Source organism: Triticum aestivum, chromosome 6A, assembly GCF_018294505.1.
Source record: "Triticum aestivum cultivar Chinese Spring chromosome 6A, IWGSC CS RefSeq v2.1, whole genome shotgun sequence".
NCBI lineage: Eukaryota > Viridiplantae > Streptophyta > Magnoliopsida > Poales > Poaceae > Triticum > Triticum aestivum.
In genome coordinates, this window is record NC_057809.1 from 359,240,721 (window position 1) to 359,312,809 (window position 72,089).

Genomic DNA, 72,089 nt, shown 5'->3' on the forward strand with positions numbered 1-72,089 from the left:
ATTCCCCGCCTCGAGCGCTCGCCACCAGATGATATGAGATCACATGAGCTCTGCGTCGTCCGGCGCACCGGGAGCATGGCTGACCTTGAGAGGAGGCTGCAGTTTGCCATGGTGGCGTATGTTGGAGGGGCTCCGCATGATATCTCGCCGGAGTTCGTTCTGCAAGCTCTGGAGGCAGTGGGTGGTGTCAAGCCAGAGTGGGTGTCGGTGCACTGCTTCAGACCGGAGGACTTCCTGGTTGTTTTTGCACGACAGGAGCACCGCAATTTGGTGGCGGCGAAGCCGTTCATCGAGTATCAAGGAATCCGTCTCTTCTTCCGGCAGTGGAATCGACAAGCGCAAGCTGTGCATTCGCAGTTAAATTACAAGGTGTCGCTCGTGCTTGAGGGAATTCCGCCGCATGCGTGGGAGCGTGAGATTGCGGAAGACCTGCTGGGCACTTCTTGCCTGGTGGATATGGTGGCGCCAGAGTCCAGCTCACGCCGGGACCTGTCGGCATTCAAGCTCACGGCCTGGACTGCGGAACCGGATTCCATTCCCTCGCTCCGATGGTTGGCAATTCCAGAGCCTGAGCTGGTGGCACCCCTGTCGTTGCCGCCTTTGCTGCAATACAAAGTGCTAATCCATCTGGACTCTGTGGCGGATTATAGTGAGTGGGATGAGCCGCTATTCCTGGGCGTTTCATCGGGCAGCGATCAAAGTGGGGTGCCGTCAGATGGGAGAATCAGTGGTGGTGCTGCGCCTGCGGTTGTTCCTAGGTGTCTGCCATGGCGTTTCGGTGCACGGGACTCTCGCGGCCAAGGGGTGGGCAGCTCTTCCGGCAAGACACCGGACACTCCGGCCACCGGAGATAGCTGGCGCCTCCCGCCGATGGAGAATAGGATGATGGTGACAGCTGGAGGTGCCGTCATGCCGATACGAGATAGGTTGTCTGTCAGGACTTCAGCTTTTGACCGGCTGACCACGCACGATGGAGTGGCTGTGGTGGGGCAAAGAAATTTGAACTTGAGGCCCGGGAACGAGGAGATTGTGCCTTGCCAGCCAATTAGTGCTGCAGAGGCGGACCGCCTGATTGCCCCAGATGGTGGCCCGAGTCCGCAAGGGGGACCCGCAGATACAGCTGCTACTTTGGGAAAAGAGAAAGAAGCTATGCTGCACTTGGGAGATGCGACAACCGAGGATCCTCTACTTTGCCCAATAATTGAGCAGGCAAAGACAGCGCCAGTGCGTGTGGTGGATCCAACGCAGCTCTCACCTCGCGGAGAGGAAGAATCGCAGCCTGAAATGATTGAGCATAGAACACGTGGAGAGGACGATCTGCACCTAGGAACGAGTGAGCATCAACTGCAAGGGACATGTATGCAGCCTGAGGTGGGTCCAGGGGATAATGCAACAGTTGTGGACAAAGGCGACAAACACATCGGGATGACTTCCCAGGTGGATCTGGAACTGAATGCGAGTGTACCTGCCAAGCATCTCTGCGACCAAGAGGGTGGCGCTGCTTCCGAGGCCGCTGGTGGGCTCAGCACGGAAATCCTTGGCGAGACAAGGCACAATGTGCGGGCCTCTGCCGAGGAATCTCAGCAGCTACCAATTGAGGGCGAGCGGGTGTTGGCTTGTGATTCGCTGCATGGCGCACTGCATGGCGCTCTGGATGTGACTACGTCCCGAGCGGCTACAAGCGATTTGCACAGGGGAGTGGACGTTCTGGAGAGCAGACCATGCACAGAAATGGCCTTGTATGAGAGGGAGATACTCTCAGAAGTGCATGACTCAGTCCAACAAGGAATGACAACATCAGAGGCGATTGCTTTCGCTAAGCTGAAGGCCTTCTGCTCATGTATTGTTAAGAAGCTGGCTCCCCCACTACTGAAGGAAATTCAGGCCTCAACCCTACACCCGGCTTTTGAGCCATGCACGCCTAGGCGCACCACTCGAGCCACGAAGCGCATCGCGGGGACAGGAGTTTCCAACGCGTCGCCTGCTGAAAATGTTCTTCTTCGGACGCTAGGAATTGCGGCAGAGGATCTCACGGTTGACGATCGAGCAGTGGAAGAGCTCAAGGGGCTGTTTGACTCGCCTTTACGCGAGCAACACATCCGAGTGATTGCAGCTCTGTTTGGCAAGACCCTGCCTCTCGGAGGGGCCCTTGCCCCGCAAGACTCGGTGGCTGTGAGCGCACAGTAGCCTCCGATTGGGGTTATTGAGTTGGTGGTGTTTTGACCATTTATGGATCCAAGCCCATCAATTATTTGCTGGAATGTGAGAGGGCTGAACAACCCAGCCAAACGAGACGCTGTGCGAGGTTTTGTGAGCACTATTAGAGCAAACGTAGCTTGCTTACAGGAGACTAAACTTGATGTAATCGATCGCTACTCAGTTATGCAATGTTTGGGGCCGTCGTTTGATGGCTATGCCTACTTGCCGGCTGTTGAGACTAGGGGAGGAATCCTACTTGCTTGGGATTCTTCTGTGGTGGATGTTGACCAGCTACAGCTGGATGATGACTTTATAACAGGCATGATTCACACGAAAGCGGGAGACCATTGGTGGCTAACGGTTGTTTATGCTCCACAGGGCGACGCGCTCAAAACTGCCTTCCTGGAGCAGTTAAACATGAGGAGAGAGTTATGTCCAGGACCATGGATGGTCTTGGGAGATTTTAACATGATTTTGCGAGCTTCCGAGAAAAACAATGCCAATCTAAACCGTAGCATGATGGGGAAGTTCAGGGCGTTCGTGGACAATAATGAGCTTAAGGAAGTGTACATGCATGGAAGGAGATTCACTTGGTCAAATGAGAGGGAATCGCCTACTATGACCAAGATTGATAGAGTGCTAGTCTCGGTGGATTGGGAACTGGCGAATCCGGACTGTCTTCTCCAAGCTTTATCTTCTGGTGTGTCTGACCACGCCCCGCTACACCTTCACGCTGCGGCCATGTTCTGCCCGAAAAAAAGATTTCGTTTTGAGCTATATTGGACTAAATTGGATGGCTTTGAGGATGCTGTGCGCGAGGCTTGGGTTTGTGAGGATAGCATTGTTGACCCCTTCAAGAGGCTGGACACTTTATATAGAAACACGGCAGTCGCTCTGCAAGCATGGAGCCAAAGGAAGACATGAAACATAAAAGTCCTCATGGCTGTAGCAACCTGGGTGATCTTTCGGCTTGACCAAGTGCAGGAAAGCCGCATTCTAACGGACCAGGAGTTGTGGCTTAGGCGTGCCCTCAAGCTCGCTCTGTTGGGGATGGCTTCCCTTGAAAGAACCATTGAGAGGCAGGGATCACGGATGAGATGGATTAGAGAGGGCGATGCAAATACAAAACTGTTCCAAGCTTTTGCCAATGGAAGACGAGCCAAAAACTTCATACCTTTTGTTAGAGTTGGAGATACTATATACACGGATCAAAGGCAGAAAGAAGAAGTGTTCACAGCTGCGTTTGAAGCAAGGCTTGGAACCGATCAAGCACGCGAATTTACGATCGATTTGGACTACTTGGGTATCCAACCAATTGAGCTAGCGGACCTAGATGACATGTTCACCGAAAAGGAAGTCTTTGAGGCTATAAATGAGCTGCACCCGGACAGAGCTCCGGGTCCTGATGGCTTCATTGGAGCGTTCTACCAGAGAGCATGGCCTATCATCAAGAATGACATCATGGCAGCAGTGCACAAGCTTTACGTGTGTGATGGAACCGGTTTTGCCAAACTCAACCAGGCATACATTATGCTTATTCCGAAGAAAAGCGATGCTGAGGAGGTGGGCGATTTCCGACCCATTAGTTTGACACACAGCTTTGAAAAGCTGTTTGCAAAGATGCTCACAACTAGAATCAGGAGACAGATGAAAGCCCTCGTCAGTGCAAATCAATCTGCATTTATTAAGGGCAGAGTGCTCCATGATAACTTCCTAATGGTTAACAATGTTGCAAGAAGAATTCACGCTAGGAGAGCTCCAGGTGTGTTTCTGAAGTTGGATATCTCGAAAGCTTTCGACACACTCTCCTGGCCTTTCCTCTTCCAAGTGCTGAGAGCCAAAGGATTTGGTCCAAGATTCATTCGATGGCTGGAAATCTTGCTGCAATCTGCGAGCACAAAGGTGGTTGTCAATGGATGCCCGGGAAAAAGATTCTATCACTGCCGAGGACTGAGACAGGGCGATCCTAGCTCGCCACTACTCTTTGTTATAGCCATGGACATTCTTACAGCTGTGATTGGGAAGGCAGCTAGGGTGGGTGTGCTCTCTTCCTTCTCGGGCATCAAAGACACACAGAGGCTTTCGATCTTTGCCGACGATGTGGCCCTGTTCATCCGGCCATCTGTGCCTGACTTGGCATGTGTGAGAGAGGCGCTTAATATCTTTGGGATAGCATCAGGACTTAGAATCAATTACAGGAAGACTTCGGCCATTTTAATTCAAGGAGATCAAGAGGATAAGGAAAGGGTGATAAGCTTCCTGAACTGTCAATCGGGAAGTTTTCCATGCAAATATCTCGGATTACCACTCTCCATAAACCAGCTTACGAGGACTGATTGGCAACCACTGTTAGATCAGGTTAAGCAATTCATCCCAGCGTGGCAGCGAGGCCTTATCCAGAGACCAGGCAGACTAATCCTCGTCAAGAGTGTCATTGCTAGTAGACCAATACATCATCTGCTCGTTCTAAACCCACCACTGTGGGTGTTTCAGGAAATCAATACTTGGATGCGATCTTTCTTCTGGGCTGGAAAAGACAGAACCAACGGAGGACAATGCCCGGTTGCTTGGAATACCATCTGCAGGCCTACGAAATTCGGAGGCCTTGGAGTCAAAAACTTACAACTTCAAGCACTTGCCCTACGTGTCCGCTGGGAGTGGCTTCGCCGCACTGACGCTGAGAGGCCGTGGCATGGACTGACGAATGAAATTGATGAGGAGGCAAGAGCTGTGTTTGATAGTACTGTCCATATAATAGCAGGCAAAGGGGACAAGGTGCTCTTCTGGACTGATCGATGGATCCAAGGTTTTGCAGCTATGGATATAGCACCCATGATCGTTGCTGCAGTTGATGTGCGCATCAAAAATAAGAGGACGATCCAGCAAGCAATGACTGAAAATGCTTGGATCAATGACATCCGAGGCGATCTAACCTTCATGGCTCACATCCAACTCATTCACCTTCAGCATGTCATTACTACCACCCCGAGAGATGCCAATTCTGAGGATGCCTTTCAATGGCCTTGCGAACCATCGGGCTCCTACACGGCCAGGTCCACCTACGAGAGGCTATGCCAGGGGTTGGTAAGATCGAGCACAGCCACATGCATCTGGCGAAGCTGGGCGACTCTCAAGTGCAAAATCTTTGCATGGTTGGCTGTGCAATACCGTATTTGGACATCGGACCGAAGGGCTCGACATGGGCTACAGGATGCGCCTTCGGCTTGCTATACATGCATGCAGGAAGAAGATAATGTGGATCATATCTTGGCACAATGTGTCTACGCGAGGGAAGTCTGGCACCAAAGTTTCCTTATCATGCAGGTCAATGTGGAGATCCCACAGGTTCTTGGCACCTTTCAGGAGTGGTGGTTGAGGACAAGAAGCAACTTTCGACAGCCATACAAAAGAGGGTTTGACACTTTTGTCATTGCTGCTGCCTGGTTGCTTTGGAAACAACGAAATGCAAGAGTTTTCAACCGGGCTGAGCAAGTGAGTTCCCCCATGAGGCTAGCTCAGCAAATACTAGAAGAGATCAGATTATGGAAGCTCGCGGGAATAGGAGTGGTAGGATTGAGTAGATTTGTGAGAGAGTAAATTGTTTGTGTGCTTAGGAGTGGGAGTTAGTGTACTCATGGCGATGCTCGCATCATCGTAGTTTCTTGTTAAATTTTCTGCTCCCTTCTATAAAAATATGGTACGCTTTTGGCGTACTCTCGAAAAAAAAGATCCTCTCCGACAAGTGTACGACTACATGGTGACTTGTGTGTACCACTACCGTCGCCCTAAAGACGTTGGAGTCATCAAATACCCCTCCGAACGAACGTGAACGACTACCATCGCAAGAATGCGACCAGCAAGTCCGAAGACCCCAAGTACCACAACATCGATGACCACACAGACCGCCAAGGACGACTACGAGGATTCACCAAGTACCTTCGGATGTGCCAAGTTTGACTACATGGACCGCCAAGTTCCGCTTCGAACGTGTATGACTACACCCGGTGATGCGACAAGTATCCCGACAACGTGCACAACTACACCAAGACCGGTTCGACAAGTACCCCGAGAACGTTTGTACCTCTACCGCCCCCGCGGGTCTGACAAAACCAAGTGTACAACTACCGTTGCCCCGAGGAAATTGGATCCGTCAAGTACCTCTCTGAGAACGAACATGTACCACTACTTCCACTACCGTCACCGAGGAACGATAGTACCACTACTTCCCACGAACGTCCCTAGAACGCCTACTTCCTCTACTTCCTCTACGAACTCAAACCGCTCGAGAATGCTCCCTTGGAAGGTATAACCACCGAGACGACGCCCATGAACGAATGTTGTGTGATGTATGAGATGGTCGTGGTTGCACCGTGTCCGAGTTGTTCTTTGGGAGTTCCTCGTTTCCTTGCCGTCGACATGTGGGAACCCGGTATCCAGGAGCACCCCACCGTTCATCGCATGACACGCCCCCATCACACTTTCTTTTGCACCGGCATCTCAATTGAGTTACCGGAACCAGACTGTTGCCGTGGCACCGTTTTCGTTATCGTTGCCGTGGCACCCCTTTCGTTTCGCCACGATGACAAATGCTTCATAATATGTTCATATCAACTTTTTCATAAAATTGCTTAAAACTTGCAATGTCATCCGCATCATGATAATAACATTTAAAATGTTCAAAATTGTTGCTTGCATTAATTTGCTAAATGCATATGAGGATTTTCCGGACTTGTTACTTGTTGTTCCGGCCTCATTTAAACTTGCCTAGATAGGTAGTTTTACTTTGCTTCACCCCTTGCCATGCCAAACAACATTTAATATTGTTGAGTAAATAAACAAGATCGAAATAAATAACTTGTTGTGGTGTTTCATCAATATGCAACTCGTTGTATATTGATCTCCACTTAATTTGTAGAATTGCTTGTGCACTTTGCCATGCCATGCCTCATTAAACCGGACATGCATCATACTTCGTTGTGCATCATGCCATGTTTATGTGATGGTTGTTTACCATGTTGTTTGCTTCTTTCCGGTGTTGCTTCTTCGGATTAGTTCCGATAACGTCGCATTTCTAAGGATTCGTTCGACTTCGTCCGTTGATGTCTACTACACAACCTTCTTCTTGTAGAAGTTGTTGGGCCGCCAAGTGCAGAGATTTGTAGGACAGTAGCAAATTTTCCTCAAGTGGATGACCTAACGTTTATCAATCCGTAGGAGGCGTAGGATGAAGATGGTCTCTCTCAAGCAACCCTGCAACCAAATAACAAAGAGTCTCTTGTGTCCCCAACACACCCAATACAATGGTAAATTGTATAGGTGCACTACTTCGGCGAAGAGACGGTGACACAAGTGCAATATGGATAGTAGATAATAGTTTTTGTAATCTGAAATAATAAAAAACAGCAAGGTAACGAATGATAAAAGAGAGCGTAAATGGTATTGCAATGTGTGGAAATAAGGCCTAGGGTTCATACTTTCGCTAGTGTAAGTTCCCTCAACAATACTAACATAATTGGATCACATAACTATCCCTCAACATGCAACAAAGAGTCACTCCAAAGTCACTAATAGCGGAGAACAAATGAAGAGATTATGGTAGGGTACGAAACCACCTCAAAGTTATTCTTTCCAATCAATCCGTTGGGCTATTCCTATAAGTGTCACAAACAGCCCTAGAGTTCGTACTAGAATAACACCTTAAGACACAAATCAACCAAAACCCTAATGTCACCTAGATACTCCAATGTCACCTCAAGTATCTGTGGGTATGATTATACGATATGCATCACACAATCTTAGATTCATCTATTCAACCAACACATAGAACCTCAAAGAGTGCCCCAAAGTTTCTACCGGAGAATCACGACGAAAACGTGTGCCAACCCCTATGCATAAGTTCATGGGCGGAACCCGCAATTTGATCACCAAAACATACATCAAGTGAATCACGTGGTATCCCATTGTCACCATACATACGCACGGCAAGACATACATCAAGTGTTTTCAAATTTTTAAAGACTCAATCCGATAAGATAACTTCAAAGGGGAAACTCAATAAATTACAAGAGAGTAGAGGGGGGAGAAAACATCATAGGATCCAAATATAATAGCAAAGTTCGCGATACATCAAGATCGTATCACCTCAAGAACACAAGAGAGAGAAAGAGAGAGAGAGAGATCAAACACATAGCTACTGGTACATACCCTTAGCCCCGAGGGAGAACTACTCCCTCCTCGTCATGCAGAGCACCGGGATGATGAAGATGGCCACCGGAGAAGGATTCCCACTCCGGCAAGGTGCCGGGACGGGTCTAGATTGGCTTTCGGTGGCTACGGAGGCTTCTGGCGGCGGAACTCCCGATCTATTGTGCTCCCTGGTCGTTTTAGGGTATATGGAGATATATAGGCGGAAGAAGTACGTCAGGGGAGCGACGAGGGGCCCACGAGGGTGGAGGGCGTGCCTAGGGGGGTGGGCGCGCCCCCCTAGCTCGTGGCTTCCTTGTTGCTTCCCTTACGTGGACTCCAAGTCTCCCGGGTTGCTTTCCTTCCAAAAATAAGTTCCGTGAAGTTTCAGGTCAACTGAACTCCGTTTGATTTTCCTTTTCTGCGATACTCTAAAACAAGGTAAAAACATAAACTGGCACTAGGCTCTGGGTTAATAGGTTAGTCCCAAAAATCATATAAAATAGCATCTAAATGGATATAAAACATCCAAGGTTGATAATAAAATAGCATGGAACAATCAAAAATTATAGATACATTGGAGACGTATTAGCATCCCCAAGCTTAATTCCTGCTCGTCCTCAAGTAGGTAAATGATAAAAACAAAAATTTTGATGTGGTATGCTACCTAACATATTTCTCCAAGTAATTCTCTTCATTTTGGCATGAATGTTCATATCCATAATATTCAAGAAAAAGTTTAATATTGAGATAGAAACAATAATACTTCAAGCATACTAACTAGGCAATCATGTCTTCTCAAAATAACACGGCCAAAGAAAGTTCGTCCCTACAAAATCATATAGTTTGGTCATGCTCCATTTTCGTCACACAAGAATGCTCTCATCATGCACAACCCCGATGACTAGCCAAGCAATTGTTTCATACTTTAGTAATCTCAAACTCATAAACCTTCACGCAATACATGAGCGCGAGCCATGGACATAGCACTATGGGTGGAATAAAATATGATGATGGGGGTTATGTGGAGAAGACAAAAAGGAGAAAGTCTCACATCAACGAGGCTAATCAATGAGCTATGGAGATGCCCAACTTGCTTGCTCACGAAGACCTAGGGCACTTGAGGAGGCCCATTGTTGGAATATACAAGCCAAGTTCTATAATGAAAAATTCCCACTAGTATATGAAAGTGACAAAACAAGAGACTCTCTATCATGAGGATTATGGTGCTACTTTGAAACACAAGTGTGGCAAAGGATAGTAGCATTGTCCCTTCTCTTTTTTTTTCTCTCATTTTTTATTTTTTTATTTTTGGGCCTTCTCTTTTTTATGGCCTTTCTCTTTTTCTTTTTCTTTTTCTGGGCCTTCTCTTTTTTTGGCCTTTCTTTTTTTATTCCCCACATGGGACAATGCTCTAGAAAATGATGATCATCACACTTCTATTTATTTACAACTTGGTACTATATGAATGCCTCCGGTGGTGTACCGGGATTGCGATGAATCAAGAGTGACATGTATGAAAAATTATGAACGATGGCTTTGCAACAAATACGATGTCAACTACATGATCACGCAAAGCAATATGACAATGATGACGCGTGTCATAATAAACGGAATGGTGGAAAGTTGCATGGCAATATATATCAGAATGGCTATGGAAATGCCATAATATGTAGGTATGGTGGCTGTTTTGAGGAAGATATAAGGAGGTTTATGTGTGAAAGAGTGTATCATATCACGGGGTTTGGATGCACCGGCGAAGTTTGCACCAACTCTCAATGTGAGAAAGGGCAATGCACGGTACCGAAGAGGCTAGCAATGATGGAAGGGTGAGAGTGCGTATAATCCATGGACTCAACATTAGTCATAAAGAACTCACATACTTATTGCAAAAATCTACAAGTCATCAAAAACCTCGGCACTATGAACATGCTCCTAGGGGAATATATTGGTAGGAAAAGACCATCGCTCGTCCCCGACCGCCACTCATAAGGAAGACAATCAAAAAACACCTCATGTTTCAAATTTGTTACACAACGTTTACCATAGGTGCATGCTACAGGACTTGCAAACTTCAACACAAGCACTTCTCAAATTCAGAACAACTCAACTAGCACGACTTTGATATTATTACCTCCATATCTCAAAACAATCATCAAGTATCAAACTTCTCTTAGTATTCAATGCACTTATATGAAAGTTTTTATTATACCAATCTTGTATGCCTATCATATTAGGACTGGATTCATAACCAAAGCAAACTACCATGCTGTTCTAAAGACTCTCAAAATAATATAAGCACGATAGTTCATCTATTTCTTGAAAATAAGACTACCACCATGCTCTAAAAGATATAAGTGAAGTACTAGAGCAAACGACAAACTACTCCGAAAGATATAAGTGAAGCTCAATGAGTAGTCGAATAATTATGCAACTATGTGAAGACTCTTTAACATTTAATAATTTCAGATCTTGGTATTTTATTCTAACAGCAAGCTAAACTAAATAAAATAAAATAAAATGACGCTCCAAGCAAAACACATATCATGTGGCGAATAAAAATATAGCTCCAAGTAAAGTTACCAATGAACAAAGACGAAAGAGGGGATGCCTTCCGGGGCATCCCCAAGCTTAGGCTATTGGTTGTCCTTGAATGTTTCCTTGGGGTGCCTTGGGCATCCCCAAGCTTAGGCTCTTGCCAATCCTTATTCCATAATCCATCGAATCTTTACCCAAAACTTGGAAACTTCACAACACAAAACTTAACAGAAAACTCGTGAGCTCCGTTAGCGAAAGAAAACAAAACACCACTTCAAGATACTGTAATGAACTCATTCTTTATTTATATTGGTGTTAAACCTACTGTATTCCAACTTATCTATGGTTCATACCCTCCGATATTACTCATAGATTCATCAAAATAAGCAAAAAACACATCGAAAACAGAATCTATCAAAAACAGAACAGTCTGTAGTAATCTGGATCAAACATATACTTCTGCAACTCATAAAATTCCCAAATAAATTGTTGGACGTGAGGAATTTATCTATTAATCATCTTCAAAAAGAATTAACTAAATATCACTCTCCAATAAAAAATGGCAGCAATTCTCGTGAGCGCTAAAGTTTCTGTTTTTTTACAGCAAGATCAACAAGACTTTCCCCAAGTCTTCCCAAAGGTTCTACTTGGCACAAACACTAATTAAAAGCATAAAACCACATCTAAACAAAGTATAGATGAATTATTTATTACTAAAAAGGAAAAAAAACAAGGAACCAAAATAAAATTGGGTTGCCTCCCAACAAGCGCTATCGTTTAACGCCCCTAGCTAGGCATGATGATTTCAATGATGCTCGCATAAAAGATAAGAATTGGAATATAAAGAGAGAATCATGAACAATATGACTAGCACATTTAAGTATAACCCACTTCCTATGCATAGGGATTTTGTGAGCAAACAACTTATGGGAACAAGAATCAACTTGCATAGGAAGGTAAAACAAGCATAACTTCACAATTTTAAGCACGTAGAGGGGAAACTTGATATTATTGCAATTCCTACAAGCATATATTCCTCCCTCATAATAATTTTCAGTAGCATCATGAATGAATTCAACAATATAACCAGCACCTAAAGAATTATTTTCATGATCTACATGCATAGAAAATTTACTACTCTCCACATAAGCAAGATTCTTCTCATTCGGGATAGTGGGAGCAAACTCAACAAAATAACTATCATGTGAGGCATAATCCAATTGAAAACTAAAATCATGATTACAAGTTTCATGGATATCATTATTCTTTATAGCATACATGTCATCACAATAATCATCATAGATAGCAACTTTGTTCTCATAATCAATTGGGACCACTTCCGAGATAGTGGAATCATTACTAAATAAAGTCATGACCTCTCCGAATCCACTTTTATCAATATAATCATCATAAATAGGAGGCATACTTTTATCATAATAAATTTGCTCATCAAAGCTTGGGGGACAAAAAATATCATCTTCATCAAACATAGCTTCCCCAAGCTTGTGGCTTTGCATATCATTAGCATCATGGATATTCAAGGAATTTATACTAACAACATTGCAATCATGCTCATCATTCAAATATTTAGTGCCAAACGTTTTATAGATTTCTTCTTCTAGCACTTGAGCACAATTATCGGAATCCTTATTTTCATGATAGATATTAAAAATATGAAGCATATGAGGTACCCTTAATTCCTTTTTTGTAGTTTTCTTTTATAAACTAAACTAGTGCTAAAACAAGAAACAAAAAGATTCGATCGCAAGATCTAAAGATATACCTTCAAGCGCTAACCACCCCGGCAACGGCGCCAGAAAAGAGCTTGATGTCTACTACACAACCTTCTTCTTGTAGACGTTGTTGGGCCTCCAAGTGCAGAGGTTTGTAGGACAGTAGCAAATTTCCCTCAAGTGGATGACCTAAGGTTTATCAATCCGTAGGAGGCATAGGATGCAGATGGTCTCTCTCAAGCAACCCTGCAACAAAATAACAAAGAGTCTCTTGTGTCCCCAACACACCCAATACAATGCTAAATTGTATAGGTGCACTAGTTCGCCGAAGAGATGGTAATACAAGTGCAATATGGATAGTAGATATAGGTTTTTGTAATCTGAAAATATAAAAACAGCAAGGTAACTAATGATAAAAGTGAGCACAAACGGTATTGCAATGCGTTGAAACAAGGCCTAGGGTTCATACTTTCACTAGTACAAGTCCTCTCCATAATAATAACATAATTGGATCACATAACTATCCCTCAACATGCAACAAAGAGTCACTCCAAAGTCACTAATAGCGGAGAACAAACGAAGAGATTATGGTAGGGTACGAAACCACCTCAAAGTTATTCTTTCCAATCAATCCGTTGGGCTATTCCTATAGGTGTCACAAACAGCCCTAGAGTTCGTACTGGAATAACACCTTAAGACACAAATCAACCAAAACCTTAATGTCACCTAGATACTCCAATGTCACCTCAAGTATCCGTGGGTATGATTATACGATATGCATCACACAATCTTCGATTCATCTATTCAACCAACACATAGAACCTCAAAGAGTGCCCCAAAGTTTCTACCGGAGAATCACGACGAAAACGTGTGCCAACCCCTATCCATAGGTTCATGGGCGGAACCCGCAAGTTGATCACCAAAACATACATCAAGTGAATCACGTGGTATCCCATTGTCACCACAGATACGCACGGCAAGACATACATCAAGTGTTCTCAAATCTTTAAAGACTCAGTCCGATAAGATAACTTCAAAGGGGAAACTCAAATCATTACAAGAGAGTAGAGGGGGGAGAAAACATCATAGGATCCAAATATAATAGCAAAGCTCGCGATACATCAAGATCGTATCACCTCAAGAACACGAGAGAGAGAGAGAGAGATCAAACACATAGCTACTGGTACATACCCTCAGCCCCGAGGGAGAACTACTCCCTCCTCGTCATGGAGAGCACTGAGATGATGAAGATGGCCACCGAAGAAGGATACCCCCTCCGACAGGGTGCCAGAACGGGTCTAGGTTGGCTTTCGGTGGCTACAGAGGCTTCTGGCGGCGGAATTCTCGATCTATTATGCTCCCTGGCCGTTTTAGGGTATATGGAGATATATAGGCGGAAGAAGTACGTCAGGGGAGCCACGAGGGGCCCACGAGGGTGGAGGGCGTGCCCAGGGGGGTGGGCGCGCCCCCTACCTCGTGGCTTCCTTGTTGCTTCCCTTACGTGGACTCCAAGTTTCCCGGGTTGCTTTACTTCCAAAAATAAGTTCCGTGAAGTTTCAGGTCAACTGGACTCCGTTTGATTTTCCTTTTCTGCGATACTCTAAAACAAGGTAAAAACATAAACTGGCACTAGGCTCTGCGTTAATAGGTTAGTCCCAAAAATCATATAAAATAGCATATAAATGCATATAAAACATCCAAGGTTGATAATATAATAGCATGGAATAATCAAAAATTATAGATACATTGGAGACGTATCAGCATCCCCAAGCTTAATTCCTGCTCGTCCTCGAGTAGGTAAATGATAAAAACAGAATTTTTTATGTGGAATGCTACCTAACATATTTCTCTAAGTAATTCTCTTCATTTTGGCATGAATGTTCATATCCATAATATTCAAGAAAAAGTTTAATATTAACATAGAAACAATAATACTTCAAGCATACTAACTAAGCAATCATGTCTTCTCAAAATAACATGGCCAAAGAAAGTTTGTCCCGACAAAATCATATAGTTTGCCCATGCTCTATTTTCGTCACACAAGAATGCTCTCATCATGCACAACCTCGATGACAAGCCAAGCAATTGTTTCATACTTTAGTAATCTCAAACTCATAAACCTTCACACAATACATGAGCGCGAGCCATGGACATAGCACTATGGGTGGAATAGAATATGATGATGGGGGTTATGTGGAGAAGACAAAAAGGAGAAAGTCTCACATCAACGAGGCTAATCAATGAGCTATGAAGATGCCCAACTTGCTTGCTCACGAAGACCTAGGGCACTTGAGGAGGCCCATTGTCGGAATAGACAAGCCAAGTTCTATAATGAAAAATTCCCACTAGTATATGAAAGTGACAAAACAAGAGACTCTCTATCATGAGGATTATGGTGCTACTTTGAAGCACAAGTGTGGCAAAGGATAGTAGCATTGTCCCTTCTCTCTTTTGCTCTCATTTTTTTATTTTTTTATTTTTGGGCCTTCTCTTTTTTATGGCCTTTTTCTTTTTTTTCTTTTTTTGGGCCTTCTCTTTTTTATGGCCTTTCTTTTTTTTATTCCTCACTTGGGACAATGCTCTAGAAAATGATGATCATCACACTTCTATTTATTTACAACTCAATGATTACAACTCGGTATTAGAACAAAGTATGACTCTATATGAATGCCTCCGGTGGTGTACCGGGATTGCGATGAATCAAGAGTGACATGTATGAAAAATTATGAATGGTGGCTTTGCCACAAATACGATGTCAACTACATGATCATGCAAAGCAATATGACAATGATGATGCGTGTCATAATAAACGGAACAGTGGAAAGTTGCATGGCAATATATCTCGGAATGGCTATGGAAATGCCATAATAGGTAGGTATGGTGGCTGTTTTGAGGAAGATATAAGGAGGTTTATGTGTGAAAGAGCGTATCATATCACGGGTTTTGGATGCACCGGCGAAGTTTGCACCAACTATCAATGTGAGAAAGGACAATGCACGGTACCGAAGAGGCTAGCAATGATGGAAGGGTGAGAGTGCCTATAATGCATGGACACAACATTAGTCATAAAGATCTCACGTACTTATTGCAAAAATCTACAATTCATCAAAAACCTCGGCACTACGCGCATGCTCCTAGGGGGATAGATTGGTAGGACAAGATCATCGCTCGTCCCCGACCGCCACTCATAAGGAAGACAATCAAAAAACACCTCATGTTTCAAATTTGTTACACAACATTTACCATACGTGCATGATACGGGACTTGCAAACTTCAACACAAGCACTTCTCAAATTCAGAACAACTCAACTAGCACAACTTTGATATTATTACCTCCATATCTCAAAGCAATCATCAAGTATCAAACTTCTCTTAGTATTCAATGCACTTATATGAAAGTTTTTATTATACCCATCTTGTATGCCTATCATATTAGGGCTAGATTCATAACCAAAGCAAACTACCATGCTATTCTAAAGAATCTCAAAATAATATAAGCACGAGAGTTCATCTATTTATTCAAAATAAAACTACCACCATGCTCTAAAATATATAAGTGAAGTACTAGAGCAAACGACAAACTACTCCAAAAGATATAAGTGAAGCTCAATGAGTAGTCGAATAATTATGCAACTATGTGAAGACTATTTAACATTTAATAATTTCAGGTCTGGGTATTTTATTCAAACATCAATCAAAAGTAAATAAAATAAAATAAAATGACGCTCCAAGCAAAACACATATCATGTGGCGAATAAAAATATAGCTCCAAGTAAAGTTACCGATGAACGAAGACGAAAGAGGGGATGCCTTCCGGGGCATCCCCAAGCTTAGGCTGTTGGTTGTCCTTGAATGTTTCCTTGGGCTTCCTTGGGCATCCCCAAGCTTCGGGTCTTGCCAATCCTTATTCCATAATCCATCGAATCTTTACCCAAAACTTGAAAACTTCACAACACAAAACTTAACAGAAAACTCGTGAGCTCCGTTGGCGAAAGAAAACAAAACACCACTTAAAGGTACTGTCATGAACTCATTATTTATTTATATTGGTGTTAAACCTACTGTATTCCAACTTATCTATGGTTCATACCCTCCGATACTACTCATAGATTCATCAAAATAAGCAAACAACACATCGAAAACAGAATCTATCAAAAACAGAACAGTCTGTAGTAATATGGATCAAACGTATACTTATGGAACTCATAAAATTCTCAGATAAGTTGCTGGATGTGAGGAATTTATGTATTAATCATCTGCAAAACGAATTAACTAAATATCACTCTCCAATAAAAAATGGCAGCAATTCTCGTGAGCGCTAAAGTTTCTATTTTTTACAGCAAGATCAACAAGAGTTTCCCCAAGTCTTCCCAAAGGTTCTACTTGGCACAAACACTAATTAAAAGCATAAAACCACATATAAACAAATTCTAGATGAATTATTTATTACTAAAAAGGAAAAAAAAGCTAGGAACAAAAATAAAATTGGGTTGCCTAGCTAGGCATGATGATTTCAACGATGCTCACATAAAAGATAAGAATTGGAATATAAAGAGAGCATCATGAACAATACGACTAGCACATTTAAGTCTAACCCACTTCCTATGCATAGGGATTTTGTGAGCAAACAATTTATGGGAACAAGAATCAACTTGCATAGGAAGGTAAAACAAGCATAACTTCAAAATTTTAAGCACATAGAGGGGAAACTTGATATTATTGCAATTCCTACAAGCATATATTCCTCCCTCATAATAATTTTCAGTAGCATCATGAATGAATTCAACAATATAACCAGCATCTAAAGAATTCTTTTCATGATCTACAAGCATAGAAAATTTACTACTCTCCACATAAGCAAGATTCTTCTCATTCGGGATAGTGGGAGCAAACTCAGCAAAATAACTATCATGTGAGGCATAATCCAATTGAAAACTAAAATCATGATGACAAGTTTCATGGATATCATTATTCTTTATAGCATACAAGTCATCACAATAATCATCATAGATAGCAACTTTGTTTCATAATCAATTGGAACCTCTTCCGAGATAGTGGAATCATTACTAAATAAAGTCATGACCTCTCCGAATCCACTTTCATCAATATAATCGTCATAAATAGGAGGCATGCTTTCATCATAATAAATTTGCTCATCAAAGCTTGGGGGACAAAAAATATCATCTTCATCAAACATAGCTTCCCCAACCTTGTGGCTTTGCATATCATTAGCATCATGGATATTCAAAGAATTTATACTAACAACATTGCAATCATGCTCATCATTCAAATATTTAGTGCCAAACATTTTATAGATTTCTTCTTCTAGCACTTGAGCACAATTATCGGAATCCTTATTTTCATGATAGATATTAAAAAGATGAAGCATATGAGGTACCCTTAATTCCATTTTTTTGTAGTTTTCTTTTATAAACTGAACTAGTGCTAAAACAAGAAACAAAAAGATTTGATCGCAAGATCTAAAGATATACCTTTAAGCGCTAACCTCCGCGGCAACGGTTCCAGAAAAGAGCTTGATGTCTACTACACAACCTTCTTGTTGTAGACGTTGTTGGGCCTCCAAGTGCAGAGGTTTGTAGGACAGTAGCAAATTTCCCTCAAGTGGATGACCTAAGGTTTATCAATCCGTAGGAGGCATAGGATGAAGATGGTCTCTCTCAAGCAACCCTGCAACAAAATAACAAAGAGTCTCTTGTGTCCCCAACACACCCAATACAATGCTAAATTGTATAGGTGCACTAGTTCGCCGAAGAGATGGTAATACAAGTGCAATATGGATAGTAGATATAGGTTTTTGTAATCTGAAAATATAAAAACAGCAAGGTAACTAATGATAAAAGTGAGCACAAACGGTATTGCAATGCGTTGAAACAAGGCCTAGGGTTCATACTTTCACTAGTGCAAGTCCTCTCAACAATAATAACATAATTGGATCACATAACTATCCCTCAACATGAAACAAAGAGTCACTCCAAAGTCACTAATAGCGGTTAACAAACGAAGAGATTATGGTAGGGTACGAAACCACCTTAAAGTTATTCTTTCCAATCAATCTGTTGGGCTATTCCTATAGGTGTCACAAACAACCCTAGAGTTCGTACTAGAATAACACCTTAAGACACAAATCAACCAAAACCCTAATGTCACCTAGATACTCCAATGTCACCTCAAGTATCCGTGGGAATGATTATACGATATGCATCACACAATCTTCGATTCATCTATTCAACCAACACATAGAACCTCAAAGAGTGCCCTAAAGTTTCTACCGGAGAATCACGATGAAAACGTGTTCCAACCCCTATGCATAGGTTCATGGGCGGAACCCGCAAGTTGATCACCAAAACATACATCAAGTGAATCACGTGGTATCCCATTGTCACCACAGATACGCACGGTAAGACATACATCAAGTGTTCTCAAATCTTTAAAGACTCAATCCGATAAGATAACTTCAAAGGGGAAACTCAAATCATTACAAGAGAGTAGAGCGGGGAGAAAACATCATAGGATCCAAATATAATAGCAAAGCTCGCGATACATCTAGATCGTATCACCTCAAGAACACGGGAGAGAGAGAGATCAAACACATAGCTACTGGTACATACCCTCAACCCCGAGGGAGAACTACTCCCTCCTCGTCATGGAGAGCACCGGGATGATGAAGATGGCCACCGGGAGAAGGATTCCCCCTCCGGCAGGGTGTTGGAACGGGTCTAGATTGGCTTTTGGTGGATACGGAGGCTTCTGGCGGCGGAACTCCCGATCTATTGTGCTCCCTGATCATTTTAGGGTATATGGAGATATATAGGCGGAGGAAGTATGTCAGGGGAGCCACGAGGGGCCCACGAGGGTGGAGGGCGTGCCCAGGGGGTGGGCGCGCCCCCTACCTCGTGGCTTCCTTGTTGCTTCCCTTACGTGGACTCCAAGTCTCCCGGGTTGATTTCCTTCCAAAAATAAGTTCCGTGAAGTTTTAGGTCAACTAGACTCCGTTTGATTTTCCTTTTCTGCGATACTCTAAAACAAGGTAAAAACATAAACTGGCACTGGGCTCTGGGTCAATAGGTTAGTCCCAAAAATCATATAAAATAGCATATGAATGCATATAAAACATCCAAGGTTGATAATATAATAGCATGGAACAATCAAGAATTATAGATACGTTGGAGACGTATCATCCATTTGTCTTCTTCATGGACTCGTTCTTCTTCCTTGCGGGATCTCAGGCAAGATGACCATACCCGTGAAATCACTTCTATCTTTGCTTGCTAGTTTCTCGCTCTATTGCTATGCCGCGATAGCTACCACTTGCTATATCAGGCCTGCCATATTGCCATGTCAAGCCTCTAACCCACCTTGTCCTAGCAAATCGTTGTTTGGCTATGTTACCGCTTTGCTCAGCCCCTCTTATAGCGTTGTTAGTTGCAGGTGAAGATGAAGATTGTTCCATGTTGGAACACGGATATGTTGGAATATCACAATATCTCTTATTTTAATTAATGCATCTATACACTTGGTAAAGGGTGGAAGGCTCGGCCTTATGCCTGGTGTTTTGTTCCACTCTTGCCGCCCTAGTTTCCGTCATACCAGTGTTATGTTCCTTGATTTTGCGTTCCTTACGCGGTTGGGTTATAATGGGAACCCCTTGACAGTTCGCTTAGAATAAAACTCCTCCAGCAAGGCCCAACCTTGGTTTTACCATTTGCCACCTAAGCCTTTTTCCCTTGGGTTCTCCAGACTCAAGGGTCATCTTTATTTTAAACCCCCGGGCCATTGCTCCTTTGAGTGTTGGTCCAACCTGCCAGCAGTCGGTGACCAGCAGGGGCAACTCTGGGTTGGCCTACCGGAATCTTGGACAATCCGGTGTGCCCTGAGAATGAGATATGTGCAGCTCCTATCGGGATTTGTCGGCACATTCGGGCGGCTTTGCTGGTCTTGTTTTACCATTGTCGAAACGTCTTGTAACTGGCATTCCGAGTCTGATCGGATCTTCCTGGGAGAAGGAATATCCTTCGTTGACTGTGAGAGCTTGTGATGGGCTAAGTTGGGACACCCCTGCAGGGTTTTGAACTTTCAAAAGCCGTGCCCGCGGTTATGGGCGGATGGGAATTTGTTAATGTCCGGTTGTAGAGAACTTGAAACTTAACTTAATTAAAATGAATCAACCGCGTGTGTAGCCGTGATGGTCTCTTTTCGGCGGAGTCCGAGAAGAGAACACGGTCTCGTGTTATGCTTGAACGTAAGTAGTTTCAGGATCACTTCTTGATCATTATAGCTTCTCGACCGTGCTTTGCTTTTCTTCTCGCTCTCATTTGCGTAAGTTAGCCACTATATATGCTAGTGCTTGCTGCAGCTCCACCTCACTACCTTTTCCGACCCATAAGCTTTAATAGTGTTGATCGCGAGGGTGTGCGATCGCTGAGTCCCCGTGACTCACAGATTACTTCAAACAGTTGTAGGTGCCGATGATAACCGTGCATGTGACGCAACCGAGCTCAAGGAGGAGCTCGATGAAGATCTTGTTCGTTGTGTTCTTTCATTGTCGTTTGATCAGTAGAGGAGCCAAGTGGGGCGATCGGGGATCTATTGCATTAGGGGTTGTATTTCTTTATTTGGTTCCGTAGTCGGACCTTGATTGTATTCTGGATGATGTAATGCTATATTTATGTATTGTGTGAAGTGGCAATTGTAAGCCAACTCTTTATCCCTTTCTTATTCAGTACATGGGATGTGTAAAGATTACCCCTCTTGCGACATGCCCACTATGCGGTTATGCCTCTAAGTCGTGCTCCAACAGGTGGGAGATATAGCCGCATCGTGGGTGTTACAAGTTGGTATCAGAGCCTTCCCCGATTTAGGAGCCCCCCTGCTTGATCGAATCGCTGGTGTTGTTGAGTCTAGAAAAATGTTTTGAGTATTATAGGATTATATATATATATCGGAGAGTAGGATTATTTTTACTCCTCAGTCCCCTTGTCACTCTGGTGAGGCCTCCTGACGTAGAGTTTTGACTCTTCTCTCCTCAAATTTCACTAAAAAACAATTTAGGATCACGCAGGTATCTTGGAATCGTTCTAATGGTTTTGTGACGAGAACATAGTTCTTGGTGCCTCCTGACATTTAGGGGTTGTGACAGTGTCCCGGGGAGTTGAGCTCTGAGGAGTTGTCGTCACAATTTTATCGTTGCAGTTCTGGAATACCTGAGTTCGCCGACATCAAAAATCTCTTTTATGCAGTTGTTGGTGAGATAACCTCGACGCCACCCAGTACCGGGGCGGGAGTTTGGGAGTATTGCCATAACTCGTATAACGAATGCTTTTCGAAGGTTGAGGTAAATGATTTCCAAATATTTCTTGGTTATGTGTTGAAGGATGGATACAGCTGGATGTAGGTATTGTTAGGTTGGGTGAGATATTATGCTTCCCTGTATCCCCAACACATGATTGCATTACCAGAAAGTTTCTGGAGTTTATAAGTGGGAATTCAAGTATATCATAGGATATCCTTCCAACAGGCACAGGAGACAACATGGGGTCTATCATATGTTTGTTTCTGGCTTATTTTGCAAGCCAATCCTTTGTTTTGTTTTGAGTTGTGGTATTCGAGTTGCTTCAATGTCAAATGTTGATTCCATACCTTTCCTAAGCGGTGTTCTCATATTCCTATGTGGATACAAATCCTTCTTGATCTTCAAGTTTGCCATCTTAATTTCTTCTAAACCGGTGTGTCTCTCTTCAAGTGGATCCGATCATTTTTACAATCCACAAGATCAACTCTAAGTTTCTCAACGGTGTTTGTTTCATCCGTCCGAAGTTGTCCTTTTTTTCCCTCCCTCCTACCCTTTTTCTTCAAGGATTCAGATTCTTAATCAAGTATCCATTTTATTCATGTGAAGTCTCATCATTATTTTTAATCAATGTTCTTACCCGGTGGTTCTCGTGAAGATGCTCTACAAGTTCATCATTCTTCGTTCTCTTTCTTCTCCGGTGGATTCAATTCAAGCTTTGTCGATCATATCTTTTCCTTGTTTCAAATGTTTTCTCATGCCGGTGCACTTCTTAATCATCCACTTCGCGTTATTCAATTGTTCCGGAGTGCTGAAGATATCTCAGAAGACTCGCGGTTACATTGTCGATCCATTCGAGTTATTTCGAGGTTGTTATCTCATTCAATCCATTTAATTCAACCAGTGCATTCTCTCTTTTAAATCATTCCAACGATGTGTCTTCTGAGTTGGACCTAACCCACAGGTCTTTTCCCAGGATCTTACCAGACTCTTCTAACTTTTTTCGGAGTTACTCTCAAATTCTTTTCCAAGTTCAACGTAAGAATGAATTGTCATCAGTCAAATGCCTTTCTCCAAGACCTTTCAAAGTCTTTTCATCTTTGGTTCAACCTTTCCATTCTTCATTCCGGAGTGCCTCAGCAATTCATGACGGTGTTTCTCATCGTCATTCTTGGATTTTGAAGACTGAAGAAGAGTTTTTCCTCCAAATTTTATCCGTTCTCTCAAAGATTCGTGGTGCTAGCTTGATGCCATCCTCTCATAATTGTATTCGATTGTCAGAATTCTTTTTACCCATCCGGAGCAATTCAGGAGTCTTTTCAGTGCGATTCTCCGAAGGTCATCATTTCGGGTTTGTTCATTCTCAGTTTTAAGCCCTCATTCTCTAAATCTTACAGGTGCATCGATAAAGTATTCTCAAATCAGCTTGTGATCTATTCGTTCTCATGTATCTAAATCCTAGCAAGTATCTTCATTCATTTTCCAATTCTTCCTGGTGTGTTGTGACTTTGCTACTTTCATTTTTAATTCTTACGGTGGTTCATTCAAGAGTTCTCTTCATTCGTTATCACATCAATTCAGTCGTTCTTTCCAAGCCTACCGGTGGGTCGTTCAAGACCTTATTCAAGTTCGCGCTATATTTATCTTAATCTTTTTCAACGAGAATAAGTAGTATGCCAAACCTGTTGCTAGCCATCAATATAAATTGGTGAAGGATGCGCATAACATAATTCTTATTGTTGTTTTCATCCAAGTGATTAATTCGTTATTCCGGAGGTTCATCAAAATTCTTGGTTTCTAGTTTTTTTTCATCTTTTTTTTCCAAAGTTCCAAGATTTCTCGGTTATATCATCGTGAAGGTTCGCCTAATCATTGCAAGGCTTCAACATTATTCTTTTCATCCTTCATTTCTTTTGATCATTCTTTTATTACCAGAGTTCTTCATGGAGGCTCTACATGATGGTTCATCAAGGATTTAATTCCTTCTCGAAGTGTTCATTGAGATTGTTTTCAGATGAGCTCAAGTATTCCTCTTCTTGCATTCCGAAGTGCAATTCTTTCTACCGTATCATTTGAGGTGGTATTATGTCATTCTTGATAATTTGAGTTCATGTTTCATGATTCACATGTTGTTAAGAATGAGGTATTTTAAATCCATCAATCTCTTCATTGGAGTCATATTGGGTTATATTTCACCTAAAGCCTTCCTAAGGATCGTTGCTATTTATGGTGCTTATAAATGACCCAATTTCTTCATTTATCCTCCCGGTGAGATAAGTTTGTCATCTCCTTGTTCATATCAATCCAATCTGTCGTTTTCCGTTAGTGGCAGAATTTCACCTCAAGGTTTCGAGATGTTTACCATAAGCCCACAACAAGCTTACTCTTTTCGTTGTTAGTTTCCAACAACTTTGTTATAACCTTCTTGGAAGAGTGCTTTCCCAACTCATTTGTGGTAGAAGCTGTCATTTTTCTTCTCTGTTCTTTTGTTCGGACGATCTACCTTCTATTCCTTCATCCGGAGGCATTGTGATGTTGCTTTCTTCACCCACCATCCCATTTTAGTCAAAGATCATGTTCTTTCCTTTTGCTTATCCATTCAACCGGAGTGTCATGCCCTCTTTTCAAGTTCTTCCCATTTTGTCAAGTTTTGCCTCCCTTCTCAACCGGAGTGGTGTTTGAAACCTTTCTTACCCCTTGTGCCATTCTTTCAATAGTTCCGGAGGCAGTGTGTTGTTGATTCCGTCAAGTATCCTCTCATCTTGTCAAATTCATGTTCAATTCCTTTCATTTACAGTCGGAGTGCTACCCAAATTATATCATTCTTATTCCTTCTCTATTTTGTTTTATCCGGAGTGTTGTGTTCCCTGCTCTAGTCTTTTTCATCCTATCAAGTCTTGCATCTATTTTCAAACGGAGTGCTGTCCGAATTTGTTCTTCCATGTTCCTCTTTTCTAACGGTGTGTTTCCAACGTTGTTCATCCTTGTTGTATTCTTTCTTTCAAGTTGTTCAAGCTCGCAAGGTTCTTTGGTTTCACTCGTTTGTCAAAGAGGCAACTTAGTTTTACCTCTTATCTTCCTCTTCCTTTTCCCTCCGGTGCCATCCTAGATCTCGGGACGAGATCCTCTTGTAGTGGTGGAGTGTTGTAACGCCCCAAGACCGACGCTCCAGATGCCTTCCATGTCTTGCATGTCAGCTGTGTTATTTATTTGTTTGTTTGCATTCTTCATGTCATCATTTGCATTGCATCCCTATCATGTGCATTGTGTGTTTGTATTCATGCATCATGTTGCATGCTCCATGTGGGGTTGTTGCACCATCACCCCCCTCCTTCCTTCCTTTTCTTCCATTTCTACAAGTGCCATTTTTTCCTTCTCCTTTAATGTTATTTTTCTCCCAAATAGTCAAACTTATTGTCCTAAACCCCTCCGCCAAATTTCACCTCTTCTGGAAATGTTTTGGTTAGGTTTTAAAATGGCTCAAGTTTGAATTTAATTCAAAGTTGAATTATTTTTCAACCTCTAAAATCCCCCAAATCATTTTTTTGAAATAGGGCATAATTCCAGGGTCCTGATATTTTCATATCTGTCACCACCCCCTCCAATCAGTCTGTACTTTTGCCCTTTTATTTCTGTTTGAAGAAATAGAAAAGAGGCAGAAGCAGTACCAACAGCAGCAGCCCAGTCCAGCACCACCAGTGACCAGCCAGCCTAGCTGGGCATCCCTACCTTCTGCGCCTAAGGTCCACCTGCGGCCTGACCTAGCCGGCCCGAGGCCCAGCCGCTACACCCCCCGCACCCGTCGATCTCCTCCTCATTCCCTGCCGCCGCCAGCCACTCGTAGATCGGATCGTCCCCGATCCCCATCTCACCCTCTCCCTCCCGCATCGCTCTCTCCCTTGCGCTGTCAGAGAGAGAGAGAGAGAGATCAGTGTTGTGCCCTTGTCCCGTTACCCCTCTGCCTCCTCCTCGTTCTTGGAGTCTAGCCACCCGTCCAGGAGGAGGTCGCCGCCGCCATGAACGCCCGCAGGAGCGCCAACGCCACCAGACCGCTGTCCCGCGAGCAAGCTCCTCCGCCCCGAGCTCCGTTCGCGCTGTCGTTTGCTCGGATCCGGTGCCGGCAGACCGGATCCACCCGGCTTCACTGTTCCCGGTGCTGTCGGAGCCATGCTTCAAGTCCCCGACGCCAAGCTCTGTCGCCGCCGGCTTCGACCTCCTCCCTCGTGCGGCTCCTTCCTTGCCTCCACCGCGAGCCCACCATGGTGCTGCTGCTATGCTTGCTGCTGCACCTCCCGCTGGCCCCTGCTGATGCCATGGCAGCCTCTGTTCGTTGACCACCGAGAACCGAGGCCCTTTTGTGCTGCTTCGCTTTGGATGTGCCAAGATCCTCTCTGACAAGTGTACGACTACATGGTGACTCGTGTGTACCACTACCGTCGCCCCGAAGACGTTGGAGTCATCAAGTACCCCTCTGAACGAACGTGAACGACTACCATCGCAAGAATGGGACTGGCAAGTCCGAAGACCCCAAGTACCACAACATCGATGACCACATAGACCGCCAAGGCCGACTACGAGGATTCACCAAGTACCTTCGGATGCGCCAAGTTTGACTACATGGACCGCCAAGTTCCGCTTCGAATGTGTACGACTACACCCGGTGATGCGACAAGTACCCCGACAACGTGCACAACTACACTAAGACCGGTTCGACAAGTACCCCAAGAACGTCTGTACCTCTACCGCCCCCGCGGGTCGGACAAAACCAAGTGTACAACTATCGTTGCCCCGAGGACGTTGGATCCGTCAAGTACCTCTCTGAGAACGAACATGTACCACTACTTCCACTTCCGTCCCTGAGGAATGATAGTACCACTACTTCCCACGAACGTCCCGAGAACGCCTACTTCCTCTACTTCCTCTACGAACTCAAACCACTCGAGAATGCTCCCTTGGAAGGTATAACCATCGAGACGACGCCCGTGAACGATGTTGTGTGATGTGTGAGATGGTCGTGGTTGCACCGTTTCCGAGTTGTTCTTTGCGAGTTCCTCGTTTCCTTACCGTCGACATGTGGGAACCCGGTATCCTGGAGCACCCCACCGTTCATCGCATGACACGCCCCCGCCACACTTTCTTTTGCACTGGCATCTCAATCGAGTTATCGGAACCGGAACGTTGCCGTGGCACCGTTTTCGTTATCGTTGCCGTGGCACCCCTTTTGTTCCGCCATGATGACAAATGCTTCATAATATGTTCATATCAATTTTTTTATAAAATTTCTTAAAACTTGCAATGTCATCCGCATCATGATAATAACATTTAAAATGTTCAAAATTGTTGTTTGCATTAATTTTCTAAATGCATATGAGGATTTTCCGGACTTGTTGCTTGTTGTTTCGGCCTCATTTAAACTTTCCTAGATAGGTAGTTTTACTTTGCTTCACCCCTTGCCATGCTAAACAACATTTAATATTGTTGAGTACATAAACGAGATCGAAATAAATAACTTGTTGTGGTGTTTCATCAATATGCAACTCGTTGTATATTGGGCTCCACTTAATTTGTAGAATTGCTTGTGCACTTTGCCATGCCATGCCTCATTAAACCGGACATGCATCATACTTGGTTGTGCATCATGCCATGTCTATGTGATGGTTGTTTACCATGCTGTTTGCATCTTTCCGCTGTTGCTTCTTTGGGTTAGTTCCGATAACGTCGCGTTTGTGAGGATCCGTTCGACTTCGTCCGTTGATGTCTACTACACAACCTTCTTCTTGTAGACGTTGTTGGGCCTCCAAGTGCATTGGTTTGTAGGACAATAGCAAATTTCCCTCAAGTGGATGACCTAAGGTTTATCAATCCGTAGGAGGCGTAGGATGAAGATGGTCTCTCTCAAGCAACCCTGCAACCAAATAACAAAGAGTCTCTTGTGTCCCCAACACACCCAATACAATGGTAAATTGTATAGGTGCACTAGTTCGGTGAAGAGATGGTGATACGAGTGCAATATGGATAGTAGATATAGGTTTTTGTAATCTGAAAATATAAAAACAGCAAGGTAACTAATGATAAAAGTGAGCACAAACGGTATTGCAATGCATTGAAACAAGGCCTAGGTTCATACTTTCACTAGTGCAAGTCCTCTCAACAATAATAACATAATTGGATCACATAACTATCCCTCAACATGCAACAAAGAGTCACTCCAAAGTCACTAATAGCGGAGAACAAATGAAGAGATTATGGTAGGGTACGAAACCACCTCAAAGTTATTCTTTCCAATCAATCCGTTGTGCTATTCCTATAGGTGTCACAAACAGCCCTAGAGTTCGTACTAGAATAACACCTTAAGACACAAATCAACCAAAACCCTAATGTCACCTAGATACTCCAATGTCACCTCAAGTATCCGTGGGTATGATTATACGATATGCATCACACAATCTCAGATTCATCTATTCAACCAACACATAGAACCTCAAAGAGTGCCCCAAAGTTTCTACCGGAGAATCACGACGAAAACGTGTGCCAACCCCTATGCATAGGTTCATGGGCGGAACCCGCAAGTTGATCACCAAAACATACATCAAGTGAATCACGTGGTATCCCATTGTCACCATAGATACGCTCGGCAAGACATACATCAAGTGTTCTCAAATCTTTAAGGACTCAATCCGAGAAGATAACTTCAAAGGGGAAACTCAATCCATTACAAGAGAGTAGAGGGGGGAGAAAACATCATAGGATCCAAATATAATAGCAAAGCTCGCGATACATCAAGATCGTATCACCTCAAAAACACGAGAGAGAGAGAGAGAGAGAGAGAGAGAGAGATCAAACACATAGCTACCTTGTACATACCCTCAGCCCCGAGGGAGAACTACTCCCTCCTCGTCATGGAGAGCACCGAGATGATGAAGATGGCCATCGGAGAAGGACACGCCCTCCGGCAGGGTGCCGGAACGGGTCTAGGTTGGCTTTCGGTGGCTACAGAGGCTTCCGGCGGCGGAATTCTCGATCTATTATGCTCCCTGGTTGTTTTAGGGTATATGGAGATATATAGGCGGAAGAAGTACGTCAGGGGAGCCACGAGGGGCCCACGAGGGTGGAGGGCATGCCCAGGGGGGTGGGCGCGCCCCCTACCTCGTGGCTTCCTTGTTGCTTCCCTTACGTGGACTCCAAGTTTCCCGGGTTGCTTTACTTCCAAAAATAAGTTCCGTGAAGTTTCAGGTCAACTAGACTCCGTTTGATTTTCCTTTTGTGTGATACTCTAAAACAAGGTAAAAGCATAAACTGGCACTAGGCTCTGGGTTAATAGGTTAGTCCCAAAAATCATATAAAATAGCATATAAATGCATATAAAACATCCAAGGTTGATAATATAATAGCATGGAACAATCAAAAATTATAGATACATTGGAGACGTATCAGCATCCCCAAGCTTAATTCCTGCTCGTCCTCGAGTAGGTAAATGATAAAAACAGAATTTTTTATGTGGAATGCTACCTAACTTATTTCTCTAAGTAATTCTCTTCATTTTCGCATGAATGTTCATATCCATAATATTCAAGAAAAAGTTTAATATTGACATAGAAACAATAATACTTCAAGCATACTAACTAAGCAATCATGTCTTCTCAAAATAACATGGCCAAAGAAAGTTCGTCCCTACAAAATCATATAGTTTGGTCATGCTCCATTTTCGTCACATAAGAATGCTCTCATCATGCACAACCCCGATGACTAGCCAAGCAATTGTTTCATACTTTAGTAATCTCAAACTCATAAACCTTCACGCAATACATGAGCGCGAGCCATGGACATAGCACTATGGGTGGAATAGAATATGATGATGGGGGTTATGTGGAGAAGACAAAAAGGAGAAAGTCTCACATCAATGAGGCTAATCAATGAGCTATGGAGATGCCCAACTTGCTTGCTCACGAAGACCTAGGGCACTTGAGGAGGCCCATTGTCGGAATAGACAAGCCAAGTTCTATAATAAAAAATTCCCACTAGTATATGAAAGTGACAAAACAAGAGACTCTCTATCATGAGGATTATGGTGCTACTTTGAAGCACAAGTGTGGCAAAGGATAGTAGCATTGTCCCTTCTCTCTTTTGCTCTCATTTTTTTGGGCCTTCTCTTTTTTATGGCCTTTCTCTTTTTTTTTCTTTTTTTGGGCCTTCTCTTTTTTATGGCCTTTCTTTTTTTATTCCTCACTTGGGACAATGCTCTAGAAAATGATGATCATCACACTTCTATTTATTTACAACTCAATGATTACAACTCGGTACTAGAACAAAGTATGACTCTATATGAATGCCTCCGGTGGTGTACCGGGATTGCGATGAATCAAGAGTGACATGTATGAAAAATTATGAATGGTGGCTTTGCCACAAATACGATGTCAACTACATGATCATGCAAAGCAATATGACAATGATGATGCATGTCATAATAAACGGAACAGTGGAAAGTTGCATGGCAATATATCTCGGAATGGCTATGGAAATGCCATAATAGGTAGGTATGGTGACTGTTTTGAGGAAAATATAAGGAGGTTCATGTGTGAAAGAGCGTATCATATCACGGGGTTTGGATGCACCGGCGAAGTTTGCACCAACTATCAATGTGAGAAAGGGCAATTCACGGTACCGAAGAGGCTAGCAATTATGGAAGGGTGAGAGTGCGTATAATCCTTGGACTCAACATTAGTCATAAAGAACTCACATACTTATTGCAAAAATCTACAAGTCATCAAAAACCTCGGCACTACGCGCATGCTCCTAGGGGGATAGATTGGTAGGAAAAGATCATCGCTCGTCCCCGACCGCCACTCATAAGGAAGACAATCAAAAAACACCTCATGTTTCAAATTTGTTACACAACGTTTACCATACGTGCATGCTACGGGACTTGAAAACTTCAACACAAGCACTTCTCAAATTCAGAACAACTCAACTAGCACGACTTTGATATTATTACCTCCATATCTCAAAACAATCATCAAGTATCAAACTTCTCTTAGTATTCAATGCACTTATATGAAAGTTTTTATTATACCCATCTTGTATGCCTATAATATTAGGACTAGATTCATAACCAAAGCAAACTACCATGCTATTCTAAGGAATCTCAAAATAATATAAGCATGAGAGTTCATCTATTTATTCAAAACAAAACTACCACCATGCTCTAAAATATATAAGTGAAGTACTAGAGGAAACGACAAACTACTCCAAAAGATATAAGTGAAGCTCAATGAGTAGTCGAATAATTATGCAACTATGTGAAGACTATTTAACATTTAATAATTTCAGGTCTTGCTATTTTATTCAAACAGCAATCAAAAGTAAATAAAATAAAATAAAATGACGCTCCAAGCAAAACACATATCATGTGGCGAATAAAAATATAGCTCCAAGTAAAGTTACCGATGAACGAAGACGAAAGAGGGGATGCCTTACGGGGCATCCCCAAGCTTAGGCTGTTGGTTGTCCTTGAATGTTTCCTTGGGGTGCCTTGGGCATCCCCAATCTTATGGTCTTGCCAATCCTTATTCCATAATCCATCGAATCTTTACCCAAAACTTGAAAACTTCACAACACAAAACTTAACAGAAAACTCGTGAGCCCCGTCAGCGAAAGAAAACAAAACACCACTTCAAGGTACTATCATGAACTCATTATTTATTTATATTGGTGTTAAACCTACTGTATTCCAACTTATCTATGGTTCATACCCTCCGATACTACTCATAGATTCATCAAAATAAGCAAACAACACATCTAAAACAGAATCTATCAAAAACAGAACAGTCTGTAGTAATATGGATCAAACATATACTTATGGAACACATAAAATTCTCAAATAAGTTTCTGGATGTGAGGAATTTATCTATTAATCATCTGCAAAACGAATTAACTAAATATCACTCTCCAATAAAAAATGGCAGCAATTCTCGTGAGCGCTAAAGTTTCTGTTTTTTACAGCAAGATCAACAAGACTTTCCCCAAGTCTTCGCAAAGGTTCTACTTGGCACAAACACTAAATAAAAGCATAAAACCACATCTAAACAAAGTCTAGATGGATTATTTATTACTAAAAAGGAAAAAAAAGCAAGGAACAAAAATAAAATTGGGTTGCCGAGCTAGGCATGATGATTTCAATGATGCTCACATAAAAGATAAGAATTGGAATATAAAGAGAGCATCATGAACAATATGACTAGCACATTTAAGTCTAACCCACTTCCTATGCATAGGGATTTTGTGAGCAAACAACTCATGGGAACAAGAATCAACTTGCATAGGAAGGTAAAACAAGCATAACTTCAAAATTTTAAGCACATAGAGGGGAAACTTGATATTATTGCAAGTCCTACAAGCATATATTCCTCCCTCATAATAATTTTCAGTAGCATCATGAATGAATTCAACAATATAACCAGCACCTAAAGAATTCTTTTCATGATCTGCAAGCATAGAAAATTTACTACTCTCCACATAAGCAAGATTCTTCTCATTCAGGATAGTGGGAGCAAACTCAACCAAATAACTATCATGTGAGGCATAATCCAATTGAAAACTAAAATCATGATGACAAGTTTCATGGATATCATTATTCTTTATAGCATACCAGTCATCACAATAATCATCATAGATAGCAACTTTGTTCTCATAATCAATTGGAACCTCTTCCGAGATAGTGGAATCATTACTAAATAAAGTCATGACCTCTCCGAATCCACTGTTATCAATATAATCATCATAAATAGGAGGCATGCTTTCATCATAATAAATTTGCTCATCAAAGCTTGGGGGACAAAAAATATCATCTTCATCAAACATAGCTTCCCCAAGCTAGTGGCTTTGCATATCATTAGCATCATGGATATTCAAGGAATTTATACTAACAACATTGCAATCATGCTCGTCATTCAAATATTTAGTGCCAAACATTTTATAGATTTCTTCTTCTAGCACTTGAGCACAATTATCGGAATCCTTATTTTCATGATAGATATTAAAAAGATGAAGCATATGAGGTACCCTTAATTCCATTTTTTTGTAGTTTTCTTTTATAAACTGAACTAGTGCTAAAACAAGAAACAAAAAGATTCGACCGCAAGATCTAAAGATATACCTTTAAGTGCTAACCTCCCCGGCAACGGTTCCAGAAAAGAGCTTGATGTCTACTACACAACCTTCTTTTTGTAGACGTTGTTAGGCCTCCAAGTGCAGAGGTTTGTAGGACAGTAGCAAATTTCCCTCAAGTGGATGACCTAAGGTTTATCAATCCGTAGGAGGCATAGGATGAAGATGGTCTCTCTCAAGCAACCCTGCAACAAAATAACAAAGAGTCTCTTGTGTCCCCAACACACCCAATACAATGCTAAATTGTATAGGTGCACTAGTTCGCCGAAGAGATGGTAATACAAGTGCAATATGGATAGTAGATATAGGTTTTTGTAATGTGAAAATATAAAAACAGCAAGGTAACTAATAATAAAAGTGAGCACAAACGGTATTGCAATGCGTTGAAACAAGGCCTAGGGTTCATACTTTCACTAGTGCAAGTCCTCTCAACAATAATAACATAATTGGATCACATAACTATCCCTCAACATGAAACAAAGAGTCACTCCAAAGTCACTAATAGCGGTTAACAAACGAAGAGATTATGGTAGGGTACGAAACCACCTCAAAGTTATTCTTTCCAATCAATCTGTTGGGCTATTCCTATAGGTGTCGCAAACAACCCTAGAGTTCGTACTAGAATAACACCTTAAGACACAAATCAACCAAAACCATAATGTCACCTAGATACTCCAATGTCACCTCAAGTATCCGTGGGGATGATTATACGATATGCATCACACAATCTTCGATTCATCTATTCAACCAACACATAGAACCTCAAAGAGTGCCCCAAAGTTTCTACCAGAGAATCATGACGAAAATGTGTTCCAACCCCTATGCATAGGTTCATGGGCGGAACCCGCAAGTTGATCACCAAAACATACAACAAGTGAATCACGTGGTATCCCATTGTCACCACAGATACGCACGGCAAGACATACATCAAGTGTTCTCAAATCTTTAAAGACTCAATCCGATAAGATAACTTCAAAGGGGAAACTCAAATCATTACAAGAGAGTAGAGGGGGGAGAAAACATCATAGGATCCAAATATAATAGCAAAGCTCGCGATACATCAAGATCGTATCACCTCAAGAACACGGGAGAGAGAGAGATCAAACACATAGCTACTGGTACATACCCTCAGCCCCGAGGGAGAACTACTCCCTCCTCGTCATGGAGAGCACTGGGATGATGAAGATGGCCACCGGGAGAAGGATTCCCCCTCCGGCAGGGTGTTGGAACGGGTCCAGATTGTCTTTTGGTGTATACGGAGGCTTCTGGCGGCGGAACTCCCGATCTATTGTGCTCCCTGATCGTTTTAGGGTATATGGAGATATATAGGCGGAAGAAGTATGTGAGGGGAGCCACGAGGGGCCCACGAGGGTGGAGGGCGTGCCCAGGGGGGTGGGCGCGCCCCCTACGTCGTGGCTTCCTTGTTGCTTCCCTTACGTGGACTCCAAGTCTCCCGGGTTGATTTCCTTCCAAAAATAAGTTCCGTGAAGTTTTAGGTCAACTAGACTCCGTTTGATTTTCCTTTTCTGCGATACTCTAAAACAAGGTAAAAACATAAACTGGCACTGGGCTCTGGGTCAATAGGTTAGTCCCAAAAATCATATAAAATAGCATATGAATGCATATAAAACATCCAAGGTTGATAATATAATAGCATGGAACAATCAAGAATTATAGACACGTTGGAGACGTATCATCCATTTGTCTTCTTCATGGACTCGTTCTTCTTCCTTGCGGGATCTCAGGCAAGATGACCATACCCGTGAAATCACTTCTATCTTTGCTTGCTAGTTTCTCGCTCTATTGCTATGCCGCGATAGCTACCACTTGCTATATCAGGCCTGCCATATTGCCATGTCAAGCCTCTAACCCACCTTGTCCTAGCAAATCGTTGTTTGGCTATGTTACCGCTTTGCTCAGCCCCTCTTATAGCGTTGTTAGTTGCAGGTGAAGATGAAGATTGTTCCATGTTGGAACACGGATATGTTGGAATATCACAATATCTCTTATTTTAATTAATGCATCTATACACTTGGTAAAGGGTGGAAGGCTCGGCCTTATGCCTGGTGTTTTGTTCCACTCTTGCCGCCCTAGTTTCCGTCATACCAGTGTTATGTTCCTTGATTTTGCGTTCCTTACGCGGTTGGGTTATAATGGGAACCCCTTGACAGTTCGCTTAGAATAAAACTCCTCCAGCAAGGCCCAACCTTGGTTTTACCATTTGCCACCTAAGCCTTTTTCCCTTGGGTTCTCCAGACTCAAGGGTCATCTTTATTTTAAACCCCCGGGCCATTGCTCCTTTGAGTGTTGGTCCAACCTGCCAGCAGTCAGTGACCAGCAGGGGCAACTCTGGGTTGGCCTACCGGAATCTTGGACAATCCGGTGTGCCCTGAGAATGAGATATGTGCAGCTCCTATCGGGATTTGTCGGCACATTCGGGCGGCTTTGCTGGTCTTGTTTTACCATTGTCGAAACGTCTTGTAACTGGCATTCCGAGTCTGATTGGATCTTCCTGGGAGAAGGAATATCCTTCGTTGACTGTGAGAGCTTGTGATGGGCTAAGTTGGGACACCCCTGCAGGGTTTTGAACTTTCAAAAGCCGTGCCCGCGGTTATGGGCGGATGGGAATTTGTTAATGTCCGGTTGTAGAGAACTTGAAACTTAACTTAATTAAAATGAATCAACCGCGTGTGTAGCCGTGATGGTCTCTTTTCGGCGGAGTCCGGGAAGAGAACACGGTCTCGTGTTATGCTTGAACGTAAGTAGTTTCAGGATCACTTCTTGATCATTATAGCTTCTCGACCGTGCTTTGCTTCTCTTCTCGCTCTCATTTGCGTAAGTTAGCCACTATATATGCTAGTGCTTGCTGCAGCTCCACCTCACTACCTTTTCCGACCCATAAGCTTTAATAGTGTTGATCGCGAGGGTGTGCGATCGCTGAGTCCCCGTGACTCACAGATTACTTCAAATAGTTGCAGGTGACGCAACCGAGCTCAAGGAGGAGCTCGACGAAGATCTTGTTCGTTGTGTTCTTTCATTGTCGTTTGATCAGTAGAGGAGCCAAGTTGGGCGATCGGGGATCTATTGCATTAGGGGTTGTATTTCTTTATTTGGTTCCGTAGTCGGACCTTGATTGTATTCTGGATGATGTAATGCTATATTTATGTATTGTGTGAAGTGGCAATTGTAAGCCAACTCTTTATCCCTTTCTTATTCAGTACATGGGATGTGTAAAGATTACTCCTCTTGCGACATGCCCACTATGCGGTTATGCCTCTAAGTCGTGCTCCAACAGGTGGGAGATATAGCCGCATCGTGGGTGTTACAAGTTGGTATCAGAGCCTTCCCCGATTTAGGAGCCCCCCTGCTTGATCGAATCGCTGGTGTTGTTGAGTCTAGAAAAATGTTTTGAGTATTATAGGATTATATATATATATATCGGAGAGTAGGATTATTTTTACTCCTCAGTCCCCTCGTCACTCTGGTGAGGCCTCCTGACGTAGAGTTTTGACTCTTCTCTCCTCAAATTTCACTAAAAAACAATTTAGGATCACGCAGGTATCTTGGAATCGTTCTAATGGTTTTGTGACGAGAACATAGTTCTTGGTGCCTCCTGACATTTAGGGGTTGTGACAGTGTCCCGGGGAGTTGAGCTCTGAGGAGTTGTCGTCACAATTTTATCGTTGCAGTTCTGGAATACCTGAGTTTGCCGACATCGAAAATCTCTTTTATGCAGTTGTTGGTGAGATAACCTCGACGCCACCCAGTACCGGGGCGGGAGTTCGGGAGTATTGCCATAACTCGTATAACGAATGCTTTTCGAAGGTTGAGGTAAATGATTTCCAAATATTTCTTGGTTATGTGTTGAAGGATGGATACAGCTGGATGTAGGTATTGTTAGGTTGGGTGAGATATTATGCTTCCCTGTATCCCCAACACATGATTGCATTACCAGAAAGTTTCTGGAGTTTATAAGTGGGAATTCAAGTATATCATAGGATATCCTTCCAACAGGCACAGGAGACGACATGGGGTCTATCATATGTTTGTTTCTGGCTTATTTTGCAAGCCAATCCTTTGTTTTGTTTTGAGTTGTGGTATTCGAGTTGCTTCAATGTCAAATGTTGATTCCATACCTTTCCTAAGCGGTGTTCTCATATTCCTATGTGGATACAAATCCTTCTTGATCTTCAAGTTTTCCATCTCAATTTCTTCTAAACCGGTGTGTCTCTCTTCAAGTGGATCCGATCATTTTTCCAATCCACAAGATCAACTCTAAGTTTCTCAACGGTGTTTGTTTCATCCGTCCGAAGTTGTCCTTGTTTTTCCCGCCCTCCTACCCTTTTTCTTCAAGGATTCAGATTCTTAATCAAGTATCCATTTTATTCATGTGAAGTCTCTTCATTATTTTTAATCAATGTTCTTACCCGGTGGTTCTCGTGAAGATGCTCTACAAGTTCATCATTCTTCGTTCTCTTTCTTCTCCAGTGGATTCAATTCAAGCTTTGTCGATCATATCTTTTCCTCGTTTCAAATGTTTTCTCATGCCGGTGCACTTCTTAATCATCCACTTCGCGTTATTCAATTGTTCCGGAGTGCTGAAGATATCTCAGAAGACTCGCGGTTACATTGTCGATCCATTCGAGTTATTTCGAGGTTGTTATCTCATTCAATCCATTTAATTCAACCAGTGCATTCTCTCTTTTAAATCATTCCAACGATGTGTCTTCTGAGTTGGACCTAACCCACAAGTCTTTTCCCAGGATCTTACCAGACTCTTCTAACTTTTTCCGGAGTTACTCTCAAATTCTTTTCCAAGTTCAACGTAAGAATGAATTGTCATCAGTCAAATGCCTTTCTCCAAGACCTTTCAAAGTCTTTTCATCTTTGGTTCAACCTTTCCATTCTTCATTCCGGAGTGCCTCAGCAATTCATGACGGTGTTTCTCGTCGTCATTCTTGGATTTTGAAGAGTGAAGAAGAGTTTTTCCTCCAAATTTTATCCGTTCTCTCAAAGATTCGTGGTGCTAGCTTGATGCCATCCTCTCATAATTGTATTCGATTGTCAGAATTCTTTTTACCCATCCGGAGCAATTCAGGAGTCTTTTCAGTGCGATTCTCCGAAGGTCATCATTTCGGGTTTGTTCATTCTCAGTTTTAAGCCCTCATTCTCTAAATCTTACCGGTGCATCGTTAAAGTATTCTCAAATCAGCTCGTGATCTATTCGTTCTCATGTATCTAAATCCTAGCAAGTATCTTTATTCATTTTCCAATTCTTCCTGGTGTGTTGTGACTTTGCTACTTTCATTTTCAATTCTTACGGTGGTTCATTCAAGAGTTCTCTTCATTCGTTATCACATCAATTCATTCGTTCTTTCCAAGCCTACCGGTGGGTCGTTCAAGACCTTATTCAAGTTCGCGCTATATCTATCTTAATCTTTTTCAAGGAGAATAAGTAGTATGCCAAACCTGTTGCTAGCCATCAATCTAAATTGGTGAAGGATGCGCATAACATAATTCTTATTGTTGTTTTCATCCAAGTGATTAATTCGTTATTCTGGAGGTTCATCAAAATTCTTGGTTTCTAGTTTTTTTTCATCTTTTTTTTCCGAAGTTCCAAGATTTCTCGGTTATATCATCGTGAAGGTTCGCCTAATCATTGCAAGGCTTCAACCTTATTCTTTTCATCCTTCATTTCTTTTGATCATTCTTTTATTACCGGAGTTCTTCATGGAGGCTCTACATGATGGTTCATCAAGGATTTAATTCCTTCTCGAAGTGTTCATTGAGATTGTTTTCAGATGAGCTCAAGTATTCCTCTTCTTGCATTCCGAAGTGAAATTCTTTCTACCGTATCATTTGAGGTGGTATTATGTCATTCTTGATAATTTGAGTTCATGTTTCATGATTCACATGTTGTTAAGAATGAGGTATTTTAAATCCATCAATCTCTTCATTGGAGTCATATTGGGTTATATTTCACCTAAAGCCTTCCTAAGGATTGTTGCTATTTATGGTGCTTATAAATGACCCTATTTCTTCATTTATCCTCCCGGTGAGATAAGTTTGTCATCTCCTTGTTCATATCAATCCAATCTGTCGTTTTCCGTTAGTGGCAGAATTTCACCTCAAGGTTTCGAGATGTTTACCATAAGCCCACAACAAGCTTACTCTTTTCGTTGTTAGTTTCCAACAACTCCGTTATAACCTTCTTGGAAGAGTGCTTTCCCAACTCATTTGTGGTAGAAGCTGTCATTTTTCTTCTCTGTTCTTTTGTTCGGACGATCTACCTTCTATTCCTTCATCCGGAGGCATTGTGATGTTGCTTTCTTCACCCACCATCCCATTTTAGTCAAAGATCATGTTCTTTCCTTTTGCTTATCCATTCAACCGGAGTGTCATGCCCTCTTTTCAAGATCTTCCCATTTTGTCAAGTTTTGCCTCCCTTCTCAACCCGAGTGCTGTTTGAAACCTTTCTTACCCCTTGTGCCATTCTTTCAATAGTTCCGGAGGCAGTGTGTTGTTGATTCCGTCAAGTATCCTCTCATCTTGTCAAATTCATGTTCAGTTCCTTTCATTTACAGTCGGAGTGCTACCCAAATTATATCATTCTTACTCCTTCTCTATTTTGTTTTATCCGGAGTGTTGTGTTCCCTGCTCTAGTCTTTTTCATCCTATCAAGTCTTGCATCTATTTTCAAACGGAGTGCTGTCCGAATTTGTTCTTCCATGTTCCTCTTTTCTAACGGTGTGTTTTCAACGTTGTTCATCCTTGTTGTATTCTTTCTTTCAAGTTGTTCAAGCTCGCAAGGTTCTTTGGTTTCACTCGTTTGTCAAAGAGGCAACTTAGTTTTACCTCTTATCTTCCTCTTCCTTTCCCCTCCGGTGCCATCCTAGATCTCGGGACGAGATCCTCTTGTAGTGGTGGAGTGTTGTAACGCCCCAAGACCGACACTCCAGATGCCTTCCATGTCTTGCATGTCAGCTGTGTTATTTATTTGTTTGTTTGCATTCTTCATGTCATCATTTGCATTGCATCCCTATCATGTGCATTGTGTGTTTGTATTCATGCATCATGTTGCATGCTCCATGTGGGGTTGTTGCACCATCACCCCCTCCTTCCTTCCTTTTCTTCCATTTCTACAAGTGCCATTTTTCCCTTCTCCTTTAATGTTATTTTTCTCCCAAATAGTCAAACTTATTGTCCTAAACCCCTCCGCCAAATTTCACCTCTTCTGGAAATGTTTTGGTTAGGTTTTAAAAAGGCTCAAGTTTGAATTTAATTCAAAGTTGAATTATTTTTCAACCTCTAAAATCCCCCAAATCATTTTTTTGAAATAGGGCATAATTCCAGGGTCCTGATATTTTCATATCTGTCACCACCCCCTCCAATCAGTCTGTACTTTTGCCCTTTTATTTCTGTTTGAAGAAATAGAAAAGAGGCAGAAGCAGTACCAACAGCAGCAGCCCAGTCCAGCACCACCAGTGACCAGCCAGCCTAGCTGGGCATCCCTACCTTCTGCGCCTAAGGTCCACCCGCGGCCTGACCTAGCCGGCCCGAGGCCCAGCCGCTACACCCCCCGCACCCGTCGATCTCCTCCTCATTCCCTGCCGCCGCCAGCCACTCGTAGATCGGATCGTCCCTGATCCCCATCTCACCCTCTCCCTCCCGCATCGCTCTCTCCCTTGCGCTGTCAGAGAGAGAGAGAGAGAGAGATCAGTGTTGTGCCCTTGTCCCGTTACCCCTCTGCCTCCTCCTCGTTCTTGGAGTCTAGCCACCCGTCCAGGAGGAGGTCGCCGCCGCCATGAACGCCCGCAGGAGCGCCAACGCCACCAGACAGCTGTCCCGCGAGCAAGCTCCTCCGCCCCGAGCTCCGTTCGCGCTGTCGTTTGCTCGGATCCGGTGCCGGCCGACCGGATCCACCCGGCTTCACTGTTCCCGGTGCTGTCGGAGCCATGCTTCAAGTTCCCGACGCCAAGCTCTGTCGCCGCCGGCTTCGACCTCCTCCCTCGTGCGGCTCCTTCCTTGCCTCCACCGCGAGCCCACCATGGTGCTGCTGCTATGCTTGCTACTGCACCTCCCGCTGGCCCCTGCTGATGCCATGGCAGCCTCTGTTTGTTGACCACAGAGAACCGAGGCCCTTTTGTGCTGCTTCACTTTGGATGCGCCAAGATCCTCTCCGACAAGTGTACGACTACATGGTGACTCGTGTGTACCACTACCGTCGCCCCGAAGACGTTGGAGTCATCAAGTACCCCTCTGAACGAACGTGAACGACTACCATCGCAAGAATGGGACCGGCAAGTCCGAAGACCCCAAGTACCACAACATCGATGACCACACAGACCGCCAAGGCCGACTACGAGGATTCACCAAGTACCTTCGGATGCGCCAAGTTTGACTAAATGGACCGCCAAGTTCCGCTTCGAACGTGTACGACTACACCCGGTGATGCGACAAGTACCCCGACAACGTGCACAACTACACCAAGACCGGTTCGACAAGTACCCCAAGAACGTCTGTACCTCTACCGCCCCCGCGGGTTGGACAAAACCAAGTGTACAACTATCGTTGCCCCGAGGACGTTGGATCCGTCAAGTACCTCTCTGAGAACGAACATGTACCACTACTTCCACTTCCGTCCCTGAGGAATGATAGTACCACTACTTCCCACGAACGTCCCGAGAACGCCTACTTCCTCTACTTCCTCTACGAACTCAAACCACTCGAGAATGCTCCCTTGGAAGGTATAACCACCGAGACGACCCCCGTGAACGATGTTGTGTGATGTGTGAGATGGTCGTGGTTGCACCGTTTCCGAGTTGTTCTTTGCGAGTTCCTCGTTTCCTTACCGTCGACATGTGGGAACCCGGTATCCTGGCGCACCCCACCGTTCATCGCATGACACGCCCCCGTCACACTTTCTTTTGCACTGGCATCTCAATCGAGTTATCGGAACCGGAATGTTGCCGTGGCACCGTTTTCGTTATCGTTGCCGTGGCACCCCTTTTGTTCCGCCATGATGACAAATGCTTCATAATATGTTCATATCAAATTTTTTATAAAATTTCTTAAAACTTGCAATGTCATCCGCATCATGATAATAACATTTAAAATGTTCAAAATTGTTGTTTGCATTAATTTTCTAAATGCATATGAGGATTTTCCGGACTTGTTGCTTGTTGTTTCGGCCTCATTTAAACTTTCCTAGATAGGTAGTTTTACTTTGCTTCACCCCTTGCCATGCTAAACAACATTTAATATTGTTGAGTACATAAACGAGATCGAAATAAATAACTTGTTGTGGTGTTTCATCAATATGCAACTCGTTGTATATTGAGCTCCACTTAATTTGTAGAATTGCTTGTGCACTTTGCCATGCCATGCCTCATTAAACCGGACATGCATCATACTTGGTTGTGCATCATGCCATGTCTATGTGATGGTTGTTTACCATGCTGTTTGCATCTTTCCGGTGTTGCTTCTTCGGGTTAGTTCCGATAACGTCGCGTTTGTGAGGATCCGTTCGACTTCTTCCGTTGATGTCTACTACACAACCTTCTTCTTGTAGACGTTGTTGGGCCTCCAAGTGCAGAGGTTTGTAGGACAATAGCAAATTTCCCTCAAGTGGATGACCTAAGGTTTATCAATCCGTAGGAGGCGTAGGATGAAGATGGTCTCTCTCAAGCAACCCTGCAACCAAATAACAAAGAGTCTCTTGTGTCCCCAACACACCCAATACAATGGTAAATTGTATAGGTGCACTAGTTCGGTGAAGAGATGGTGATACGAGTGCAATATGGATAGTAGATATAGGTTTTTGTAATCTGAAAATATAAAAACAGCAAGGTAACTAATGATAAAAGTGAGCACAAACGGTATTGCAATGCGTTGAAACAAGGCCTAGGTTCATACTTTCACTAGTGCAAGTCCTCTGAACAATAATAACATAATTGGATCACATAACTATCCCTCAACATGCAACAAAGAGTCACTCCAAAGTCACTAATAGCGGAGAACAAATGAAGAGATTATGGTAGGGTACGAAACCACCTCAAAGTTATTCTTTCCAATCAATCCGTTGTGCTATTCCTATAGGTGTCACAAAAAGCCCTAGAGTTCGTACTAGAATAACACCTTAATACACAAATCAACCAAAACCCTAATGTCACCTAGATACTCCAATGTCACCTCAAGTATCCGTGGGTATGATTATACGATATGCATCACACAATCTCAGATTCATCTATTCAACCAACACATAGAACCTCAAAGAGTGCCCCAAAGTTTCTACCGGAGAATCACGACGAAAACGTGTGCCAACCCCTATGCATAGGTTCATGGGCGGAACCCGCAAGTTGATCACCAAAACATACATCAAGTGAATCACGTGGTATCCCATTGTCACCATAGATATGCTCGACAAGACATACATCAAGTGTTCTCAAATCTTTAAGGACTCAATCCGAGAAGATAACTTCAAAGGGGAAACTCAATCCATTACAAGTGAGTAGAGGGGGGAGAAAACATCATAGGATCCAAATATAATAGCAAAGCTCGCGATACATCAAGATCGTATCACCTCAAGAACACGAGAGAGAGAGAGAGAGAGAGAGAGAGAGAGAGAGAGAGAGAGAGAGAGATCAAACACATAGCTAACTTGTACATACCCTCAGCCCCGAGGGAGAACTACTCCCTCCTCGTCATGGAGAGCACCGAGATGATGAAGATGGCCACCGGAGAAGGACACGCCCTCCGACAGGGTGCCGGAACGGGTCTAGGTTGGCTTTCAGTGGCTACAGAGGCTTCCGGCGGCGGAATTCCCGATCTATTATGCTCCCTGGTTGTTTTAGGGTATATGGAGATATATAGGCGGAAGAAGTACGTCAGGGGAGCCACGAGGGGCCCACGAGGGTGGAGGGCGTGCCCAGGGGGGTGGGCGCGCCCCCTACCTCGTGGCTTCCTTGTTGCTTCCCTTACGTGGACTCCAAGTTTCCCGGGTTGCTTTACTTCCAAAAATAAGTTCCGTGAAGTTTCAGGTCAACTGGACTCCGTTTGATTTTCCTTTTCTGCGATACTCTAAAACAAGGTAAAAACATAAACTGGCACTAGGCTCTGGGTTAATAGGTTAGTCCCAAAAATCATATAAAATAGCATATAAATGCATATAAAACATCCAAGGTTGATAATATAATAGCATGGAACAATCAAAAATTATAGATACATTGGAGACGTATCAGCATCCCCAAGCTTAATTCCTGCTCGTCCTCGAGTAGGTAAATGATAAAAACAGAATTTTTTATGTGGAATGCTACCTAACTTATTTCTCTAAGTAATTCTCTTCATTTTCGCATGAATGTTCATATCCATAATATTCAAGAAAAAGTTTAATATTGACATAGAAACAATAATACTTCAAGCATACTAACTAAGCAATCATGTCTTCTCAAAATAACATGGCCAAAGAAAGTTCGTCCCTACAAAATCATATAGTTTGGTCATGCTCCATTTTCGTCACACAAGAATGCTCTCATCATGCACAACCCCGATGACTAGCCAAGCAATTGTTTCATACTTTAGTAACCTCAAACTCATAAACCTTCACGCAATACATGAGCGCGAGCCATGGACATAGCACTATGGGTGGAATAGAATATGATGATGGGGGTTATGTGGAGAAGACAAAAAGGAGAAAGTCTCACATCAATGAGGCTAATCAATGAGCTATGGAGATGCCCAACTTGCTTGCTCACGAAGACCTAGGGCACTTGAGGAGGCCCATTGTCGGAATAGACAAGCCAAGTTCTATAATGAAAAATTCCCACTAGTATATGAAAGTGACAAAACAAGAGACTCTCTATCATGAGGATTATGGTGCTACTTTGAAGCACAAGTGTGGCAAAGGATAGTAGCATTGTCCCTTCTCTCTTTTGCTCTCATTTTTTTGGGCCTTCTCTTTTTTATGGCCTTTCTCTTTTTTTTTTCTTTTTTTGGGCCTTCTCTTTTTTATGGCCTTTCTTTTTTTATTCCTCACTTGGGACAATGCTCTAGAAAATGATGATCATCACACTTCTATTTATTTACAACTCAATGATTACAACTCGGTACTAGAACAAAGTATGACTCTATATGAATGCCTCCGGTGGTGTACCGGGATTGCGATGAATCAAGAGTGACATGTATGAAAAATTATGAATGGTGGCTTTGCCACAAATACGACGTCAACTACATGATCATGCAAAGCAATATGACAATGATGATGCATGTCATAATAAACGGAACAGTGGAAAGTTGCATGGCAATATATCTCGGAATGGCTATGGAAATGCCATAATAGGTAGGTATGGTGACTGTTTTGAGGAAAATATAAGGAGGTTCATGTGTGAAAGAGCGTATCATATCACGGGGTTTGGATGCATCGGCGAAGTTTGCACCAACTATCAATGTGAGAAAGGGCAATTCACGGTACCGAAGAGGCTAGCAATTATGGAAGGGTGAGAGTGCGTATAATCCATGGACTCAACATTAGTCATAAAGAACTCACATACTTATTGCAAAAATCTACAAGTCATCAAAAACCTCGGCACTACACGCATGCTCCTAGGGGGATAGATTGGTAGGAAAAGATCATCGCTCGTCCCCGACCGCCACTCATAAGGAAGACAATCAAAAAACACCTCATGTTTCAAATTTGTTACACAACGTTTACCATACGTGCATGCTACGGGACTTGAAAACTTCAACACAAGCACTTCTCAAATTCAGAACAACTCAACTAGCACGACTTTGATATTATTACCTCCATATCTCAAAACAATCATCAAGTATCAAACTTCTCTTAGTATTCAATGCACTTATATGAAAGTTTTTATTATACCCATCTTGTATGCCTATAATATTAGGACTAGATTCATAACCAAAGCAAACTACCATGCTATTCTAAGGAATCTCAAAATAATATAAGCATGAGAGTTCATCTATTTATTCAAAACAAAACTACCACCATGCTCTAAAATATATAAGTGAAGTACTAGAGGAAACGACAAACTACTCCAAAAGATATAAGTGAAGCTCAATGAGTAGTCGAATAATTATGCAACTATGTGAAGACTATTTAACATTTAATAATTTCAGGTCTTGGTATTTTATTCAAACAGCAATCAAAAGTAAATAAAATAAAATAAAATGACGCTCCAAGCAAAACACATATCATGTGGCGAATAAAAATATAGCTCCAAGTAAAGTTACCGATGAACGAAGACGAAAGAGGGGATGCCTTATGGGGCATCCCCAAGCTTAGGCTGTTGGTTGTCCTTGAATGTTTCCTTGGGGTGCCTTGGGCATCCCCAAGCTTAGGGTCTTGCCAATCCTTATTCCATAATCCATCGAATCTTTACCCAAAACTTGAAAACTTCACAACACAAAACATAACAGAAAACTCGTGAGCCCCGTTAGCGAAAGAAAACAAAACACCACTTCAAGGTACTATCATGAACTCATTATTTATTTATATTGGTGTTAAACCTACTGTATTCCAACTTATCTATGGTTCATACCCTCCGATACTACTCATGGATTCATCAAAATAAGCAAACAACACATCTAAAACAGAATCTATCAAAAACAGAACAGTCTGTAGTAATATGGATCAAACGTATACTTATGGAACTCATAAAATTCTCAAATAAGTTTCTGGATGTGAGGAATTTATCTATTAATCATATGCAAAACGAATTAACTAAATATCACTCTCCAATAAAAATGGCAGCAATTCTCGTGAGCGCTAAAGTTTCTGTTTTTTACAGCAAGATCAACAAGACTTTCCCCAAGTCTTCCCAAAGGTTCTACTTGGCACAAACACTGAATAAAAGCATAAAACCACATCTAAACAAAGTCTAGATGGATTATTTATTACTAAAAAGGAAAAAAAGCAAGGAACAAAAATAAAATTGGGTTGCCTAGCTAGGCATGATGATTTTAATGATGCTCACATAAAAGATAAGAATTGGAATATAAAGAGAGCATCATGAACAATATGACTAGCACATTTAAGTCTAACCCACTTCCTATGCATAGGGATTTTGTGAGCAAACAACTTATGGGAACAAGAATCAACTTGCATAGGAAGGTAAAACAAGCATAACTTCAAAATTTTAAGCACATAGAGGGGAAACTTGATATTATTGCAATTCCTACAAGCATATATTCCTCCCTCATAATAATTTTCAGTAGCATCATGAATGAATTCAACAGTATAACCAGCACCTAAAGAAGTCTTTTCATGATCTACAAGCATAGAAAATTTACTACTCTCCACATAAGCAAGATTCTTCTCATTCGGGATAGTGGGAGCAAACTCAACAAAATAACTATCATGTGAGGCATAATCCAATTGAAAACTAAAATCATGATGACAAGTTTCATGGATATCATTATTCTTTATAGCATACCAGTCATCACAATAATCATCATAGATAGCAACTTTGTTCTCATAATCAATTGGAACCTCTTCCGAGATAGTGGAATCATTACTAAATAAAGTCATGACCTCTCCGAATCCACTTTTATCAATATAATCATCATAAATAGGAGGCATGCTTTCATCATAATAAATTTGCTCATCAAAGCTTGGGGGACAAAAAATATCATCTTCATCAAACAAAGCTTCCCCAACCTTGTGGCTTTGCATATCATTAGCATCATGGATATTCAAGGAATTTATACTAACAACATTGCAATCATGCTCGTCATTCAAATATTTAGTGCCAAACATTTTATAGATTTCTTCTTCTAGCACTTGAGCACAATTATCGGAATCCTTATTTTCATGATAGATATTAAAAAGATGAAGCATATGAGGTGCCCTTAATTCCATTTTTTTGTAGTTTTCTTTTATAAACTGAACTAGTGCTAAAACAAGAAACAAAAAGATTCGACCGCAAGATCTAAAGATATACCTTTAAGTGCTAACCTCCCCGGCAACGGTTCCAGAAAAGAGCTTGATGTCTACTACACAACCTTCTTTTTGTAGACGTTGTTGGGCCTCCAAGTGCAGAGGTTTGTAGGACAGTAGCAAATTTCCCTCAAGTGGATGACCTAAGGTTTATCAATCCGTAGGAGGCATAGGATGAAGATGGTCTCTCTCAAGCAACCCTGCAACAAAATAACAAAGAGTCTCTTGTCCCCAACACACCCAATACAATGCTAAATTGTATAGGTGCACTAGTTCGCCGAAGAGATGGTAATACAAGTGCAATATGGATAGTAGATATAGGTTTTTGTAATCTAAAAATATAAAAACAGCAAGGTAACTAATGATAAAAGTTAGCACAAACGGTATTGCAATGCGTTAAAACAAGCCCTAGGGTTCATACTTTCACTAGTGCAAGTCCTCTCAACAATAATAACATAATTGGATCACATAACTATCCCTCAACATGCAACAAAGAGTCACTCCAAAGTCACTCATAGCGGAGAACAAACGAAGAGATTATGGTAGGGTATGAAACCACCTCAAAGTTATTCTTTCCAATCAATCCGTTGGGCTATTCCTATAGGTGTCACAAGCCGACCTAGAGTTCGTACTAGAATAACACCTTAAGACACAAATCAACCAAAACCCTAATGTCACCTAGATACTCCAATGTCACCTCAAGTATCCGTGGGAATGATTATACGATATGCATCACACAATCTTCGATTCATCTATTCAACCAACACATAGAACCTCAAAGAGTGCCCCAAAGTTTCTACCGGAGAATCATGACGAAAACGTCTGCCAACCCCTATGCATAGGTTCATGGGCGGAACCCGCAAGTTGATCACCAAAACATACATCAAGTGAATCACATCATATCCCATTCTCACCATAGATACGCACGGCAAGACATACATCAAGTGTTCTCAAATCTTTAAAGACTCAATCCGATAAGATAACTTCAAAGGGGACACTCAAATCATTACAAGAGAGTAGAGGGGGGAGAAAACATCATAGGATCCAAATATAATAGCAAAGCTCGCGATACATCAAGATCGTATCACCTCAAGAACACAGGAGAGAGAGAGATCAAACACATAGCTACTGGTACATACCCTCAGCCCCGAGGGAGAACTACTCCCTCCTCGTCATGGAGAGCACCGGGATGATGAAGATGGCCATCGGGAGAAGGATTCCCCCTCCGGCAGTGTCGGAGTAAACGACCACGGGTAGCCTAGCCGGTTCCCCCGGGCCCTTTTGAAAAAATTACAAGCCGATCCGGTCCTCAAGAATCCAAGACGTGGGGCCGCCTTCCCCTTGCCGGCTGTCTCCCAGGCCGACTATCGGAAGGCGGCCAGGCTTTAGCCCTCATGAAGAAAGCCTCGGGAGGGCCGGCTCCAAGAAGCCGGCCGCGAGAAGCCGACTCCCAACAAGCGGTCAAGATCGTACCCTCGAAGTCTGCATCCACATAACAGCGATGTGACGGGGCGTGGCTACAGTAAAGCCTGCCACCCCCGAATCCCGGAGCACGCCTGGCACAGTGCGCCGTACGGGGTGGCCATGACCCGTCCGGCGCGGCACTGTTGCCATGTCGACCCTGATGCCACCCACGACGGGCTGCCAGCACGGCCCATGGGCGGTGGGCCCCTTCAGGCAGAGAGACACCCGAAGGCGGCCAGGCCTCCCCTAGTCGGCCCAAGACAGGGCCGGCTCCCCACAGCCGGCTTGCTTCCTCCCTCGAAGGAGACGCCCCACTAAAGAGACAAGACGAGGTGAGGCTAAAGCGATTGCCTGCCGGACGGCGGCACTGTAGCCACACTTACCTCGACGAAGCCCTCGTCACCAGGTTTGAGGCAACAGTAACCAGCCACCGACAAGGCCCTTGGCAGTGGGGCCTGCCTGTCGACCAAGGAGCCAGCAGCCGGCGGGCCCCAGCAGCCGGCGCAGAAGCCGACGAGCGTAGACACAGACAGCTAGGGCCCACGCCCAGCCGGATTACCATTGTACCCCGGGGGGTGGGCCTATATAAACCCCCCGGGGCACCCATGCAAAGGGTTGATCTAAGCTAGTTTTAGACACCACATAGAGAGGAGAGGAGAGCTAGCCGTGCCCTTCTTCTTCTTCTCGCCAAACAGCTCAAGGAGCATCTTGTAGCCACTCGTTCATCTAGTGATCATGCGGAGACCCCGCAGAGCAGCAGTAGGGGTGTTATCTCCTCGGAGAGCCCTGAAGCTGGGTAAGATTCGCCGGCATGCATGTCTTCGCCTCATCCCGCTTCTAGGCACCGGCGACGTCTTACTGGCTCCCACAATGATAAGCCACCCGTTGGCATATGTCGCACCTACCACCCGACATTTGGCGCCCACCATGGGGCCAGGTGCGCCGTCATCCGAAGACCTATTCTGGACAGGAACCCTCTTCCTCCCCAGCGAGCGTAGACAGCCCGGCACGCCCGACGGCGCTTGCCACGACGCGCTGCAAGGCGTCACCAACGTCTGCGCAGCGAGCGGCCTCGCCGATCTCCTTGACGAGACCCTCATTTCCGACGAGCTCGCCTCTGACGTGGGCACCGACCACCTCGTCAACCTCCTCGGCCAGCTCCACGTCTCCGGCGAGCCTGCTGTGGACTTGGAGTCTGTTGGCTCCACCGATCCGATGCCTGTCGACTCCGACACGGCCTCGCTCGACACTTTCCCCACCGATGTCACGATCTACAACGACCCTCTTCCCCGGGCCGATGGCTGCGACGGTGCCACCACCGAGGTGATGGTCATCGGCCACGGCGGCGCTTCTGGCGAGAACGACCTCGACGCCCCGCATGCGGCGGTCCACGACTTGTCCATCCCCCTCCCGACCGATGCCGACGACGAAGCACTGGAGGCTCGCCGCCTCGCCCTCCTCGCGGAGGGCCGGAAGTTGGCTTCCATGAGACGCCTCACCGAGGCCCACCAGCGCGAAGCCGACCGTGCCTCCTTTGGCATGCCGCCCCCAGGCGGGCCAAGCCAAGCCGATGTTGTCAGACAGCGCGGCGCTGCCCTCGCCGACACGCTAGGAGTCGACCGCCCAGTCTACGCCACTCCACTCGAGAACCTGCAGGCCGCCCAGGTGGCCGTAGACGAGCTAGACGGACTGGGGGCCGAAGAACTCCCCCACATGACCAAACACATCCAGCAACTAATCGATGCAGCCGCACAGCGGCACGAAGCCGAGGCCCGTGCGGAAAGCCCTCCCCCGCGCCGAGAGCACGGCGCGACGTCCCGGACGCCGACTGCAGGTAAAACCCGCGAGCGACACGAGAAGGAGCCGGCTGCCAGCCGAAGCCGAACCCGGACCTCCATCGAGCAAGACGCAGAAGGCCGTCCCCGGGCCGTGGAGCGGCGGGGCAACCCGCCTCCGCCTCCGCCTTGTGGGGAGAGATATCCCACCGCACCGCCTATCGCGCATCCGACTCTCAGCGGCCGACTAGGTCGCCGCGAAGGAGTTGGCGAGAACGACGCCCGCCATTGGATCGGCCACCTAGCGCGATCCCTGGCACTAGAAGAAGAAGATGATGTCGGCCCGCCTTGCTTCGGCCCCCGCATCCGCGACGAGCCTTTCACCAAAGGGTTCTCGCTCCCAAGAGACATGCCCAAGCACAATGGCTCCGTGAAGCCGGAAGATTGGTTGATCGACTTCTCCACAGCAGTTCGCATAGCAAACGGCAACAAGCGCATTGCCGTGAAGTACGTGCCCCTCATGCTGCAAGGCACGGCGCGGACCTGGCTCAATAGCCTCAGGCCCTACAGCATCAACAGCTGGCTAGATTTCACAGAAGCCTTCGTCCGCAACTTCACCAGCACCTACAAGCGGGCTCCCAAGCCCAGACAGCTCTTCTTGTGTGTACAAGGCCCCGCCGAATCCACTCGCGACTACCTCACGCGTTGGGCTGAGCTCCGTAACTCTTGCGAAGGGGTGCACGAGCTGCAAGCCATGGAATACTTCACTGCCGGATGCCGAGAAGGCACCCTCCTCAAGCACAAGCTCCTCTACGACGAGCCGACTACCCTCGACGAGCTTCTGGTCATAGCGCAAGTACGCCACCGCCGACTCCTCAATGAAGACTGAACTCCGGGTAGACGCGTCCGGGAAGGTAATCAACCCGGCGCCCAAGACGCCGGCTGGGGACTCCGGCCGACGCCCATACCAGAACGACCACAAGCGCAAGGGCCCCGTGCCGCTCTCCACCAGTTGGCAGGTGGCCACAGTCGAAGATGAGCAGCCCGAAGGGCGGCTCGCACCCAAGAAGCAGAGGGGCGGCAGGCCGGCTTGGCAGCCGGCCTTCTCCTACGAGCAAACTCTCGACGCCCCATGCAAGTTCCACAGCGGCGCGAAGCCGTCCAACCACACAACCCGGAAGTGCCACTGGCTCACCCGAATCTCCAAAGGCGAAGGGCTCGCGCCGCCTCCGGCTCTGCAGCTGCCGACCGCTCGGCCAGCAGTCGGAGCTGTGCATGACGAGTTCCCCGACGAGCATGCCGCCAATGTCGTCTTTACAAGCCAGCCCGAAGGCTGGCGCAGCAGACGCCGAGAGCACCAGGAAGTCAACGTGGTCGCTACCAACCCCGCCAAGCACATGCACTGGTCAGAAAAGCCAATCAGCTGGAGCCGGGCCGACCACCCAGAGGTGATGCCATCTCCCGGCTCTTATGCATTGGTTTTGGATACCACCCTTGCAACGGACAGACGCGCCGCCCGTTTCTCCCGCGTGCTGATAGACGGCGGGAGCAGCATCAACATCCTGTACCGTGACACCCTGGAGAAGCTGAACGTCAAGACAAAGCAACTCATGCCTACTCGGACTGTGTTCCATGGCATTGTACCTGGCTTGTCCTGCGCCCCCATTGGCAAGATCAAGATTGACGTTCTCTTTGGGGACAAGGATCATTTCCGCCGGGAAGCGGTCTGGTTTGAAGTGGTGGACCTGGAGAGCCCCTACCATGCATTGCTTGGTCGTCCTGCCTTGGCCAGGTTCATGGCTGTTCCCCACTATGCTTACCTCAAGATGAAGATGCCGAGCGCCAAGGGCATCATCACCATAGCAGGCGATTACAAGAAATCTTCCGAGTGCGCAGCAGCCAGCAGCCGGCTGGCTGAGTCCCTTGTGATTGCCGAAGAAAAGAAGATGTTGGACCGAGTCGTGGCCATGGCCGGCAAACAGCCGGCCCTGTCCCCCGATCCCAAGGAGTGTGATGCCCAAGGATCTTTCCAGCCGGCCAAGGAGATGAAGAAGATACCTCTTGACCCCGAGCACCCAGAAAGGTTTGCCGTCATCGGGGCAAACCTAAACAGCAAATAGGAAGGCGAGCTCGCCGATTTTCCTCCGTGAGAATCGGGACATCTTTGCATGGTCCCCTAAGGACATGTCGGGTGTTCTGAAGGAATTCGCCAAGCACAAGCTACACGTCCGAGAAGGCGCAAAACCAATCAAACAACCCCTCCGCCGACTATCGGAGGAGAAAAGAAGGATTGTAGGAGAAGAGATAGCCCGACTTCTGGCAGCCGGCTTCATTATAGGGGTTTTCTTTCCAGAGTGGCTCGCCAACCCGGTCCTCATGCTAAACAAGAATAACAAGTGGCGCATGTGCATAGACTACACGAGCCTCAACAAGGCCTGCCCCAAAGATCCCTTTGCCCTGCCAAGGATTGATCAAGTGATAGACTCCACGGCCGGATGCGAGCTATTGAGTTTCTTGGATGCTTACTCAGGATACCACCAAATAAAGCTAGATCCGGCTGACCGCCTGAAGACCGCCTTCATCACGCCATTCGGAGCTTTCTGCTACCTGACTATGACATTCGTCTTAAGAAATGCCGGTGCCACTTTTCAGCGTTGCATGCAGAAGTGCCTCCTCAAGCAGCTCGGGAGAAATGCCCACGTCTACATAGACGACATTGTGGTGAAGACGGAGAAGCGCGACACCTTGCTGGAAGACCTCAAGGAAACATTTGAGAACCTGCGCCGGTTCCAGATCAAGCTCAACCCCGAGAAATGCATGTTCGGAGTGCCAGCCGGCCAGCTCCTAGGCTTCCTGGTCTCCGAATGCGGCATCGAATGCAACCCAGTAAAGATCAAGGCCATTGAGAGAATGGCGATTCCCACCAAACTTCGAGACGTCCAGAAGTTTACCGGGTGCTTGGCCTCCCTGAACCGCTTCATCAGCCGGCTCGGAGAGAAAGCTATCCCCCTCTACTGCCTCATGAAGAAGACCACTCACTTCGAGTGGAACGACCAAGCCGACCAAGCTTTTCACGAGCTGAAGAAGATGCTGGCCACGCCGCCCGTCCTGGCGGCGCCGACTGAGAAAGAGCCCATGCTCCTCTACATTGCCGCAACCAGCCGGGTGGTCAGCACCGTCGTCGTAGTCCAGCGCCCAGAAGAGGGCCGAGCCCAGCCGGTCCAGAGGCCGGTGTACTATTTGAGTGAGGTCTGTCTACCTCAAAGCAGAACTACCCGCAGTACCAGAAGATGTGCTATGGCGTGTACTTCGCCGCCAATAAGCTGAAGCCCTGCTTCCAAGAGCACCCCATCACGGTCGTATGCACTGCCCCACTTGCCGAGATCATAGACAGCCGAGATGTATCCGACCGGGTGGCGAAATGGGCCATCGAGCTGGCCCCCTACTCGATCTTCTACCAGCCTCGCACTGCCATCAAGTCCCAAGCATTGGCCGACTTCCTCGTCGACTGGGCCGAGACCCAGTACCTGCCGCCAGCTCCCGACTCCACTCATTGGCGCATGCACTTCGACGGGTCGAAGATGCGCACCGGCTTGGGAGCCGGCGTCATCCTCACCTCTCCCAAAGGCGACAAGCTCAGATACACGCTGCAAATTCACTTTGCCGCCTCCAACAACGTGGCCGAGTAAGAGGCACTCATACACGGGCTACGGCTTGCCAAAGAGCTCGGCATACGCCGGATCCTATGTTACGGCGACTCGGACTTGGTAGTCCAGCAATCACCCGGCGACTGGGACGCCAAGGACGCAAATATGGCAAGCTACCGCTTCCTCGTTTCAGCAGATCAGCGGGTACCTTGAAGGATGCGAGTTCCTCCACGTGCCGCGAGCCGACAACGAGCCAGCTGATGCCCTGGCTCGAATAGGCTCCACTCGGCAGGCAATACCAACCAGTGTTTCTCTGCAACGCCTCCTCAAGCCGTCTATCAAGCCGTCTCCAGAGTCCGATTCCATCTTCGTGCCGCCTGACCCCGACGCAGCCGGGTCCGGCTCGAAGAACCAAGCAGGTGACCCGGGGACTTCGATAGTCGGCCCGGGGACGTCAGTAGGCGGCTCGGGGACTTCCGTAGTTACGCCCGACCCAGGGACTGCCACACCCGGCTCGGGGACTACGGTAGTCGGCCCGGGGACTGCACCAACACAACAGGCGGCGGCCGACTCCAGCATTTCACCACCCAGCCCGCCCGCCCTGGTCGCAGTAGCCGTGCTAGCAATAGAAGAAGTCGCAGCTCCATCATGGGCCCAGTCCATCCTCAACTTCCTAATAAACCAAGAACTGCCGGCTGACGAAACGGAGGCAAGACAAGTCCAACGCCGAGCCGGAGCATACACAATCGTCAACAGAGAGCTCATCAGGCGCAGTGTCACTGGAGTCTTCCAGCGATGCGTCGATCAAGAGAAGGGCATTGCAATCCTCAGAGACATCCACCAAGGAGAATGCGGCCACCATGCGGCCTCAAGATCACTCGTCGCCAAAGCTTTTCGCCATGGGTTCTTTTGGCCGACTGCTTTGGATGACTCCAAGGAGTTAGTTAAACATTGCAAAGGGTGCCAAGTCTTCAGCTCCAAGCAACACATGCCGGCTTCGGCACTCAAGACCATTCCCCTCGCTTGGCCCTTCGCCGTTTGGGGACTGGACATGGTGGGCCCATTCAAGACGGCGCGCGGCGGCATGATACATCTGCTTGTCGCCGTGGACAAATTCACCAAATTGAGGCGAAGCCGATCAAGAAGCTGAATGGGCCGACTGCCGTTACATTCATCACAGATATAACAACTCGGTACGGCGTGCCACACAGCATCATCACCGACAACGACACGAATTTCACTAAGGGAGCATTGGCACGTTTCTGCGCGACGCAGGGCATCCGGTTGGACTTAGCGTCAATTGCCCACCCGCAGTAAAACGGCCAAGTCGAGCAAGCCAACGGCCTCATCCTTTCCGGCATCAAGCCCCGACTGGTCGTACCATTGGAACGTTCGGCCGGCTGTTGGCTCGATGAGCTGCCGGCCGTCCTCTGGAGTCTGCGCACTACCCCAAACAAGTCAACCGGCTTCACTCCTTTCTTCCTTGTGTATGGTGCCGAGGCGGTCATCCCAACTGACATCGAGTTCGACTCGCCTCGGGTAACCATGTACACGGAGGCGGAGGCCAAGGAAGCACGAGAAGACGACGTCGACCTGCTGGAAGAAGGCCGGCTGTTAGCCCTCAGCCGGTCCGCCATCTACCAGCAGGGCTTGCGCCGCTACCACAGTCGGAAGGTCAGACCAAGATCTTTCCAAGAAGGCGACCTCGTGCTCCGGCTGATCCAGCGAACAGCCGGCCAGCACAAGCTCTCAGCCCTTGGGAAGGCCCCTTTGTCATCAGCAGAGCGCTGGGAAATGACTCCTACTACCTGATCGACGCACAGAAGCCGAAGGTACGAAAGAGAGAAAACTCCGGCAAGGAGTCGGAATGACCATGGAACGCCAACATCCTCCGAAGATTTTATAGTTGAAATGCAGTATGTATCACACTAACTTTTGTACTAAGTACGAGAGAATAGGCCCCCCGAGGAGAGCTCGGGGACTGCCATCTTTTATCTATGAATGAAGAGTATCATGCTTATGATCATGTCATTACATTCACTTTTTCGTCCGGCACCGGGTTCGACTAGTCGGCCCGGGGACTGGCTGCCTTGAGTTATATTAGAAGTCCTACCCACGGTCAGACAAGTAGTGTGCCGGCACCCAAGCCTTCTCTTGCCAAAAGTCACAGTTCGAAGAACCAGCTGTCCGGCTGGCAAGAGTTAAAGGCAGGAAAGGACGCCCACACGAAAAATGGCTAGGGACTAACGGACTAATATAACAAAAGCCGGCTTTTCTCCCATCACCGACCAACTACCAGAGTAGCCGGCCGGCCGGCTTCCATTCACCTTGCTTCAATCTAAGAAAGCTCGAGTACTTGCCTTCCCCCAAAAAAAATATAAATATAGCCAAGTCCTTCCCTAGCCATAGGCTGCAGAGCAGCTGCCGGTTGGGAAGGCAGCAGCCAGGGGAAGGCGGCAAAGGAAACAGCCTAAGGATAAAAAACATACGCAAATGGAAGCCAAACACACACACGATCATATTTATACAAAAGACCTTCGAAAGGCCAGCATTCAATTAGTTTGAATACACCCTCAGTGGGTGGAACTGCGCAAGTTTAATAAAAATTGTTCAAAGAGTAATAAGCAGGAAAAGCAAGGACGGCAGATCAAGCCAAGGGAGCGACTGGCGAGTCGGGCAGGTCGGTAGAGACGGCAGTGCTGGCTAGAGGAGTGGCCGGCTGGCGAACCTCGGCAAGATCACCACCCCCCGCAAAGGGCACGCTAGCACGCGCCTCGTTGCTGGAGGCACGGTCAAGCTGAGGCTGGCTGGCCGCTTCACCAGCCGGCTCGACATCTTCGCCTTCCTCTCCTTCGTAGTCTTCACCTTCATCACTGGAGGCGATCTCCTCCGTCGAGTCATCACCCTCTGCCGGGTTCAGCCGGAACCATTCCTCCGGCCGGGCAACGCCGTCGTCATTTATCTCAGGAGCAAAGACGCTGATGTCAGTGCACTCAGCGATCGTCGATGCACGCGGAGCAATAGTCGGCCGCACCTCCTCCATCTCCTCGTCGGCTTCCAGCCGCCAGGTGCGCAGCTGGTCCATGTTCAGCCCGGGATACCAGGCTCAGACGAACTCCAGCGCCTGCCCAGCTCCAAGCCGGGCTGTCGATGCTTTCTAGGCCTCGAAGCGGCCAACCGCAACCTCCAGCCAGTCGGCAGTCTGACTCGGGGTGCGGGGAATCGTTTCGCCTGGCCAGAGGGTGGCCAACACCTGCGCCCCAGCGCGCTGGAGGCGGCAGAGCATGCGTTGAGCCGGTTGCAGCTGGGCTTGGACTGCCAAGAGTTGCTCCTCAAGCGTCCGGCTCGCGTCCGGCGCGATTTCAGCCCCCGCCTGCCGGCGCGCCTTGCGGTCGGCCTCGACGGTCTGGGTGGCAAAGACGGAGTAGCCAGGGAAGTAGTCTGCACAAAGAACAAAAAGCAGCACAAGTCAGAACACAAATCAGGGGGCAAGGGGCAAGCAAGGAGTGAGGAAGGCGGCTTACCATCGATCAGATCCTCAACCTGGCCGTAGCCCTCGCTCAGCGCTTGTTTTGCCTCAGCCCAACCCGCTGCTTCGGTCTCGAACTCAGCTTTGAGGGCGTCCTCGCTGTCCTGCGCCTTCTTCAGGGCCGCCTTGTGGCTCTCCTCCTGGTCGGCCAACTTCTTGGCCAGGCGGTCACGCTCCAGGACGAAGGCGTTGCACTCGGCTTCCTTGGCGCGAAGGGTGGTCTGGGCCCCGCTGAGCTGCTCCCTCAAGTCGGCATTGGCTCCTGCAAGCATGAAGACAAAGGAAAAATCAATAAGGAAGAAGTCGTCAGGGAAGATCCGACCCGACTGCTCAGCAGTCGGCTCGAATCTCGGGGACTACACCCAGTGGGTGCACTGACGCGCCCCCACAGGAGATGAACGAGACAAAGCACGCACTCCGGCTGTTGGTCAGGTCCTCGGTTTTCTGGCCCAGCTCCTGAGCCTAGGAGTTGAAGGCAGCAGCGTGGAGGTTATGGTATTCCTAGAAGATCAGACAGGATGCAAGAATAAGATAGCTGTCAGGACCTACTAAGTTCCAAGCCGTCTGCTCAGCAGCCGACTCGGAACTCGGGGACTACACCTAGTGGGTGCGCTGACGCGCCCCCACGAAAGAAATCAAAAAAGCAAAACAACCAAGGCCAGAAGGCTCACCCGGATGACGGCCCGCGTCGTGAGGAACTCTTGGGTATATCGCTGCAGCGAAGCGGCCTAGGCTTGAAGCCGGTTCCGGACCTCCTGGGCCGCCGTGTTCAGCTCGGCCGTCCCCCGCTGGGCGTCCACTCGGACGTGCTGGCGCTGGCCGCCTCCAGGGCCTCCGCCGTCCGCCTGGCGCCCACAGCTCTGTGCGGCTCCGGCGCGGAGGTAGCTCCCCCTGCGCGCCAGCGAAATGCCGGCTGCACCTTGAGGCCGGCCCCTGCCTCCGGCTCGCCCCCGGCCGGCTGCTCTGGCGCCGCGGCTGGTTGGTCGCTTTGGCCCACTCCAGTCAGCGCCATCTGCGGCGCCTCCTCCACGAAGACCACGTGGTCCTCCCTCCTCTCCATCACCGGTGGGTCTCGGTCGACCTCCTCCGACGGGGGCACGGGGATGTCGGGGGCCACGGCGCGGAGGGGAACGACGAGCTGCGGAGGCTGGTTGCGCGAGGCCTCCGCCTCCCTCTCCGTGGCCGCTGCCTCCGCCCGGGCCTTGGCCGCCGCGTCGGCCTGCTCCTTCGCTCCGCCGCCTCTCGCTCCTCCCGCTCCTCCCGCGCGTTCCGCTCCGTGGCCTCCATGAGGTCGGCGCGGGGATCCACACGGCGGGAGCCCGAGGACCGTCCAGTCGGCCCGACTACGGAGCCGCCAGGACCTTGCTCGAGGGAAAGCGGTGCCCTGCCCGGCGAGCAAAGAAAAGTTTAGGAGAGCCTCAATCGAAGAGGACAACAAAAAATACAAGACGTTTGATGCTTACGCCGAGATCGCTTGCGGCTGTTTCACCACCTTGCAGAAGCAGGCCGCCTTCACGGCCGCCTCATCCCGCTTGGTCGCCGCCGTGGAACCCTTGGATTTCTTCGGCCGGCTGCCGAAGTAGGTCGACACGGCCCGGCGTTTCTGCGCGCCGCCACGGGCAGCCGGCACGGCAGACGGGCCCGTGCCTTAATGATCAAGCGTCGGCTGGCGGTGCGGAACGACTTCGACCTCGTCATCTTCCGCCCAGTCCTCGAGGCCGGCCCCGAGCCCCGCGTCGCCTGCCTCGCCGCCTTCCCCCATGATGGCATCTTCCATGGCGGCCGCTCCCAGGTCCGGATCATCGATGTCGTCCACCGTGCGGTCGGGGAGGAGCTGGCGCTCTACCCCTGCGGCCCCGGCCGTCGGTGGAAGTAGAGGGTTCTGCTGAGGGCAAACCAATTGATCAGAAGTCGGCCATCATGAGGCCGGCTACAAAAAAGAAGAAAAACTTACGGCAGGCGGAGGGTTGGCGCGAGAATACGGCCCCTTGCCGTATCGCCAATCTTCGGCGAGCTTGCAGTTGAAGATGTAGTTCACCATGTAAGACACCTCGGCATGAGGCATCTCCCTGGTGCTCAGCCGGCGTAGGTCGAAGCGGCCGCTCATTTGACAAATCATGTGAGGCCGGCCTTGGAGCGGAAGCACTCGGCGCTCCATGAAGGCGGCCACCAGGTCGGCTCCGGTCAGGCCCTCTGACTGGATCATCACCCGGAGCCGGGCGACGGCTGCGTTCCCGGCCTGAGACAACGACCTGGCCCGGTAGCTCCACGAGGGTTGCCTCCCAGCCGGAGGGCCGGCTACGTAAGCCGGCAGGTTGATGAAGTTGCCTTGCTGGGCGACGTTCTTCACGTAAAAATAGGACTTCTGCCAGAGCTTCACCGACTGGATCAGTGGGATGGGCGGGAACGGATTGTTCTCGCCCGTCCGCCTCATGGCAATGAAGGCTCCGCAGGGGGCGGGCACGCCCGCGACAATGGTGCCAAGCTTGCTCTAGAAGAATTCTCCCCAGAGCTCGAGAGTGGGGAGAACCCCAAGAAAGCCCTCACACGGGGTGACGAAAGCCGACAACAGCATCACCGTGTTGGGTGTGAGGTGATGCGGCTGAAGGTGGTAAAACTAAAGAAAAGCGCGAAGGAATCCGCTCGCCGGGAGGCCGAAGCCGCGCAGGCAGTGCGAGCGGAAGATTACCCGTTCGCCTTCCTCCGGTGCCGGCGAAATCTCCCTCGCCGGCGCACGACGAACCCGCACGTAGTTCTCGCCCGGCAGACGCCGCGTTCGGCGGAGGAACTCAACGTGGTCCTCGTGGACGTTGGAGCCGTCCCACGAGCTCGACAACGCCATGGGAGCGACGCGGCGAGAAACAAGGCGATGCGACGGCGGAGACGCGCACGACCCCGCTACGGCGGGACCGAAGGAACCGAGAGGTCCGACGGTGGAGCGGCGCGGCAATGGGTTGCTGCGGCGGCGGAAGGAAGGAGAAGGAAGGCGAGAAAGGGTGGAGCGAGGGAGAGCGTGCGAGCCTCTACCGCTTCCTCTCCCCCCCTACTTATAGACCCACGCGGCGGAGCCGAGGAGGCGTGGTGTGGGGGAACATGGGATCAACTGCGCCCACTCCCCACGTCCCGCGATTATTGCGCCCTCATGACGAAATGAAACCGCCGCGGGAAGGCGAGCGGTCCGTTGTGGGCCGCAGAAGATCCGCGCTTGGGCCGAGGCCTAGAAGTGGTGGGACCGGGCCTGCGGTGGCGTCCCATCGCGCGCGTGCATTGGCAGGTTTTCCTTGCCACGTGGCCCGCGGGGTGGCGCGCGGTCAGCTCGCGGGCCGACCCATGTTCCCGCCTACAAGATACGGAGCTTTCCGAACATGGCGCGCATAAGCAAAGCCGACTCCTTAGGATAGGAAGCTGACCAAGCTTCTCGTCCCTTTGTCAGCCTCGAAGCTCGATCAGCTTCGGGGACTACTGTCGGAGTAAATGACCACGGGTAGCCTAGCCGGCTCCCCCTGGCCCTTCTGAAAAAATTACGAGCCGATCCGGTCCTCAAGAATCCAAGACGTGGGGCCGCCTTCCCCTTGTCGGCTGTCTCCCAGGCCGACTATCGGAAGGCGGCCCGGCTTTAGCCCTCATAAAGAAAGCCACGGGAGGGCCGGCTCCAAGAAGCCGGCCGCGAGAAGCCGACTCCCACAAAGCGGTCAAGATCGTACCCTCGAAGTCTGCATCCACATAACGGCGATGTGACGGGGCGTGGCTACAGTAAAGCCTGCCACCCCCGAATCCCGGAGCATGCCTGGCACAGTGCGCCGTACGGGGTGGCCACGACCCGTCCGGCGCGGCACTGTTGCCATGTCGACCCTGATGCCACCCACAACAGGCTGTCAGCGCGGCCCACGGGCGGTGGGCCCCTTCAGGCAGAGAGACACCCGAAGGCGGCCAGGCCTCCCCCAGTCGGCCCAAGACAGGGCCGGCTCCCCACAGCCGGCTTGCTTCCTCCCTCGAAGGAGACGCCCCACTAAAGAGACAAGACGAGGTGAGGCTACAGCGATCGCTCACCGGACGGCGGCACTATAGCCACGCTTACCTCGGTGAAGCCCTCGTCACCAGGTTTGAGGCAACAGTAACCAGCCACCGACAAGGCCCTTGGCAGTGGGGCCTACCTGTCGACCAAGGAGCCGGCAGCCGGCGGGACCCACCAGCCGGCGGGCCCCAGCAGCTGGCGCAGAAGCCAACGAGCGTAGACACAGACAGCTAGGGCCCACGCCCAGCCGGATTACCATTGTACCCCCGGGGGGTGGGCCTATATAAACCCCCCGGGGCACCCATGCAAAGGGTTGATCTGAGCTAGTTTTAGACACCACATAGAGAGGAGAGGAGAGCTAGCCGTGCCCTTCTCCTTCTTCTCGCCAAACAGCTCAAGGAGCATCTTGTAGCCACTCGTTCATCCAGTGATCATGCGGAGACCCCGCAGAGCAGCAGTAGGGGTGTTATCTCCTCGGAGAGCCCTGAAGCTGGGTAAGATTCACCGGTGTGCATGTCTTTGCCTCATCCCGCTTCCAGGCACCGGCGACGTCTTACTGGCTCCCACAATGATAAGCCACCCGTTGGCATATGTCGCACCTACCACCTGACAGGCAGGGTGTTGGAACGGGTCTAGATTGGCTTTCGGTGGATACGGAGGCTTCTGGCGGCGGAACTCCCAATCTATTGTGCTCCCTGATCGTTTTAGGGTATATGGAGATATATAGGCGGAAGAAGTACGTCAGGGGAGCCACGAGGGGCCCACGAGGGTGGAGGGTGTGCCTAGGGGGGTGGGCGCGCCCCCTACCTCGTGGCTTCCTTGTTGCTTCCCTTACGTGGACTCCAAGTCTCCCGGGTTGATTTCCTTCCAAAAATAAGTTCCGTGAAGTTTTAGGTCAACTGGACTCCATTTGATTTTCCTTTTCTGCGATACTCTAAAACAAGGTAAAAACATAAACTAGCACTGGGCTCTGGGTCAATAGGTTACTCCCAAAAATCATATAAAATAGCATATGAATGCATATAAAACATCCAAGGTTGATAATATAATAGAATGGAACAATCAAGAATTATAGATATGTTGGAGACGTATCATCCATTTGTCTTCTTCATGGACTCGTTCTTCTTCCTTGCGGGATCTCAGGCAAGATGACCATACCCGCGAAATCACTTCTATCTTTGCTTGCTAGTTGCTCGCTCTATTGCTATGCCGCGATAGCTACCACTTGCTATATCAGGCCTCCCATATTGCCATGCCAAGCCTCTAACCCACCTTGTCCTAGCAAACCGTTGTTTGGCTATGTTACCGCTTTGCTCAGCCCCTCTTATAGCGTTGTTAGTTGCAGGTGAAGATGAAGATTGTTCCATGTTGGAACATGGATATGTTGGAATATCACAATATCTCTTATTTTAATTAATGCATCTATACACTTGGTAAAGGGTGGAAGGCTCGGCCTTATGCCTGGTGTTATGTTCCTTGATTTTGTGTTCCTTACGCGGTTGGGTTATAATGGGAACCCCTTGATGGTTTGCTTGGAATAAAACTCCTCCAGCAAGGCCCAACCTTGGTTTTACCATTTGCCAGCTAAGCCTTTTTCCCTTGGGTTCTGCAGACTCAAGGGTCATCTTTATTTTAAACCCCCGGGCCAGTGCTCCTCTGAGTGTTGGTCCAACCTATCTGCAGTCGGTGAGCACCAGGGGCAACTCTGTGTTGGCCTACTGGAATCTTGGACAATCCGGTGTGCCCTGAGAATGAGATATGTGCAACTCCTATCGGGATTTGTCGGCACATTCGGGCGGCTTTGCTGGTCTTATTTTACCATTGTCGAAATGTCTTGTAACCGGCATTCCGAGTCTAATCGGGTCTTCCTGGGAGAAGGAATATCCTTTGTTGACCGTGAGAGCTTGTGATGGGCTAAGTTGGGACACCCCTACAGGGTTTTGAACTTTCGAAAGCCGTGCCCGCGGTTATGGGCAGATGGGAATTTGTTAACGTCCGGTTGTAGAGAACTTGAAACTTAACTTAATTAAAATGAATCAACCGCGTGTGTAGCCGTGATGGTCTCTTTTCGGTGGAGTCCGGGAAGAGAACATGGTCTCATGTTATGCTTGAACGTAAGTAGTTTCAGGATCACTTCTTGATCATTATAGCTTCTCGACTGTGCTTTCCTTCTCTTCTCGCTCTCATTTGCGTAAGTTAGCCACTATATATGCTAGTGCTTGCTGCAGCTCCACCTCACTACCTTTTCCTACCCATAAGCTTTAATAGTCTTGATTGCGAGGGTGTGAGATCGCTCAGTCCCCGTGACTCACAGATTACTTCAAACAGTTGCAGGTGCCAATGATAACCATGCAGGTGACGCAACCGAGCTCAAGGTGGAGCTCGATGAAGATCTTGTTCATTGTGTTCTTTCATTGCCGTTTGATCAGTAGAGGAGCCCAGTGGGGCGATCGGGGATCTATTGCATTAGGGGTTGTATTTCTTTATTTGGTTCCATAGTCAGACCTTGATTGTATTCTGGATGATGTAATGCTATATTTATGTATTGTGTGAAGTGGCAATTGTAAGCCAACTCATTATCCCTTTCTTATTCAGTACATGGGATGTGTAAAGATTACCCCTCTTGCAAAATGCCTACTATGCGGTTATGCCTATAAGTCGTGCTCCGACACAGATATAGCCGCATCGTGGGTGTTACAAGTTGGTATCAGAGCCTTGCCGGACTTAGGAGCCCCCCTTCTTGATCGAATCACTGGCGTTGTTGAGTCTAGAAAAATGTTTTGAGTATTATAGGATTATATATATATCAGAGAGTAGGATTCTTTTTACTCCTCAGTCCCTTCATCGCTCTGGTGAGGCCTCCTGACATAGAGTTTTGACTATTCTCTCCTCAAATTTCACTAAAAACAATTTAGGATCACGCGGGTATCTTGGAATCATTCTGATGGTTTTGTGACGAGAACATTGTTCTTGGTGCCTCCTGACATTTAGGGGTTGTGACAGTGTCCCGGGGAGTTGAGCTCCGAGGAGTTGTCGTCACAATTTTACCGTTGCAATTCTGGAATACCTGAGTTCGCCGACATCGAAAATCTCTTTTATGCAATTGTTGGTGAGATAACCTCGACGCCACCCAGTACTGGGGCGGGAGTTCGGGAGTATTGCCATAACTCGTATAAAGGATGCTTTTCGAAGGTTGAGGTAAATGATTTCTAAAGGTTTCTTGGTTATGTGTTGAAGGATGGATACAGCTGGATGTAGGTATTGTTAGTTTGGGTGAGATATTATGCTTCCCTGTATCCCCAACACCTAATTGCATAACCAGAACGTTTCTGGAGTTTATAAGTGGGAATTCAAGTATATTGTAGGATATCCTTCCAACAGACATAGGAGATGACATGGGGTCTATCATATGTTTGTTTCCGGCTTATTTTGCAAGCTAATCCTTTGTTTTGTTTTGAGTTGTGGTATTCGAGTTGTTCAATGTCAAATGTTGATTCCATACCTTTCCTAAGCGGTGTTCTCATATTCATATGTGGATACAAATCCTTCTTGATCTTCGAGTTTGCCATCCCAATTTCTTCTGAACCGGTGTGTCACACCCTAGCTAGTCCATGCATTAGAGTGTGCATCATGTTTACTTTTCATCAAAAACTTGAAATGGGGAAGGCAGAACCCCCAGCACCCTTTTGAAATCAACTAGGGTTTACTAAAAATAATTTCAATGAACCTGAAATGCCCTTCTAAAATCTTCACCCTCTTTGTCTTAGGTTAGAACCTCTGGCAAAATTGGTGCACAATTTTCTAGGTCAATAGAAGGTCATTGAATTAAATAATAAGTATTTGAATTTGGGCATTTAAATGCTATAAAATAATTTAAATGCTCAAATAATTCTGGGAGTAAATGTTTCCTGTTGGAAATATTCTAAACAGAGGCCACATTTATTTTCAGGATTTTTGGAAATGTTCTAGTATTTTAAATAAAGCTAAACAGTTGTAGTTTAAAAGAAAACAGAAACTAAATCAAAAAAAGGGAGAAAGAAGCCCACCTGGGCCTTACCTGGCTCGGCCCAGCCTACTGGCTCGGCCAGTCACCCCCTACCTCGCGCCAGGAGGCAGGGGCGCGTGCTCGCCGCGCGCCGGCCACGCGCCGGCCACCTCCTTCTTCTGCCGACGCCGGGAGACGCCCAGAGGACGCCACGCGACCCCCACGTCCCCCTCTCATCCTCTCTCACTCTCCCCCTCGTCTCCCTCATCCTCTCCCGCGATGGCCGAGCGCGTCCCTCGCCGCCGATCGCCGTAGTCGCCGCCAGAGACCTCCCCTCGCCCCTCCGACGAGCCCATCAGCTCCGCCTCGACTCCCTCGTCCTCCCCACCGAGCCACGCTTCGCCGGAAGCCCTGCAACGCCGCCTTCACCCTTGTCTTCAACCTTGGGCATCGGAGATCGCCGGCGACCGCACCTCTTCTCCAGCCCGTCCCCGAGCTCGCTGACCCCCTCTTCGACTCCGCTGTGAGCTCCTCTTCTTTTCCCCCTAGTTCCCGTGCTCGATTACGCCTCGTAGCACCGCCCCCTTCGAGCCCGAGCGCTCCTCGCCGCCGGCCATGTCGCCGTCGTGGCTACAGCCGTGTAAGCACGCATCTGAGCGCCTCACCATGCTCAGTGCAGCACCAGGAACCCGTAGCCACCACCAGATCTTCCTCTCGTGCACCGTAGCATCGAAACCGACCTCACCCGACTCCGGCGACCGCCAAGATCGTCGTCGGCGATGTTTCCGGCCACCCCGAGCCCAACTACCACCACCAAACGCTGCGGCTCGTTCCCAGCTACCCGTAGATGGTCTCCGCCGTCGATTTGGTCGCCTGAGGGCGTTTTCCGAAGCCCTCCACCGTCTCGGCCTCGCCGGCGACTCAACGCCGGCGGGATTAGCCCTGTTGACCGGTGTTTTGACCACTGACGTGGACTGGGTGGGCCCAGGTTGACTCCTTTGAGTCAATGACAAGTGGGCCCCCCTCTGCTAATTATCCAGATTGGTTTCTAACTTAAATTAGTTAGTTTAATTAGTATAGTCACTGACTAGTGGGCCCTGCCGAGTAATTAGGCTAACTAAACGTAGTTAGTGCACTGAGAGGCTGACAGAAGGGGCCCACCAGTCAAGTTTGACCTGGGCTGGCGCCTTTGACCTGCTGAGGCCAGCATGATGCAATGCTGACGCAGTAATGCATTTTCTGGATTTATTTTTATACAGGAAATTCCAGAAAATAGTTCAAACTTCAAAAATTCATAGAAATTCAACCGTAACTCCAAATGAAATAATTTATATATGAAAAATTATCAGAAAAATCCAATCTATCCATCTGTAATGGTTTCATGCATGACAAAACAAGTTTACCTTGCTATTTAGGCAGAATAAGGTAATGCACTATAAATGCCATGTTTAATGAGCTAATATTTGAATCTTTGATTCAAATGAGTTCATCCCTTTCTATTTTAGCTTGCATTAGGCCAAGACACAATCATATTGCCATGTCATAGCATGCATCATATTGTTGCATATCGTCATGTGTGGATTGTGTTCCGATGTGTTCTCCGTGGTAGGTTCTGCCTCCGAGGATATTCACGAGTATCCAACTGAAGGGCAGTATCCCACTACCACTCCATCAGGCAAGCAACCATTGATCATTCCGATACAAACCCACGTTCTCGCTTCTGCTCTTGCTTACTGCATTAAGACAACGTGATTCAAACTACTGTGTGCTACGGTAGTTGAACCCTTATCCTCTGCATGACCTGTCATTGCCACAGCAACTAGATGAAACCCACTAGCATGTGTAGGAGTTGATTGAGCCATGTATGTGATTCCTACCTTGCTATGCCTGCTATGCTTAGAGTTGTGTCAGGTCTGGTTCATCTGGGAGATGGGCTAGAGTGAAATGCTTATGCCGGTAATGTGAGGGATGTGTTGAACATGTTTTGGTAAAGGTATCGATGAGAGGCCATGTAGGAGTACATGGTGGGTTGTTTCATTGAGGTCGTCCCTAAAATCTGAGATCTGTATGCATGATTTAAGATTCAGCTACTACCACACATTGGGCCCTGAAATATGACCCCGCTCGACTTACTGACCCCTCTCGCCTCTATCCAGGAGTTGCAACTAGTTTCTGGTGTTTGTAGGACATGTGTTGGCGGCCGTGCGTAGCGCTGACCCTAGGGGTGGGCTATGTTGCGGTAGATACATTGTGGCACGGTGTACCGAGTCACCCGTTTGGTGTCTCGGGAACCCTGTTCACATCGTTTGGGGCCGTTGAGGACATCCCGGCCGGATTTCCTTGCGGATAGAACCTGAATAGGCGATAAACCTGGACTAGAGACTTGTGAGGTTAGTCAGGTCGTGGTCTACACCCACGTCGGTTTTCGCTTGAAATCTGCCGAGCACATGTCGTGTGCAGACGCTAAGTGGTGGAAACATGTGTGACGAAGTACACCCCTGCAGGGTATAAAACTATTCGAATAGCCGCGTCCGCGGTAAAGGACTACTTGGTTGCATATACAGTTCATAGATAAGTTAATGGATACTACTAAAAGACTCAAGATAAGTGTGAGTACCGAGGATGGCCCTCTCGTAGGATGACGAGGGAGGATCCCCGGTGGAGTATTGTGTTGGTGAGTAGTGGACTCGTGTGCGAAAACTATTTTACTGGTGGAGTTCCGTTGGATAGCTTAGCCAAGAGTCAAAGCTGGCTTGCTGCATCAACCCCACCGCCTTCTTGAGAATAAGCATGTATAATAGGTTCTGATGTAAGACTTGCTGAGTACCTTTGTACTCATGTTTGCTTATTTGTTGTTTTCAGACGACAACACTGCCCCCTCCGATGGGTTTTATGTAAACCTTGACGTCGACGAGTGACTAGCCACCCAGGTGGTGATCCTGGCCATGGAGGGCCCTATGTAGATAGACAGGCTTCGAGAAGCCTTCTTTCTTTCTAGAGTCTGTACTCAGACTAGTTGCTTCCGCATGTGCTTGTATGATTGTATGACTTGAGTATCGGGTCATGTGACCCCTATCCATATGACATGTTATGTATGGCTCTCTGGAGCCTTTAAATAGAGTACTTGAGTTGTAGAGTTTTGTTGTGATGCCATGTTGTATGTACTCATATCGGGCATATTGTGTGTATGATTGAAATGCTTGGTATGAGTGGGATCCGACAATCTAGTTGTTTATCCTTGGCAGCCTTTCTTATGGGGAAATGTAGTCTAGTGTTCCTCGAGCCATAGTAGTCCGCTACAGCCCGGTTCACTGGAGTCCTGCTAGCCCAGCACTACTGTTCAGGACACTTGACTGGCCGGCATGTGTTTCACTTCGTCCCTATGTCTGTCCCTTCGGGGAAATGTCACACGGTGACTTCCGGAGTCCTGCCTAGCCTGCTACAGCCCGGGGTTCCCCGGAGTCCTGTTAGCCCAGTGCTACAGCCCGGAATCACTCGTTGATGACCGACATGTTCGATGTGATTCATGTATGCCTGTCTCCATAGGTCTGTGCCGCTTTGGGTTCACGACTAGCCATGTCGGCCCGGGTTCTCTGTCATATGGATGCTAGCGACACTATCATATACGTGAGCCAAAAGGCGCAAACGGTCCCAGGCCATGGTAAGGCAACACCCGTGGGATACCGTGCGTGAGGCCGCAAAGTGATATGAGGTGTTACCGGCTAGATCGATGTGACTTGGAATCGGGGTCCTGACAGCGTTGGCATCAGAGCCGGACTGCCTGTAGGTTCGTTGAGCCAAACTGGTCGATGTCGAGTCTAGAAATGCTCTAGTTATATGTAGGGGAATTGATTGTGGGAGGGAACGTAAGGTTCTTTTACTCCTTTACCTATGCCTCTGATCCGAGTCATTCTCTCCTCATTCAACGTGGGTTAAGGACTAGGCTCTCTTCCTCTATCAGGTTCACGTGTTACTAATCCGTTGTAGCTTATAGGATTGTTGTTACAAGTCCCAGTTCAGTTTCTACCATTCTTAGTATGTTGCTAATTGAATCAGAACCTTGATATGATGTTGTTGAGTGGTATTGTGAACTGTTGTGGTTGTCTCAAATCTTTTTCTGAGCATTTACAGCCGTTATGCTGTCCAATTTTTCCCTAGAAATTCTGATGTCTTTGTCTTGTGGTTGTGCTTTCAGATGGCCAACCGTGTTCATAACCAAGTGGTTCGCCTAACCAGGTGCCTCAACGTGCCCGGTCATACTGCTATGTTAGTCCGGGTCATGATCGAGACGGGTTACCGTTGGTATCCCGAATACACCGTCGAAGAGCAGTTCCGCGACTTTAACCAAAGCCAGTATTTCTGCACCGTCAGGATATTTCCTTCTTATCCTGGATCTACCGAGCCCCTTCACTGTTCCTATGGACTCGGGGTTACCGTTGAGATGGCTGTGCAGGATGCTGCCTATTCCATGATGACCATCATGCGAGTCCGGACTGGCCTGCTTCGGAACACCGACTTCCGTTACATGCCAACTTCACTTCCGGGAGCGCAAGGGTATCTTCAGCCATCTATGTTGAATCCACTCAGGAGGACTCATTAACTCGTACCACTGCCGAGATGCTCGAAGATAAGGACCGAGAGAATCAGGCCTTGAGGTTGGAGCTTTTCAATACCCGTGCTGATCATTGGGCCACATTGACTCGGTTTGCACCTGCGGTGCAAGCTGGATGTATGGATACAAGGGATCTGTATCCTGTGAGATCAGCTCTGCCAGACATGTGGATTGGCGTGATGTGGGAGGCATCACCCCACCCCGTGGTCCCCGCAGGCCACCGTTTGTTGGTCCAAGACCTCATCCTAGCCCCTATGGTCCACAGGCTCCTCAGGACCGTCTGTTTCCGGATGGTCACGTTGAACTTCCAGGCTATGGAGGTGACTTCTATGAGGACTACTACGGAGCTGTCTGAGTAAGTAGTAATACCACTAGTATTGTAGTAGTTGTATCTCCACTGTCCTGCGTGACTTGTGGAATATGACTTGGCGTGTAATCGATTCCGGAGGTGTAGACAAATAATGTATAGGAGCTTGGAATGCCTCCGATGAGATGTAACGTCTTTCATCATAGTTGTACTGTAGCCTGGGCTTGTACTAAACTATGTATGATGTGTATGACCGTTGGTATATATATGGCAGTTTTATATTACCATGACATACGGATGAACATCTCTGCATTCCGTGTTATCCATTACATTCTGCACTTCCTTGCTAAGTTTGAGCCATCCTTGTCTAAACCGCTGTCTTGTTTTCTCCTAGGATGGTCAACACCCGCGGCAACCCTGATGTTCCAGAGCAGGGGGAAGCCAGTGCAGCTAGAGGTGAAAATCTGCCTCACCCGCCTTCTCTGGCCGAAGTAATGCTGGAGGCGGAAAGAAACAAGCGTGAGACTAACCGCCTGCTGGAGTGGATTGAGCAGAACACTGCATGCCACCCACGAAATGACTTGGTGTCAATCAATGACTTTATCAAGCTGTATCCACCAAAGTTTAACCAGTCCGTCGAGCCCCTCGACGCGGATGACTGGCTTCGCAGCATCACCCA